The sequence below is a fragment of the Erigeron canadensis genome, chromosome 5 (genome assembly GCF_010389155.1).
Source record: "Erigeron canadensis isolate Cc75 chromosome 5, C_canadensis_v1, whole genome shotgun sequence".
NCBI classification, from domain to species: Eukaryota; Viridiplantae; Streptophyta; class Magnoliopsida; order Asterales; family Asteraceae; genus Erigeron; species Erigeron canadensis.
This window is the reverse complement of record NC_057765.1, coordinates 16,028,725-16,100,813: the sequence shown is the minus strand read 5'-3', so window position 1 is coordinate 16,100,813 and position 72,089 is coordinate 16,028,725. Positions and strand designations below refer to the sequence as shown.

Here is a 72,089-nt window from a genome sequence, read left to right as displayed (position 1 = left end):
AATCAAATCTCAGGTAACAACAACAAATTTTGAGTTTTTGATCAAGTTAAAAGTGTACTTTTTCAAGTTTATGTTCTTGATGATTTGGTCCAATTTTTGAATGAAAAACGTGTAAATAGCTAATGGGTTTGTGTCTAAATGTGTCTAGTAACCTTTTTGTGAACAAATTTGGGTCATAACATGCTTTAATCTACAAAACCCATTTTTGAAAATAAGAGAAAACTTGTTCTTGATGTGCCACACCTTGTTCATGTTATAAATGGTCTTGAAATCGTAAAAAGTGTTAATGGGTAGTGTTATTATGTATATGTGTACTAGTTTTATGTTCTAACAAGTCCCGGAATCGATCTAGCTCTTCGTTTTTGGTGATTGTATTGTTCAGCCCGTTTTGGGAACTTAGGACGATCCTGATGGGACGATCTTGGTCCCTAAGATCGTCTTGGTCAGCCCATTGGTTCATGGTTTTGTTTGCTCGATTTCGTGTGGTGTTGTTGTGACGTTGTTGGTACGTTTAATGAATAATCGATCCTTTGGATTGGTTTAGCTCAAACACTTGCTCTTAAAACGATCTTGTGCACTTGTCCTCATACTTTGAAACTAGGACGATCTTGGCTAGTGAGAGGCTAAGACGATCTTGACTTCATAAGCCTTCAAACGATCTTGAAACCCTTGATATACATGAGACGATCTTGAGCAAGTAACTAGGACGACTTCGAGCTAGTAACTAGGATGACTTTGAGCTAGCAGCTAGGACGATCTGGAGAGGAAGATGGGACGATCCTGAGCATTGTACCATGGGACGATCTTGCCAAGCCTGAGGGACGGTCTTGAACCCCAAACCCTAGGACGATTTTGTGCAATCAAAAAACAACATGAACATGTTCTATAACACACCGTACTTGATTATTTAACACCAAACCAAGTTCATAACATTATTTTCATTCGATTAAACACATCTAAGGTTACACATTAACATCAAAACTAATTCATGAATCGATCTAGAACAACGATTATAGTGCAAACCCTAATTGAGCACATTAAGGATATGTTCTATCTTGATCATTAAAGTAGGAATTCTATGAGCAACTAAATTGAGTTCTTAAGGTTAAACGATCATTATTAAAGGCACATACAACTCATTATTACGATAAGTACTTATGTGTGAGTTCAAAGACGTTCATTTCGGGCCTAGTTTATGTAAAACACTTTTGAGTCAAAGCGTTCAAAGATCTTTAAGGGACCAAATCATCAGATCATCAAGGACAACTCAGTGAATAATTAATCACAAGAACTAATACATGTATTCATCTATGCTCAATGACTCGTGATTAGGTTGACATCAAGACATACTTGGATTCAAATAGATATATCTTACATATATATGTGCTCATTCTCTGTGCTTGTAAACTACGCTTGTACCGGATCACTGTGAGTCTTCGTAGCCCCTTTTTCTTTACTTATGTTTTGGGGTGAAAAGAATACTACATATGTTTTTTTATATGCCGTAACTGCTTTTACTACTCTATGGCTATCTGACTACTTATTACATATCAGCCGGTCCTATTGAGGATTATGTGTGCTCGCTTATTACATATCAGCCGGTCCTGTTGAGGATTGTGTGTGCTCGCTTATACATATTAGCCGGTCCTGGTGAGGATTGTGTGTGCTCGCTTTATACATACTTGCCGGTCATGTTGATGACTGTGTGTGCACGATTATATACAAACACTTACTTATGTGCAAGTGGGTCTCTAGCCACATTATACTACTTTACTCTCGAATTCTATTAACGGCATAAAACGTTTTTATACATCTTGTTTATGAATCAAACCTACGAACTCACCAACCTTTGTGTTGACACGTTTAAGTATTCCTTTCAGGTATTCAAGCTTATCGTGGCTAGGTCAGGTAGCATGGGACTCTTAGCAGACTGCAGGCTAGGTTTTGGAGTTTGCATGTTTTTGTTTATGATTGTTGGCAATATGCCTATCCTTTTCCCCTGCGTGGGAACTTACCTTATCTTTATTTGAATGCTCGATTGAACATGTATGAGATAACTTCACTTATGCTTGTTTGACTATGTAAACGACTATTTATGCCTATTCTATACACTCATTTAGTATTCCTATGTAACATCCATGTGCGCATGTGCTTTATCTTACATCCTGAGTTTTCCACCTTAGTCGGGGTGTTACAGAATTGACTGGGAGACAGAGTGGATGGTGTGATCAATTTCTTCTTCTCCCAGAAAACTCATATTTACATCAAAGTCATTATCCTCAGACAGTGGAGAATCAACCATATCCCAATCTGGGCCGGTTCCACCTGTCTGGTCCTCTACTTGTACATTCTCCACCCCAACATTCAAATCAATCTGAGCCACCTGCTCCAGATTATCTCCTTCAACCTGCCTAACTTGTTCCCCCTCAACCTCTTCAACTATTAGGGACCCATCAGCAGCCATGATGTCCCTACTTTCAGCAGTTGCTACTGGAATGACAAGAGGTGATCCAGACCCTCTTTCTTCTTCACCACTTCCTTCTACTTGTACTGGGGAAGTGGTTGCTGGGGCAGTTTCCTGACCAATTTCTCCAGAATCTTGATGAGATGATTCTGGAAGGGAGGATACCAAAACTCCGTCTCTTCTAAGACGACGAGTTCTATTCCTTGGCCTAGTGGGATTAGGTGGAATTTCAAAAATATTCACACCAGGCTGCTGAAGATCTGGGGCGATCTGGGAAATAGGTTGCACCCTTTCAGCAGTAACAACATCAGCACTTTCCTCATTGTTATGAGGCTGATGGGTCTGGTATTGTTACCCGGTGACCACAGCGGCGAATGTCGGCGCTGGGTATGTGTCCAGCGGCGCTGGTGGCTGCTGTCTTGCACTGGAGTCTTCGTTTGGCTCCCGAACCACTTCCTTGTGTCTTGTAACTTCATAGGCTTCCTTCTTGAGTCAGTTGATGTCATTTACCCTCTCTCGCATCTTCCGGGAACCTGCACAAAAATATCATTCATTAAATATCGATAGTTTCGGAATATTAACTCATTTAAGCATAGAAATGAAGCCTTTCTTTAGGGGTTTTTATCACAAAATGGACGCTCATCAGAGGCTCACCAACAACCTCCTCATCAGGTGATGATGCAATTGCATCTTCTTGAATTCTAAATTGATAAAGCATCACCGATGGAATGTCAATCTCAGTAGGAGATGAGGTCAACTGGTTGAGGTCCCTCAGATATTCACACATTGAAAAATGAGTTGTATTTACAGAGTACTCATTCTTCAAGGCCCTTCTGAATATGATGGACAAAAATCGAATGAATGGAATGAAGGCCTTCCTGTTCTTGACCCTCAATCTGTCCACCAAATCATTAAAGAAGATCTGGGCAAAGTCCACCCTGTACCCATTCCATAAGCAGTAAGCAATCTGGAGCTGTGTTTGGTTTATCTGATCTAAACCTCCAGAACTGCCACCCAAACACTCAACAAGGTGAGTGAAGAAATATCTCCATGAATCTGTCAGCCTGCTCATATATACAATGCCCTTCTTGAGCAGCTGACCATTCTCATCCACTATTTCTGTGTGCCCCATCAACCTGCACACCTCCCTGGTATTGATTCCAGATAGAATCTCAATAGGCATTTCATTCTCATCGAAGTAATTCATCCTCAGGGCATCTCTGAGGGAATCAACAGTAATGGTAAAGTGTTTGGTGCCTTATTTTAATGTGTAGTGGATGGATTCATCACTTTCCACGTACACAGCAGTATACCAGAATTCACAAAGATAGTCATGATACATTTTGCCCGGATTTAGGGTTAGGGCACCATAGAGTGGACTACTCAAGAAGAAGGTGTTCAACCTTCCAATGATTGAAGTTGCAGTGTGATTTGTTGAGAGTTTGGCCATCCAGTTATTCATGTTTATGCGGATGGCATCGGCAGAAAGAGATATATGATTTGCCTTCTTGACATTATCAGCAACAGTATAATTTGCGGCTAGAAGATTTTTTGGAGATGGTTTAGGAGCCATTTTAGATATATGAAAATGAAAGTGAAGGAATTTAAGATTGAATACAGAAATTTAATAAGAGAGATGATGATGATTGGAGAGTAAATGAAGAAGGAAATAAATGAAGGAATTTCAAGATATGAGAGTAAATGATTTTCGAGATGAAACTGAAAGTGAAGGTAAATGTGGATATTTATAGAAGAAAGAGAAAATGGAATTCAAAACGGTAATTTTGAAAAATTTCAAAACAATTTTGATCGGTTTTGACATCTGCATTTAATGTTTTTCATCACACATAAATGTATGACGGTTGACAGCCCACAAAAATTACCAACTTGCACTTTTGGTCTTCTCAAGGTAACAAAACCATCATTTAAGTTGAAAAAGTCATGCCACGTAAAGTGAACAGTTCTGTCCAGATGAAAAATTTGTTAGGTTGGCATGCACTATCCTTAAGTATTAAAAAGAAATGATTTGACACATAAAGACTCATTTTAATGCATCTGGAGGTTGATTGGACACTCCAGTTTCACTGGTGGATTAGGCCAGTAGAACATGCATTAATGGTACACTGGAGGGACACTCAAGTAAGTACCCAGATTTGACCATTCTGGTAATCCTCAAACACGCACATCAACTAATATAAACAAATGAGAGGGAAAGCAACTGAAGTCACATCAAACATGCATATCAACTTATCCAGTATTAATGAGAGGGATACATTACAAGGTACTAGAAATATTTTTCAGAAAAGTTTGTCCAGTGAGAAAATAAATTAATAAATTCCACTTGAAACTTAGATATATATATATATATATAAATGTGGTCTTAGTATTTCCCCCTGGAATGGTGATCCATAAATCTATTAGTGCAAAGATAGTATCACAAAGGCATTCGATAGCTTTACTGGTATAGATTTATAAATCTGGAATCAAAGAACCCTGCCAGTGTCACAAAGGCGTTCATAACAAGGTTCCAGATTAAGGGTTCAACATTCCCAACTCACTAACAAGATTTTGAAAAGTTTTCTCAACCAAAGGTTTTGTAAATATGTCAGCAAGTTGTTTATCAGTGGGAATAAAGTGGATTTCAACATCATTTTTCATTACATGATCGCGAATAAAATGATACCTGACATCAATGTGTTTCGTCTTGCAATGCATGAGTGGATTGTTTGAGATAGTAATGGCACTGGTATTGTCACAAAAGATAGGAGTCTTTGAATACTTAATACCATAATCAAGCAACTAGTGCTTCATCCAAGGTATCTGAGCAAAACAACTAGCTGCACATACATATTTTGCTTCAGTAGTGGATAAAGAAACTGAAGTTTGCTTCTTACTGGTCCAGCTCACCAGTTTGCCACCAAGGAAATGACATCCACTAGTAGTGGATTTCCTGTCTATCTTACAACCTGCATGATCTGAATCTGAATAACCCATTAGATCTAAGCCTGAGCCTTTGGGATACCAAAGACCCAAACTGGGAGTACCCTTAAGGTACTTCAAAATGCGCTTTACAGCCGCCAGATGAGATTCTTTTGGGTTAGACTGATATCCGGCACAAAGACATGTTGCAAACATTATATCTGGTCTACTGGCAGTTAAATACATTAATGAACCAATCATGCCTCTATAGGCAGTGGTGTTCATTGGCTTCCCATCAGGGTCTGAATCTATTGTTAAAGGTGCAGAAATTGGAGTTGATTTTAAAGGTGAAGAATTCATATCGAATTTTCTTAAAATATCTCTAACATATTTTTCTTGATTAATGAAAATACCATCACTGGTTTGTTTAATCTGGAGTCCAGGAAAAAATGTTAATTCACCCATTAAACTCATTTCAAATTTTGAAGACATGATTTTTGAAAATTTCTTGCTCAAAGATTCATCAGTAGAACCAAAAATAATATCATCAACATAAACTTGTACCAACAGAAGATTACCTCTTTCAAGAAGAATAAATAAGGTATTGTCAATTGCACCTCTTTTGAAACCGTTTTCTGATAAGTGTTTTGTCAGAGTATCATACCAGGCTCGAGGGGCTTGTCTGAGGCCATACAGTGCCTTGTCCAGACGATATACCCAATGTGGATACTTTTCATCAATGAAGCCTGGAGGTTGCTTGACAAAAACTTTTTCTTCTAATTCTCCATTCAAAAATGCACTTTTTACGTCCATCTGGTAGACCTTGAACTTATGATGAGCAGCAAAGGCTAAAAACATTCTGATGGCTTCTAACCTTGCTACTGGTGCAAATGATTATTCAAAGTCAAGGTCTGTCTGAACGTATTCTTGTGCCACCAATCTGGCCTTATTTCTGATCACATGACCATCTTCATCAACCTTATTCCTGAACTGGTTCCAATTGGTTCTTTCTTGCCAACTGGAGGAGGAACCAGATTCCAAACTTTATTTCGTTCGAACTGGTGAAGCTCTTCTTGCATATCTATCACCCAGCTTGGGTCACTCATTGCCTCGTCAATCTTCTTCGGTTCAATCAGTGATAAGAAGCTGACATATAAACATTGTTCACTGGAGGCACTTCTGGTCTGAACCCCTCTACTGGAGTCACCAATAATCTGGTTGATTGGGTGAGCTTTTCTCCACTTAGAGTATTGACCAGGATTATTTCTTACAGAGTAGGATCTTGCCAGACAACTTCAGCATCTTCATCAGAATCTGTAAGATCACGATTTGCATCATGAAATTCTTCATTTAAAGGCATTTCTTGGATTACTGGCTCAAAATCAATTGAATCTGATACTGGAGGAGTAGTACGAACATCTGATCCAATAACAAGTTCAGAGGGTAGTTTGAAACTTATTGAAGGATAGAATGAAGTATTACTGGAAGGTTTTTCAAATTTCACTTGTTCCAAGTCAAGGTGATTGGAAACATCTTCAGATGAATCTTTATTGCAGTTGATAGGATCAGATTCACCAAAGATAATTGGACTTTCTGGGGGAGAATTAAGGGTTGGCCTTTTATTGATTGCTTCATTTGACTCATCAAATGTGACATGTATTGACTCCTGGACCTTTTTCAGTCTTTTGTTGTAGACTCTGAAGGCTTTGCGAATGGCTGAATATCCTAAGAAATATCCTTCATTAGCTTTGGCATCAAATTTTCCTAACTGACTGGAGTCGTTCAGGATGTATACTGGACATCCAAAAACGTGAAAATAACCAATATTTGGTTTTCTATTTCTCAATATTTCATAGGATGTCTTCTTGTGTCTCTTCACATATACTGAGCGATTTTGAGTGAGACAAGCAGTTGCAATTGCTTCAGCCCAGTACATTTTAGGAAGACCAGATTCAGCAAGCATACTCCTGGCAGCTTCTATCAGCGTTCTGTTCTTTCTTTCTACAACTCCATTCTGCTCTGGAGTGTGTGCTGATGAGAAATTCTGGGAGATGCTAGTGTCAGTGCAGAATTTCTCCAGAGTTGCATTCTGGAATTCTATTCCATTATCACTTCTTAACTGACACACTTTTCGCTTGTATTTGAGTTCAATTTGCTTGATAAGAGCGATCATTTTAGCAGCAGTTTCATTCTTTGACCTAAGAAATATTACCCAACAATATCTGGAGTATTCATCAATAACTACCAGGGTATATTTCTTACCAGCACGAGTCTGAACATTCACTAGACCAAAGAGGTCCATATGAAGCATATGAAGTGGTTCAGATATGCTAAAATTTTGTTTTGTCTTGAAACTGGTGCGTTTCTTCTTCCCTATCTCACATCCTGGACATGGCCTTTCCTTTTTGAAGGAGATAGAAGATATCCCATCTGCAAGTTGTTTTCTGGACAACTTGTTGATATTTTTGAAATTTAAATGGGACAACCTTTTATGCTATAGCCAGTTTGTGTCTTCATCAGCCTTGGTATAGAAACACTGCTCTAAAGGAGAGCTTTCCATATCCATCATGTACACATTCCCTTTTCTAGGAGCAATCAATACTACCTTCCAATCCTTATTAAATACGATGCCTTGAGAGATGTTAAATAACACCTGGTAGCCATCATCGCACAATTGGCTCACACTTATGAGATTATATTTCAACCTATTTACATAAGCCACTCGTCTGAATTTCACTTGACCATTATTCAGAACACTGTATCCCTCAGTTTTTCCAGAACCATCATTTCCAAAAGTAATGTAGGGTCCGTCTGAAACTTCGAACTCCTCCAGCAGGGTCTTACATCCGGTCATTGTCCTGCCAGCAGCGTTGTCGAGATACCAAATATATTTCTTTCGATCGCCCTTCACATCCACCAGATTATTAGTTTAAAGGTTTGCGAACCCATCGACTGATGGATTCTCTGGATCCACAAGGATGATCCCAGCTGGTATCTGGTTGATTTCACTTTAAAAAATAGTGGGTTTCTCAGTAAACACCACTGGAACTGACAGTTTTGAAACCTTTTTCTTTTTTTTGACGAGCCAGTAGTTGAAACTGACTCTCCAGCTTTAACAAAATATTTTCTTCAGATGACACCATAGCCTTTCCAGTTGACTGTACTTTTGGCTTAGGTGGAGGAACAACATTCTTCTTTTTCTAAACCTGAGGTTCTTTAGAAGATGATTGAGGCAAAGGTTTATTCTGCTTAACCTTCTTGACTGGAGCATTCATCTGTGGAGCTCCAGTCTTAACCTCAGACAATTGAACAGGAGGAATAATATAAGTTTTGGGTGTTGTTGGTTCATCATAGATAGTGCTAGGTTTTAACACTTTAGCCAGTCGGTCAACAACAGGCATTAATGCAGCAGCATTAACATCACCCCCAGATATGCACGTTTTTGGGAGGGGTACTGTTTACGTGCAGCATCATATGGTTTCTTGGTCTCAAGCCATGACTGGATAACATGTTTTTCTTTTGATAAAAGATTTTCCAGTTCTTCTTTTTCTTGGACCAGTTGTTCAGTAACCAAAACTTGTGCTTTGAAAGCGAGTTCAATATCTTGCAATTCTTTTAACTTAGATTGTAAGTTTGTCATTTCAGAAAAATCTGTTTCAAAATTATTTGACATTTCTTAATGAACAGTTTCCACAAACATTAAATCAGAATTTAAAGCTTCAGCAATGTCCAATTTTAATTTAGGATCAGTTTCTTTGTCATAATCTATTACCTTTTTAATGACAATGTCCACCCATCTTCCAGATGTGACATCTTTTTTCACCAGATGCTCTTCATCAGCTAGAGCCATATAACAACAATCTCTTTCCTCTTCATCATCAACTGATGTGTCATCAGAGGGAACCCATTCTTCTTTTGCCACCATGCATTTATTATTATCTTTCTTTGCAGACATGAGAGCAATTTGAGCCTTAAGCTTTTTGTATTTTAATCTGTAGCTATCATCAGGCTTGTTATACGAAGTTGATGGACCAGATTGTGAGACAAACTGATTGGACTTGCACTCTTTCATGAAATGACCTTTTCTGCCACACTTAAAGCATGTCAGATTGGTCTTGTCAGTGGAAGAACTGGATGCATTGTGTCCAGTGGGTCTATTAGCTCTGGCTTTGAAACGGTTAACTGTTTTAGCCATCATAGCCATCAGATCATCACTATCAGTTTCATCTTAATCTGGAGAGATATTATTCATGACTCCAGAATCCATTAATTCAGACATCATCTTCTTCATTGAAAATACATTCTCGGAAGACATTAATGCTGCACATGGTGGTTCAATATGACTAACCACAGGGGAACTACTGAAAGCATGATTAATAGCATCTTTTTCTGCCTCAATTCTCTGGGCTTGATTCTCTTCAGTGAATCTGAAGGCTCCAAACAAAGATGACAGAGTATGGGAATGCAAGGTTTTACCTTGTCTCAAGACCACGATCATATGAGACAATTTTAAAGGAAGAATATCACAAAAATTTTCAAGAAGTATGTCCTTGTCCTTTTCTACCCCAAGCCCTCTCAACTGGTTTATGACGGACATAAATCTGGTGCCAGCTAATGATTCATTGGGTAGGGCAAAAAATGACTCGTACTTCTTATTTAAAGCCACTTTCCTGGTAACAATAGTATCATCACCACCTTCATACTGATTCACTAGTTCGTCCCACATGGTTTTGGCACTGGGATAAAGCACTAGTGTGGGAATAAGAGCTTCAGGAACGGCCCCGAGGATCATGACTTTTAAGGTAGTGTCAATATTGACCAGTCTCCTTTCCTCTTCAGACCAGTGTTACTCTCTCTTTTCCCTCCCAGATCTTGCTCCAGTTGGATCAAGAAGTGGATTGAGAGGACTTCTAGGAATATAGGGTCCTTCATTTAAATTTTAAGCATATTCCTCTCAATACCAGTAACATGTAATAACATCCTAGTTTTCCACGTGCCAAATTCATCACCATTCCCACTGAATTTGGGAACCGGAGTGTTTGAGTAGTGCACATGCATGTGTGGAGAAGCAGGAATAGGAGGTGGTGGTGGTGGATTATTGTTAGCATGGTCATTGGTTTGTTCAAATTCATTTATGGGTGGAGGTCCAGTGTTAAAAGGTTTCCTAGTGTATTCTCTGGGTTGGCCATCGAGAGAATGCAGATCTAGGCAAGTATGTTAGCCTTCTGCTCTGATACCAATTGTAAAGTCCCTCACTCGATGGTTTAACCCATAAGTGTAGAATAACAAGTCAAGTAATCACTAGATAGGACTAGTATGAAACTTCAAGTAAGCACTAGATTGGACTAGTATTACTATAAATATAAATGCAAGAATATATATATAAAGTAATACGTACTTAAGCAATATAAAGATAAGCATGTAAGTAAAAGGTGAGACACAATGTAATTTTCAAGTGTATTTTATTTATTGATATTAAATAAAATACAAGGTTGTTGCGGAACAAGATATTACAAAGTAAGTATCTAAACAACCTATGAATTACAAGTGATCTAATCTTTCCTAAATAAACTCTTTGATCGAAATACTTAAAGTTGTGAAGTATGACTGTTTAGATCGAGAGTATTTGAGCAAAGGCACCAAATTGCAAAAGTATGTAATTTGGACGAGGAAGTGACTTGGTATTTATAGGCAAAAAGAATAAATATAATATTCTTTTTGCCGTACAAATATGGTTACATGCATTTAAGGAAATTACTTTAATTCCTTAAAAGCATTGATTAAAGTACAAGAATAAAGTCACATGATAGTGACTTGTCTTCTAATTAACCAACCACCTTTACATGCGTGTAAGGCTTTTAACAAAAGACAAATGGATTGTCCGGTTAAAGGCATGTAAAGGCATAAAGTCAATTCCTCGTAATCAGTGTTCAGACTTGTAAGGTCTAGAACACTGACAAAGACTCCATTCAGGAGATCTGGTAAGTCTTCCAGTGAGCTCCGCTATTTGTCAGACTTCTTTCTTCAGACTTCAGTGAGAATGTTCTTCAGTGGAAGGATCTTGACTGGAGTGAAGTCCAGTGAACAAATCTGGTGGAATCCAGATTTCTATACAAGTAAGTTGTTCACTGGTCTTCACATAATTTCTGGACAATTCTTCAGAGGGTTCCAGTAGTCACGTCTGGAGCGAGTCCAGTGAATCTGGACCTAACATATTTAATGCACATTAACAAAAGCCTTTAGTGCCTTGTTTAGCAAAACCGAAAAAAAAATAATCAATTGAATAAAAAAAGTTAAACTCCACATTGCCAAAAATATCATTGATCTTAGGTTTTTTTTTATAGATAGTATATAACGTGTTTAGATAAGATGTTATTTAAGTTCAAATATATATGTAGGGTCTTAAACTGATAAGTGTATGAATTTAAGATTATAGTTTTTATAAAATGAATTTCAAATTTAACCTTCTTTATTTTAGTTAGCAACTCTTCCAAAAAAGAGTTGGTGAAAGTCATGGTTACAAGTTCGTTCTTTTTACCGCATGTGGAAGTTTACAAATTTTAAAACTAGCATTATACTCACGCAATATATTGGGATGGATATCTCATGCCATAAAAAATCATTAATATTGGTTGAGAAATACATAGTGATATGTGATGCTATGATGATTAGTTTAGTTATTCTTTCTTTCTTTTAGTTTTAAGATTGATATTGTGCTAAAAACATTTTTGTTTTATAATTTAGAAAAGACGTTATCCAATTTCAAATATATATTGGGTCTTAACTTAATAATTAAGTATATAAATTTAAGTTTAAAATTTTTATCAATATGAATTTCTATTTTAACCTTTTCTATTACCAACTCCTCCTAAGAATAATTGGTAAACACGTTATCTACAAAAGCAATGGTCACAAGTTCGAATCTTTTTACACCATGAGAAAGTTTACAATTTTTAAAACTACCATAATACTTGCACAATATAATTATTTAACTTTCAATATTTTACTTTTGGTTATCTGGTATTAAAATTTTTATATAGCTTTCATAATTATAATATTTTTTAAGTTTAATCAATGTAATTAAAGTGATTACACATACAATTAAACGTATGTCAAAGGTTTCGATATTCATGATCAATTCGCACGTTTCCTAGAAAAATATAAATTTATTTAACTACACAAATATAAAACGTACATGTACTTTTGTAATTACAAATTAAAAATTAAAACGTTATTACTAAATTTGTGATTTTGTATAGAATGTACACGAGGGATAATGTCAGCGCAATGCGGTGGCGAAAATTCACAACGTTATGATATGTCGTGATGACGACAATTTACAAAGTGTAATAAGTATTTGGTAACATGAAGTTTGAGAAGTTACATATCTGTCACGTCAAAAGCCTTAAAACCGAAATGGTCACATTGATCTGTTACGTCAAAAGCATTAATAATGTATTTCTAAATATCAAAGTAACAAAATTGTTACATACTATCTAGAGGATGATTGTCCACAAAGATCTAATACCGGTATGACACTTATTCAAAAGTAACAAATAAATTATGCAACTGTTAAAATAAAAGCCGTTGGAATTATATGATTATTAAGTCTTTGTTTTGCAATATACCCAATCTTCATTCCCTGAGTTGTTCATATCTTCATTCCCAGACACCACCATTGTTTTGAATCTACTTTCTAAAAAGTACTAAGAATGAGACGATGGTTAGGTTGTTCCACTGATAATAGAAGTGACTCGACATATTCCCTACAAACTGTGGTAAGCAACAATCAGATGATGCAAATACATATACCACAATTATAACTGCAAGCTGGACCTATGAATGGTGAACCTAAAGCAACAAATTTGATCTTTGTACAATACATCAGATTCTTACATAATTAAAAGGGACAAAAGAACTTCCAGTAAACTCATCCTGCCAGTTTTGAGTTGCACTAAATAACTCACATTTTAAACTAAATACCCTAAAGCAGGACCTATGATGGTTAGATCTACACAACAAATCAGTAGGCAAGTGTGCGCCCACCAAATGATAAACATGTCAAGTCATTTAATGACTTGGTAGAAAAGGCCCAAAGCAAGAACATATGACAGAGTCCTAATCAAACAGTTGTAGTAGGGTACTATGTTCAGACAAGTTGGTCAAATGGGCAGCATTCTATTGTTAGTCAAACGGGTCACTCGACAAACACTTAGGTCTAAAGGTAACGGGCAACAACATCAATCAGCTTGTCATGAATGGCAACGGCATACAAATACATTTAAGTTACGTAACATTAATGTATAATAAGCAAAAAGAGTTTTTACCTTAAGAAAATGAGGAGAGATCGTATGTTGGACCAAGTCCAGAACTAATGATAACGCTAACAAACCTGAACAAAAAGAAAATCAAAACAGTGAATGATAAATGAATGCTTTTTTACTATCTATCTATAATTTAATATACACACCAATAATAAAGAATGAATGACTTGTAAGGACAAAGGAGTTGAGTTAGCATCTTGAAACGTTCGGTTGTCACACGGTAGTAGCTTTTTTACTCCAAATCATGTTTAGAAAATTAAACAAATTCAATTGACATAGTCTCAAAATTGAAATCAAACACCTAGAATACAGTAACTTGCATATTATTTGAATCATGTAACACAACTTATGACATGAGAACAGAACCACATATTCAAAGGACGATTCAATTAATGTACACAACAATGAGAATTCAAATGGTGATTTCTAGAATTATCAAAGGACGATTCAATTAATGTACACAAAAAAGACAATGCAAATGGTGATTTCTAGAATTGCCTGGTGAAGGACAGTATGTGTGTTTCCCCTAATAATACACAAAGTAGAAATTTTCTAATTGTAAACATCGATGAAGAAAAGCAGTCGTATAAGAAAAACAGATTTGATATAAGATGGTGCAAATAACAATATTATACAACATACTTTGAGTCAGATATACTGAGATATGTGGCCATATACATTTGAGTATGACACGAAGATGACAACGGGATGCAAGAATATGTTTGAAAAGGGATCCTATTTTTAAGCACAAAACATATCTACATTCTTTTCACATGCTAACCAACAACCAATTCTAGATGATAATTCATTTGGTGCAGGTGATGGTAAATGAACATCTCAACATAATATGTGGGTAGCTATCATAATAACAATACATATTTTAATCACTTTTGCCCTCGTCACCTATCACCTAAATCTTTATGATTTAAAAAACTTCAACTTGTTATTTATACGAAACAGGAAGGTCTAACCTCAACTTAATTTGTAGACGTCGTGAGATGGACCAAGTACAGAATTGCTCATAAAACTAAGAAACCTGCACACAATGAAAAAGAAAACAGTGAAATATAAATTAAGCCAAATACACAAAAATAAAATTAGATGGTACTTAAAACCAGTTAATACCTTCCATAAGCTATGCATCTTGTAAAACTTCCCTATACACCACATTTGCCGTGTATACTCCAGATCGAGAGAAATCTTGGGTAGGCCTAACCAACACCTTCACATTTTCACGTGATGTCCCCCTAGATAGTGCCACATATAGTTGTCCATGCGAGAACACGGGTTCCGGTAGGTATACCCCGACGTTTGGAATGGTCTGGCCCTGCGCCTTGTTTATTGTCATTACAAAGCTAAGATAGACTGGAAATTGCTTTCTCTTCAACTTGAAGGGGTACATATCATTTTCAGATGGACACAGAGGAATTCTTGGTAAAAAAACTCTTTTCCCGGCATGCTGACCAGCCGCTATCTCGGCATCGATGACATTTCGTTGAAAACCTTTGCATATCAACCTTGTGCCGTTACACAGCCCGTTCCATGGATCGATATTACGTAATAGTATGATCAGGCATCCAACTTTCAGCAGTAGGCAATGAGGGGGCAAACCACTAACATTAAGCGAGTTTAAGAATTCAATCGGATAATACTTGTTAACATCATCTTCTGCCTCATCAAAGCTATAATAGATTTGCTCCTCCCCGCAGAATACACCAATTAACTTATCATTTATCTCATCGACATTATCATTTTTAGTTGACAGTATGGCCCTGGAAATTATGTACCCCGGAAAATTTTCTAATTGTAAACATCGATGAAGAAAAGTAGTCGTATAAGAAAAACAGATTTGATATAAGATGGTGCAAATAACAATATTATACAACATACTTTGAGTCAGATATACTGAGATATGTGGCCATATACATTTGAGTATGACACGAAGATGACAACGGGATGCAAGAATATGTTTGAAAAGGGATCCTATTTTTAAGCACAAAACATATCTACATTCTTTTCACATGCTAACCAACAACCAATTCTAGATGATAATTCATTTGGTGCAGGTGATGGTAAATGAACATCTCAACATAATATGTGGGTAGCTATCATAATAACAATACATATTTTAATCACTTTTGCCCTCGTCACCTATCACCTAAATCTTTATGATTTAAAAACTTCAACTTGTTATTTATACGAAACAGGAAGGTCTAACCTCAACTTAATTTGTAGACGTCGTGAGATGGACCAAGTACAGAATTGCTCATAAAACTAAGAAACCTGCACACAATGAAAAAGAAAACAGTGAAATATAAATTAAGCCAAATACACAAAAATAAAATTAGATGGTACTTAAAACCAGTTAATACCTTCCATAAGCTATGCATCTTGTAAAACTTCCCTATACACCACATTTGCCGTGTATACTCCAGATCGAGAGAAATCTTGGGTAGGCCTAACCAACACCTTCACATTCTCACGTGATGTCCCCCTAGATAGTGCCACATATAGTTGTCCATGCGAGAACACGGGTTCCGGTAGGTATACCCCGACGTTTGGAATGGTCTGGCCCTGCGCCTTGTTTATTGTCATTACAAAGCTAAGATAGACTGGAAATTGCTTTCTCTTCAACTTGAAGGGGTACATATCATTTTCAGATGGACACAGAGGAATTCTTGGTAAAAAAACTCTTTTCCCGGCATGCTGACCAGCCGCTATCTCGGCATCGATGACATTTCGTTGAAAACCTTTGCATATCAACCTTGTGCCGTTACACAGCCCGTTCCATGGATCGATATTACGTAATAGTATGATCAGGCATCCAACTTTCAGCAGTAGGCAATGAGGGGGCAAACCACTAACATTAAGCGAGTTTAAGAATTCAATCGGATAATACTTGTTAACATCATCTTCTGCCTCATCAAAGCTATAATAGATTTGCTCCTCCCCGCAGAATACACCAATTAACTTATCATTTATCTCATCGACATTATCATTTTTAGTTGACAGTATGGCCCTGGAAATTATGTACCCCGGAAAATTTTCTAATTGTAAACATCGATGAAGAAAAGTAGTCGTATAAGAAAAACAGATTTGATATAAGATGGTGCAAATAACAATATTATACAACATACTTTGAGTCAGATATACTGAGATATGTGGCCATATACATTTGAGTATGACACGAAGATGACAACGGGATGCAAGAATATGTTTGAAAAGGGATCCTATTTTTAAGCACAAAACATATCTACATTCTTTTCACATGCTAACCAACAACCAATTCTAGATGATAATTCATTTGGTGCAGGTGATGGTAAATGAACATCTCAACATAATATGTGGGTAGCTATCATAATAACAATACATATTTTAATCACTTTTGCCCTCGTCACCTATCACCTAAATCTTTATGATTTAAAAAACTTCAACTTGTTATTTATACGAAACAGGAAGGTCTAACCTCAACTTAATTTGTAGACGTCGTGAGATGGACCAAGTACAGAATTGCTCATAAAACTAAGAAACCTGCACACAATGAAAAAGAAAACAGTGAAATATAAATTAAGCCAAATACACAAAAATAAAATTAGATGGTACTTAAAACCAGTTAATACCTTCCATAAGCTATGCATCTTGTAAAACTTCCCTATACACCACATTTGCCGTGTATACTCCAGATCGAGAGAAATCTTGGGTAGGCCTAACCAACACCTTCACATTTTCACGTGATGTCCCCCTAGATAGTGCCACATATAGTTGTCCATGCGAGAACACGGGTTCCGGTAGGTATACCCCGACGTTTGGAATGGTCTGGCCCTGCGCCTTGTTTATTGTCATTACAAAGCTAAGATAGACTGGAAATTGCTTTCTCTTCAACTTGAAGGGGTACATATCATTTTCAGATGGACACAGAGGAATTCTTGGTAAAAAAACTCTTTTCCCGGCATGCTGACCAGCCGCTATCTCGGCATCGATGACATTTCGTTGAAAACCTTTGCATATCAACCTTGTGCCGTTACACAGCCCGTTCCATGGATCGATATTACGTAATAGTATGATCAGGCATCCAACTTTCAGCAGTAGGCAATGAGGGGGCAAACCACTAACATTAAGCGAGTTTAAGAATTCAATCGGATAATACTTGTTAACATCATCTTCTGCCTCATCAAAGCTATAATAGATTTGCTCCTCCCCGCAGAATACACCAATTAACTTATCATTTATCTCATCGACATTATCATTTTTAGTTGACAGTATGGCCCTGGAAATTATGTACCCCGGAGAATTTCCATCGACATCCATAGAAGGGAATATGGCACTAATTAAATCCTCTTTTGATTTAGCTCCATTATTGTACGGGATGGTCATATCATCAGGTATGCGAATAAAGCTTCCATCAATCACTTCTTCTTCCCCGTCACCGACTCTTAAAAGAAAATCTGAAAACCATAGATCAGTCCGTGCTCTCATATTTACAGTTAGACGCATCTTTTTGATAACAATCCACAAAGGCGACATCCGTAGGCTCGAGTCTACAATCTGTGCGCGGGTTCCTTTTTTGAAAACCGGCAGGACCTGTCTCAAATCAACTCCCAAAACCATTATTTTACCGCCAAATGGTTGTTTTACGCCTGTTATGTCTTGCATTGTTCGATCCAATTGTAACAACCGTACTTTTTAATATTATATATGTGCTAGTTAGGCTGTCTACGTTCCCGCAAGCCATAGTTATACTCAAAGCTGGTAGGTAATGCCCCAAATTAGTAATCTAAAGCTAATGATATGTATAAGAACTTCCTAATGAAAATACCTCGGAACAAAAATTTTTAGAGATAATTAATCGATACGATAATAATAACTTAAGTCTCACCAATTGAGATACCAATAAAAATTCCTATGGAATGCCCAACAAATCAAAAATAAAACCAAATCAAGAAGATATGATCATGATAAATAAAATTTTCAACTAAAAATATAATTGGAAGTATTATGTACGTAAAAGCGTCGAAAACTTAATAAGTAAGCATATAAGCTTAAAAAATTAATACAAATTTACAACCAATGACCTATGTAATCAACTAAAAATACAAAGATATATCCATACACATAAATATACATGACTTATACACATATATACATATTCCTAACTAAAACAACCAATTACTTACATTTTACTAACAAAACACTTACAAATTAAATCCACACTTAACATATACTTACACTTATACTTATACAACAAATTTTATAAAAAAAAAAAAAAAAGTGTGTCTTTCCTTTTCCCCCTCCTCTTGGCCGTCCCCCCCCCCCCTAGACACCCACACACTCATTTCAAATTTCACACTCTTACACTTCCAAGGAAAATAACACTCAAACTCTCTCTTCTCCCAACACACACATAACTCATTTTCTCTCAAAAACTCTTCCTTTTCTCCCTCTCTCCCTCTTGATTTCGGCCAGCCCTAGAACAAAAGAAAAACAAAGCAAAACTCATCTAAAAACTTGTTAATAATAAGGGTTTAGATTAGATTAAGCAAGGGTAGTGTTAAGCTAAGGTTTAAGGGTTAATATAAGGTTGAAACAAGGGTTATTTGGTGCAAGAAAGGCCACGATTTTCTGCCATCTTTACTTCATCTCAAAGTGTTCTTCAAGGGTATATATCTTCATCTCTTTATTAGATTAATCTTATTCTTGTTCATATTAAAAAGGTTTTATCAAAAGTCCATGTTTTCTTCATGTTTCTCTTCAATATACACTTGATGAGGGCAAAGTTGATAGGATCTTTCTTTCCATGCTCATGCATGTTGAATCCATGAAGAAAGATCCAAGGATTTAACTAGTTAAAGACCCAAAAGTGTAGTTATATATTATATAGTCTTTGATATGATTTTTCCTTTGAAAGATGGTTATATTCATACACATTATGAAGGTAATATTTCTGGAAATATTTATAAAAATATAGATTTTATTGATAAAGTGTTGGATCTATGAAAGTTAGCATCAAAAAGGTGGATATGTGTTGATTAGTTGTAAAGTAACTTTTCATATAAAAAAATGAACATATTTCATATAATATTTATGTATATATTTCTGGAAAGTTTCATAAAAAAAATACATTTTTATGTTGATGGATTGTTGTTGGATAAAGATTTGTTGTTAAAAATGATGAGATGATTACATGCATGCTAGATTTAAGAAAGTTGGATTGTTGTTTGGATTATGAGATGAAGCTAGGCTTGTCATAAGTGAAAAATGTGTTAATATTAAGGTTAATATTCTGGAAAAATTATGGTAATGACAAAAATATGATTATGGAACCAAACAAGGCAAAATAGGCTTGAAATCGAAAACCGAAAGCTTGTTAAAATGCATTTTGAGCACACACATGCACCATAACTTTATGACCATGAAAATGTGATGAACATGCTGGAAATATGACATATTAAAAGTATAAAACTCAAGTCATTTGATGCATGGCAAAAATAAGCTCAAAAATCGTCTTTTCGGGTCAAATAATCACTAACCGAAAGCACTAAATTGCACCTATCACACCACCACCACCATCACGACTTGAACCACCAAAATATGATGAACTTGCTGTCAATGTTGAATTTAGGATGAAAATCCATTTTGAAGTACCTTAATAGCCTAAGAAATGAGGCTAAAATCACTATTTCGGTAAACAATTTTCAATTATAAAATCCTCAATTTAAGCAAGACACAAGAAAGGTTGAATTGATATGAATTTTTTTTGATATAAGTTGCCAAAAAGGTCTGGGATTTTTTGACTAAAACTCTTGTGGTGATTTGTAAGAATTTCTATGATTTAATGAGTTAAAATAGTAATTAAAAGATATATATATATTAATTAATAAATTATATAAACCATGAATCTGATCAAAGCCACTTAACCAATGATAAAAGTGACCAAAACCTACTGGGTAAAAATAACTACAAGCAAGGGAACAAGAATTATACAATTTAAAAGTAAATTATTAAGTAAAAGTCACTAATTAATCATTATTATTAAATAAATAGAAATAAGGCACAAATAAATATAAGAATCACAATGTTACAAATAAAAAGGCTTGAAAATCAGTAGATAATCCATCTATAATTATCTATGAATTTTAGAGATAATTTAAGGACTTAAAAATAATTATAAGGAATTATTTAATTAATAAACCAATAAAATAAGTAAATTAATTAATTAAATAATATTAAATTAAATAAATAATTATAAATCAGTAAGATATATCAACATTAATATTAAGAGAACACAAATGTCAAACATGGTTATTAAACAAAGCATGCAATGGAAAATATATATAATACAAAGTTAAACTACCGAAATTCCAATAACCGAACAAAATCGTATGAATAACCTTTACTACCAAATGTCTTCCAACCAAATGAGGTGAACAACATAATGTACTTGAATTCCATAATTTAAACAACAACCAAAGTTGGGCGAGTCTACTAGCATACATCTCATGATCTAGTTTACTAGTCATGCGACACACACTTACGTTATGTATGTTTGAATACCATGGTTTAGGCTTGCTTGAGGGACGGCACCACTAAGCACACTTCTCATATTTGATCAGCCCCCATTACTCTCAAATCAAGTGAGTCATAGCCCCTTTCAAACTATTTTATGTGTTTAACTTTCGGGGTGAAAAGCATGATAAGTAAAGTTATTTTATACATATGTATGAAGCGTTTCTTGAAAGAAAGTTTGATATATGAAATGACTCTTGATAAGTATGATTATGATATGAAGTTATATCGTATGTTCCAAGTGATAATTGTTATATGATGAACTTGAGTTCTGTCAACCCGTTTTCTTTTCAGTACACTACTATTTACTCCTAAGGGAGGCCTGTAGTTAGATAGTTGCGCAACTAGGAGTCGTCCACCCATCCAAAGTGTAACGGTGGAAGGTTGGTTGCCTTCGTGATGACCATCACTTCCAGTCCGACCATTAGGGTGTTCTAGCTACGTAAGTTTAATCGGTCGTCCTCATGACACGACCCCAAGTATAAGTAAGGCACTTGATTGACAGCTGGTGCAAAGATAAGAAGTATTATAAAGCTTGGACTTGAAAATGGTAGTAGTAGTGGCTCAAGTATTTATTCATCAAAAAGCTATTTAAGTTTTGGCCTCGTGGTTAGAAGAAATTGAAGTTAAAATGATTGGATATTAAGATTTGAGTATTAAGATTTGAACATACGTTTTTGGAAAATAATATTCGCAAAGATATTTGGAGGTCCTTCTTGGTGGTTCTTTATTTTTGATCATAATTGGTATATTAATATGTATATGTTGCTAGTTAAAAACCTATGAACTCACTCAACTCTCGTAGTTGACACTTTTTCTTCATGCTTTTCAGGTTTAGAGCAGTAGGTTTGCTAATGGACCGCCTCTGGATGTTTGTATTTGTTTGATGTTTGAAGGCTTGTGATGCAAACAAGTATCTTTTTAATTTGGATTTGGATTTATGTAATGGTTTTAAACAATTGAATTTGAACTATGTAACCGGTTATTTTGGGATGATTTTAAGACTTTAATTATGATGTTTTCCATTAAATCTTTTGTACCATGTCGTTCTGTGGCATCTCGTGTTTCCGCCGTAGTCGGGGTGTTACACCAATGCCTCAACCGCTTGTCGTTTAGCCATCGAGGCTTCATCCCATATAATAAGTTTGGCCTTACAGAGTAGCTGAGCAGTCCCACTTTGTTTACTGATGTTACAAAGAGAATTATTATTGAGGTCGAGGGGAATCTTAAATCTTGAGTGGGCTGTTCGACCACCGGGCATGTTATTAGCCGCTGCCCCTGACGAAGCTGTGGCCAGGGCAATCTGCCCACGAGAACGAACCTCGGCAAGTAGAGCATTATACGAAAAGGTCTTCCCTGTGCCGCCTGGGCTATCTACAAAGAACACACCTGAACAATCATCATCAACGTGCCTCATGATCGTATCATACGCAACCCTCTGATCAGCATTGAGAAAATTTTTCGCGCGAAGATGATTTGTGGAATTTTTCAACAACTATGGAATTTTCTTCTTGCAATTCGCGACAGCCTCCCGAGTCGAGATGATTTGTGGTCATATGAGGAAGGTCAAAATCATGTAGACTCTTGCTCATAGATTGAAGAAACACCGAAATGTCTTTGAGAACCATATTCTGAACTTGTTCACTGTTTTGGCAATGTCTTTTGTAGTCTTCGGAAAGTGAGTCGTAATGTTCATCCCATAACCTTCTAACATCACCAGGGGCACAAAATACAAATAGTGTGGCAAATAATCATCTCAAAGAATGTGGAAACTGAAATACGGTAGCCTCGGTAAGACATTGCGATAAGCCGTCATCGTTCTCGATCAATCCTCTCTCAACTGCCGATTTTCTAAAAAGTGGGTGTTTTACACCGTTGGTTGTGTAAAGATCATTAAAGGAGGTGGGTCCTTTAACATGCATTAAAAGCAAGCGTAAGTAGTATTGTTCGCCTTCTGCTGGGTTAGCTGAGACCACCCAACCAATCGTTTTATGACCATGTCGAGGCATCCAAACATTTCCATGCCATGTGAAGCGTTTCTGAATATCTTTGTACAAATGTTGTCTTGCAGCTTCATTCACTCTATTCAGGTCAAAAAAGGCTGTCAACATTGTCTTTTTGCCCCGTTCCCGATCTAAAATAGTTCTTGGTGAATCAGTTTCCCTAAATCGAACATGATGCTTTTCAGGGAGATGAAGTTGCAACGCCATGACATACGGGTGGATTTTAGAAAGGGGAAACTTGAAAATACGCCACATTGCCTCGGGAGGTGAGATATAACGTGCATCTTGATATCGTTGTATCCCATTAACCACCACTTCTTTCTGATCAGGGTCGATATGGATGGCTTGTTTATCGTGACCTGTGTAGACATATTTGAACAGATATTTCACAGACTTTATGCTTGAGCAAATCTCCAAATTCATGTGACAATTGAACATCATAAGCAACTTGGGGTTGTAGGGAACGACCCATCTGTTATCAATATCATGTTTCCCCTTCCTCATGGTGATCCCATTGGCTCTCCTCCGATACAATGGATATGAGTCGTCTCCTTGTATAGTGTGTTCGTTGAACTACCGAGGATAATAAAAATGACATTTTTTAGGATCCCCTTGCATGAATGGACTTTGATTATTTAGACATCCACAGGGTCCATGAATCATGTGTGCAACAACCAGTTCATGCAATTTCGGATACCTTGTCGGGTTTGGGATTTCAGCACACACCAGGTTGTCGTATTGGTCAGGAGTGGTAATCTTATGTGATGATTCCATAATGAGAATAAAATGTGCATGAGGTAACCCACGCTTCTAAAACTCTATGACGTACACATAAGCCTTTACCTTGCCGAGGACATGCTTTTCAAGCAGTTTCTTTTTCAGATCCTCTAGTTTCACCCAAAAGATTCTTGCAACTAATCCAGGCTGGTCTTGAGCAGTTTGACCGGGTAAGAGTTCGGCAGTGATTTCATCCCAGCTTGGATTGCACGTAAATGTAAGGAAGATATTAGGCTTACCGTCATCTTGTACCAATGCCATGGCATCTAAAAACCGTCGACGCATGTCACGCGGACCTCCAATAAAAGATGTCGGGAGCACAACCCTTTTACCGATATTCTTTAATTGAACTTCACCAGCGTTCACACAATCCACTATACCTTGATACAAATCAACTCTTATTCTTGGCTGGTTATGCTCATAAAACTGCAAACGTGAGGTCTCAATCTTTATATAGTTGTCCACCGCAAACTGTTGCAACAATCTCCCACCTAGGAGAATTACGTTCTCGGTAGGGCGGATCTGGAACTTGTAGCAGTAATACTCCCTCATGGATACTGTCTTCCTACCTCGACCTGTTAGATTGCAATGTGTAAAATAAATTGTTGAAATAAAAAAAACAGTTGAAGTTAGAAATAGTAAAGAACTATGTGTATAAAATAAAAAATATTGAACCTTCTCCATCTTCATCATCTCCAATGTTATCTTCATCATTAACAATGTCATCCATTGAAAATCCATTTCTTGGTATTCTATTGTGCCATCCAGACTCACCATTGGGGAAAAACAAAGGATATGCAGTGGATCATAACAACCAAAGTAATGTTGAATCTGTTGGAAATGTTGAGACCTCCCATATAAAACAATGCTTCTCTTGTACAACGTTATGTTGTCATTTCCTTCAACCCATATCCCAGCAACCTATAGTCAAATTATGTTAAGTTATGTAGTAATTCTGAAATTATATATATTAAGGTAAAAACTCGTAGAATATAGAATTATTACAAAGGTTAAGAATATACCATCAAAAGGGTTAATTCCTAATCTGTTATTCCTATAATTCATATGTTCGGAAAACTTTTAAAAACCAACTATAAATACCGTAAAGACAAAATTAGACCAGCTTTAAATTAAAAATATGAAAACCACGTATGACCCTTATAACAACAAAAATTCAGTAAAAATTTCAAGAATGTTAGATAGTAAAAATTTAGGGTCATGTACCATGATGCAATCAACTAATAATCATCAAAGGTTAACAATAGAGGTGAACTGAAACTTTCTATTTATAGTTAACATATTTATTACCTCTGATGTCGTAGGACGATTATACACCCTTTGGTCAAGTTCAACCGATGCGTTCAAAGTGACTCTGTAGCGGTCTAGAGGTCCCAACTCAGCCATGCTGCGAAAGGTTGCTGCATATAGATTTGCAGCAAGAGCACGTGTCAAGATACGAACGATGTTCCTATCAAGATTTGGCCATCTAAGTCTCAAATCTTCTTCGGTGTCCGCATCATAGAAATACAATTGTAAATACCTTGGTGTTCTGTCCCTCGGTACTAACTGATCAACCTGGTGATATATTCCTCCATGAACATGAAAAGTATAAACTCCATCCGTCATATTTGCCAAATTTTTATCTAAATTGACACCCATTGAAGTGAACGAAAAATTTGTGTTGTAAGAACGTATGTTGTGTCTGAACATCTTCCCTAAATCTGATTGATCGACAAAGAGGTTATATAGTTCGGTTGGAACATTTGTTACAGCAAATTTTGTCTTTCCTCCCATACAACAAAAGGTAGGGAATTCAAACTTAAACTTCGTTGCTCCACAATAACGACAGTTTGGTTGTTTTTTCAACACATGATGCTTTCTAGGGAGGCCTCTGTATACAAAATCATAAGGATCCTCATCGAGTTCGCCGTGTATGCTCGAGGGATTAACATTAACTTCACTACAATGTCCTACATAATAACCATCAGCATTCTTTAAAATTTCAATATAAAAAATTGTAATATACAACTATAGTATAAATGATTTTAGTTAGGTACCTGTTGAAGATTCACCGATAAAATTTTGACCCCCTGCAATCACTTCTGATGGTTGAGTGATGACAGATTCATAAATATGCTGGAGATTTCCACTCGCACTTTGAAGGCCTAATAGAATGAAAATTATATTGGTTTTGATACTGAAATTTGTACTATCGGTATTAGTTGTAAGAAAGTAGTTATGGTAAGTAACATCTTGATGATGCGCCTATGAACGTGGATGACCCTGCGATCACTGATGATGATTGATTGACGACTGATTCAAACAAAGGTAACAGATTTCCAATTTCACAGTGAATGCCTATTCAGGGGAAAGTTTAGCAGCAAGTTAATAATTATAATTGTTATAATAAGATAATAACATTAGTAAATGAAATAATGACTAATAAATGTAAGTTACCTTGGAAGCGATGACGTGTGACAGATGAAGTCAGACGTGAAGATCTAGCTAGAAAGGTATTGGTGGGGATTTCATTGTACACCGGCTCGTCCAATGTATCTAGGCCTATACGATTGTCATCATTCATTGGTTGTTTCTGTTTATTTGTGGATGCTACATGTGTAACACAACTTTCTGTAAGGATTTTGTTCAATGAAGATCTCCTCTGTTGGACGCCTTTTTATAAGGTAAGAGGGAATTTTCATTAGGCGGTTTGAGAGAAAGATGTTGGTTGGATTGTGTTATATTTTCTTTATTCCCCACTGGTGGAGTAGTTTGGGGAGCTGGCATCATGTTCTGCCTTGTAGTCCTGTAATACGATGAACGATTCCATGAACGATTCGTCAACTCTCCAAATGGGACCCTTTGTTGTACTGTATTTTTCTTTGCCCTTTGTTGTGCCTTGTAGTCTTTGTTGTATTCGTCTCTTATATTTACATGATTCAAAATGTCAGGTAAAAAAAATGCAGACAAATTATATAAAAAGCAACAATTAGTAGCATATATAATCATAAATAATAAGTAAATACCTAGGCGTATATCAATATTAGGTTGGGAAACATCACCAGTCATGCATTTCCTCATTTTAGCATTCTCCTTCGCCGGGCGTGTACAATTTGTGTGTATTAGTTCAGGACGTGAAAGATAAATTGCATACAGCCCAAAACTAAAAGTAAACCATCAGGTGAGAGCTCTCACACATTTTGCCAAATCAATACTTATGTCGTTGGCCTTTATAATTGCAGTTCCATCAGTTTGATGAGGCCCCTGAATATAGAATGGAATGGTGTGAATTGTAATTTATGAAAGTTATTAGTTATACATTTGGACAAAATGCAGGATGTACTATGCAATGGTTTTCTGGGTAATTAGGACATACATAAGTTTTAGTTTCAAACGTCAAATGACATGATATTGCCTATATACATATATATATATATATCCATATACTTATGCCTGTAACATATCAAAGTACTTTTTAATATCTTACATCTTACATTATAGCTAACATTTAGTGTAAAGGTCGGGAAACAGAAAACTACATACATTAATCTATGATAGTTTACGTAAATGCCCAAAACTCGAAGTGTAGCATGTTACTATAAGCATAAGTGGTATCTAAATAGTGAAAAAAACAGGTCACGTCCGTAATTTTGATAATGTTATTGTTATCAATTGCAGTAAATTGCAAGAAAATAACTATCTATAAAAAAAACTCACTCAGGAATTTTATCGAATACCTTTTATGCACTGTATAAATAAGTAACTAATATTAGAAGAAACATTACCGGAAGGTGATCAGAGTCACACAACATCGATGGAAAGACGGCGGAGATGATCAGGAGTGACACTGATGAATTATATATAGCCCAAAACAACAGCGGAGGAGATGATGACACTGATGAAATATACAGTCCAAAACCACGGTGACGAACAGTGATACACAGTGGTGGTGCAGCCAAGAGAGACGGAGGCGCTGATTAATCAGTGGTGGTGTTGTTGAAGGAGATGGTTGCACTGATTAAGACGGCAATGGTGAGAGGTGGGAGACAGTGGTGCTGAGAAAGAGGGGAAAATTACTTGTGAGGGTATATTTGGTGGTATTATTAATCCGTTATTAAGAGGGTCATATAAGGGTAAATTATGTACTTTAAGTCATCATTTGAGATTTCAAAAAGAGAGGTACTGCTTTATATAGTATTATAGATTATAGATAATATCACATAATAAATATTTGTTATATGCATTTTGTTTTATACCTTTAATATCTAAGATATCTTAATAAACATACTTAATTATTTGTATACAGTGGATACAATAAATTTTAAAATTAATGATAACATAACCATTTTTAATATCTTTTTATTTAAAGGTGTCAATATTTGATATTATGAAAGAATAACCTGTCATTCACCCGCGTATTATGCGAGTTAATGATCTAGTTATAAAATATAACCTATATGAAATTTATTTATTTATTTATTTATTTTCAAATTGAAATGCTAGTGATGAAGGAAATTGGGATGCTAATGCTAATGGCAATTTTTGAGAAAGTGTCAGTAGTTGGGAAAACAAGGGTTGGCAAAGCCCTCATCAAACCCATAAACAACATATAATCGAGTCTCTAGATTTGTAACTGTAATTGTATTAACACCTACCCAAGCAACTAACTTTGGATAAAATAATAATTACCGAGTAGTAAAACAGATCAAATCGAGCCCTTCTTCCTTGGAATTGAAACTTAAATCCATTCATTACAACAACTCATCCCGATTGATCTGTAAATTAGGACCTACTGATCATCATCATTCTTATCAATCTAGGGTTTTCATTCGAATAGTAAAGTAATCATAATAATGGCAACAAGGAATAGAACGATTTTATTTAGAAAGTATAGAGATTCATTGAAGAGTGTTAGGGGTCCTCCTCCTCCTCCCAAGGGGGTTATTGAAATGGGCGTGTTTAAACAGAATAATAATTATGCTCCTCTTAGTACTTCCGAAGATCCCGGAACCTCCTCCTCTTCTTCTTCGTATGTTTTCACCATTCTTTCACTGCTTCTTCATTATGTTGTATATTGGTTGATTTATTTATTTAGAACACTTCTCTGTATGTATGTTTAATATTAAAATCAGATGTAATTTCATGATTCTGACAAACCAATCTGCACCGACTATATTTATCTAGACATGCAAACAACACTTGTTAATCTTAGGGGTGGTTGGTTAGGTTCTGATCCGACTGGATACTACTAACTTAGTTGTCTGCTTGGTAATTTTCGCTTAGAAATATATCCCTGCTTGTACTTACGGTCAATCTGCGTCTGCTATGGCATTCTGTTTAGGGGTTTTACAGGTCGTTGAAGTTTTTTTAAACCTTACGTAGCTTGCAAAGTGGTTGAAAGTCTTACAGCATATGCTATCTGAAATTAGCAAATGTTCTCTTTTACTATATGCTGAACTTCAAGCTGCCGTCAGTGATTCTTATCTTTTAATTTCTTAGCGTACTGTTTCGTTGATACAGGACATGTTGCATTTCTTTTAGACATCAACAGGCCTAGTGACGTAACAAAGTAGTGACTTCTATGATCTATTGACATTTCAGTTTTTGCATGCTTAGTTACTTATGGAGTACGAAGCAGTATTACCTCGAACCAGTATTTGTATACTTGTGTGTTCTAACCAAAGCATAGACCAGATGACCAATTAACATTTACTATTTTGGAGTTTCTAGCCATAGGTACTACTTTTGGAAATCAGAATGCAGGTCTGTTTAGTTCTGCTAGTTTTACAGGGACACGCTTTTTTAAGTAAGAAGGGTATCATAAACCACACCTTTGACTAGGATCATTTAAGTGAGGGTTAGTAATAATGTCTGTGGAGTGAGACACTGGATCTAAATGCATTGCTTTAACAGTTTATATTATTATTTCCAATAGAAGTTATATTAAGCTAACTTTAGTACTTCTAGACGTTTGTGATCTGATTGGTAGAAGGTTGAGTTTATTATAACCTATTCTGTTTGGTAATCTCCATAGGCAAGATCACTCTTTGGGAAAAAGTAAGAGAAAATCAGTGTGCTTCATCAAGTGGAAAATTTCTTTTTGAAGTTCATTATTGCATCAAGGATTTTGATGTTGTCATATGTATGGCTTGCATGAGTGAATGATATCTTTATGGAGATATGTGATACGTTGCCTAGTTAGATGCTTAAGAAGCAGGATCCAATATGAGATAAGAAACAAAAATCAAGCTACCTTGTTAAAGAACCTAAATTTTCATGAGTCACACACCTAATTGAGTTAGGTGAATGTTTTTTTTTGGCATGTACTTAACAAAACGTTAAATGTCAAATAAAATTGCTGTTGCCGACATGTAGGAAATGTTGAAATATTGCATGCTGTGTGGTCAGTTATGTTTTAAGATAACAAAATTCTAAAGAGATTAGTATTTTAGAATGTAAACAACTTTACACAAATAGTTATAGTATGTATCGAACTTCAATCACGTGTATTGTATGTAATAAACTTTCAAATCTTGTGCATTGTATGTATCCGAGTATATGTGGCAACCATATAAGTTGCCACTTGTCAAGTTTTGATTGGTTGAATACATACAATGCACAAGATTTGAAAGTTCATTACATACAATACACAAGATTGAAGTTCGATACACACTATAACAATTCGTGTAAAGTTGTTTACATTATGGGGTACTAATCCCAATTCTAAATAGTCCTCTCTATCTTCCTGATCATTCTCTAGTGTCTACGTGATATCGACTTTTGGAGCATGTTGATTATCACCAGGTGTTGATAAGAAGTGTTAGGAGAATTTTAACATTTCTTCTATTATATAATCATTCACTACCATGCCAGCCTTTTGTCTGCTGTGCTAAATCTTCCTGTTTTTGACAAGATATTAAGGAGGTGGTTAAACCATAATTGTTAAATTCGTATGAGTCATGAGTGGTTGACTCATGATTTTAATGAGCAACTCATCTACCAACCACAACATTTTCATTTATAGGGATAACATTTTGCCCACAAATTTCTAATATTTGTCTTTTTCGGATAACTGATTACTTGGACTTGCAGTTTTTTTAAACAGAAATAAGTTATCCATATTCTTGTTATCCTGTAACTAGTGAGAATTTATTATTCTTTTGCAGTTCAGTGGCAATAACAGTGGGACTTCCTCCTGCTTGGGTTGATGTATCTGATGAAATAGCAGCAAATGTGCAACGTGCAAGGTCTAAAATGGCAGAACTAGCCAAGGCTCATGCCAAGGCTTTAATGCCATCATTTGGGGATGGTCGGGAAGATCAACGCAGGATTGAGGCTCTAACCCATGAGATAACTGATCTTCTAAGAAAGTCAGAAAAGAGATTAAAGAGATTATCTGCTGGTGGGACTTCTGAGGACTCAAATATTAGGAAGAATGTGCAGGTAAAATCTCTTCTTTAAGTATTTAGATACTCAAATGTGTTTGCTTGCGATTCTTACTTAAGATCCACCATTTGTTCTCTATACCCTCCAAGTTTTTGTTTCCAATGACATCATTGTGAACTTGTTGGCCTACAAAACTTGAGTCTTAAATGATTTTATTGATTATCGCTAGCCTAGTCTTTCTTATTGATTTGTCAGATAAACATAGTATTACAGAAGCTGCTACATATATTCATCATTGATGATCTTGTTTAATGCATCATGAATTATTAAGGAAATTTGGTGTCACTTGATTGTCACCTGCTTATTTTATATTAACTTCTTACATGCTTAGAATAGTTTTTCGTGAATTAAGACCGTTCATGGCTTCCACAGCCAATTCTAAATTCCAGTTAGTTACTTATTTGGAACATTGAATGTCTTGATACATGTCTTTTAAAATGTGGAGGCAAAATGGTTGTGTCGAATGGGTCAAGTAAGATACCGAAACGGGCTACTTTTTTGATGCGGAGAGGTTGGTTTCATGGTTTCACCTAAATTTTTTTTGTTCACAAATTTTAAGCTTTTACTTATAAATAATTAGTGTCTGAAATACGATTACAAAAATTATATTATTTTTATACTAATATATATTGTATTTATATAATTTTTTGAAGGTTATCAATATCTTTTAAAACATATATTGTGGGCTACTTTCGACCATTCATAAGTTCTTTTCATTTTGTTTTTGTTTTACCAGTTAGAGATAAAATAAAAGCTAATTCGACAATTCATCACTCATCAGTGTGTGGGTTGAGTCGAGACTAACACCTCTTCATCTTGCCTAAGGGGATTGAAAGTAGAGACTTTTTCCAATCTCATTCTCTTTTCATCATACCTGTTGTATATTGCCAACTAGAGAGTCATTTCTACTGCTTACTTCAGATATTTGTATTTGGGCGCACTAGTTTTATCATCCTCATGTAGTTGTTGATGTCAATGTTCTATTGTAATATAATGATTGGCCCGGCTCTACCTGATTCTGTTCGTGAACTTGAATATTTTCCTTCAAATTTCTATGGCAGCGCTCTCTTGCCACTGATCTTCAGAGCCTTTCAGTAGAACTCCGGAAAAAGCAATCAACTTATTTGAAGCGCCTCCAGCAGCAGAAAGAGGTAGGCAGACTATCTAAACTACTTAATAAAAATATATGGCAGTTATATGATTCGGTGCTTTATTTATATGACTCTAGGGGTATACATCACTCTATGATCTATATGTGTTACATTGTTTTCCTTTAGGGTCCAGATGGGGTTGATCTCGAAATGAATTTAAATGGAAAGCAATCTAGAAGGGATGACGATGAGTTTGATGACTTGGTATGTTGAAATTTCCCTCTTTTGCCATTATTTATTCATAATTTATTTATAAATTTTACTGCTAGGGTGGATTTCTTATTTATGTTATTATAAATCTTGTTGCTCAACGTAATTTGTGTACATGCTCAATGTACATATATTAGAGAATGATATTTGACCTATTTTTTAAACTTGCCTTGTGTCAGTGATATAAAATATTACCTTGTCTTACATCTCCGTAAGACCGCATGACACCAAGTTCTAAAGTCCCTTTTTTTTCATTGTTCCAGTTTTCTCTTTTCCTGAACTTCTACCACATTCTAAAAGCTTTTTGATTACTATAAATCATGGCTAGACTATTTATTATTTGTGGTTCATCTAACCCAATTCTTAATTACTTCTTTGTCTTCCATGTCCACCTTCAGCTGCAAAACGAAATAAAAACAAGTACTTATGGGATATTCAAATATTGATGGAGTTATCCAAAACAAAGCTGGATTAACTAATCATAGTAGCTCTAAGACCTAAGTATTACTTGTATGATATGACACAATTTTAGGAACAGTAGGGTTGCTCAGCGGAAGCAAAACAGAAATTAAAGTAGAATAACACGAGAATATAATGTGGTATCTCAAACAAAGTGTGTGAAATAATCCACGGCTGCAACTTAGGGTTTTTATTAATGCTCAGTACGACACAAAATTGCAATACAATAGACGTGTATATATAGGAGAACAACTAGGGTTTACAAACTTGGTCCCCAAGAAACCTAATTAGAACCAACCTTTTAATTAAGGCTAACATAAAAGTCGGCCCTGATTAAAACAGGCCCAAGCAAGGTCTTCACGCCCAACAATCTCTCACGACCTTTTATTAAGGCTTAATTAAAAGTCAACCCTGATTAAAACAACCTTTTATTAGGACACGAACTCCTAAGATGCCCTATCTTGTTGCAGTCCAAACAACGCACACTCGGCCGAGTTCTAGAAGGATTCCTACCACGACCCTTGCCACTATTCCTGTTATTTCCCTTCTTGCCAACATGTAACATCTGAGCAGATCCTGACTGAGTACCTCTCCGGCGAATGTCTTCACCTAATACCAAAACTCGAATCTTTTCAAATGTCATATCATCGGTTCCCACCAAGCTTGTTGTTAGGAACAACCCTTAGCCTTAGCATAGCGGAAGCAATTAAACAAGAAGATAATGCAGAAAATAAAGATAAACGACACAAGAATTTAACGTGGTTTGGCCCCAAAGAGGGGCCTAGTCCACCGGCTGCAACTATGTTATTTTTATTAAGCTCTGAACCATAAGATTACAACTACAATGGGAGGTATATATAGAAGAACAGCTAGGGTTAGAAACTTGGTCCCCAAGGAAAACTAAACAGGTCTCCTTAATAGATCGGGCCTTAGTGGCCAACAAGCTTTCAAACCCAACAATCTCCCACTTGAAGGCCTTGCGAAAAAATTTCAGCTCGCCATTCAAACAAACAACATTCCCGTCATCCAGTAACTCCAGTAATCTTCCGATAAGCGAGATCCTCCAAGCCTTACGTTCCAAGAACAAACTTAAACTTCAAAACGGAAGTTTTCCAAGCCTTCAAACCCAACAATTGTAACTGTTGTTACTGTCCCGGACCAACTGTCAGGCAATGAAGATACCAATAACTCTATCTTAACAGAAGATAATCTGGACAAGATCGACTTCAATTTGTTAATGTGCTTGGTCACCGAGACCCCCCTCTTTCATTTACTTATTAGCAGCAGACGGTTTCTCATACATTTTTGACAACGCCGACATCATACCACTGGCAGTAGTTTGAGACTTGATGTTGTAAACCATGTTTCCGTCAAACTTAGTGTAATAACCCCTCTTGCTTTCTTATTCTTCCTATCCCAAAGATCTTTATGTTCTTCATTCATCTTCTCCGGTTTTTTACCAAGAACCATGTTCAGATCCTTTTGACTAAGTAATGCTTCTGCATCTTCCACCAACTATAATCCGAGCCGTCAAACTTTTCAATCACAAATTTCCCGCTTCAGCCATAATGACAAACGAAAATAAATAACCAAAGTTACCCGGCTTCAAGTTGATTAACACCTGTCAACAAGAATCAAACAAAAAAACCAATCAGCAATCTTAAATCTTCCAAACGATCACCAACACCAAACAGACCCCAAAACAGGAACCCTAAACCCGGGATCCACCAGCAGCAATCGGTAGCAAACAGCGGCGGTTTTTGGTGATGTACAGCAGCGGAACAGCAGCAACAGCTGCAAACCAGCTTCAGAACAGATGTGACCGGAAGAAAACAACAGTTCCGGCAGCAGCAGAAGAGTTGCGACAGCAGCAACAGAAGACTGCGAACAGCAGCAGAACAGCTAGACAGCAACTTAATAAGCAGCTAACAGCAGTAGTACAAAACAGAACAGAACAGATCAAAACCGAACAGTAGCAGCAGCAAACGAATTATGATAATTCGAACAGCAACAGCCACAATCGAATTTTAATCAAACTAATCTTAAGAACCAACCGTGGCTCTGATACCACTTGTTAGAAAGAGTAGGGTTGCACAGCGGAAGCAAAACAGAATTTAAAGAAGACAAACACGAGAATATAACGTGGTATCTCACACAAAGTGTGTGAACTAATCCACGGCTGCAACTTAGGGTTTTTATTAATGCTCAGTACGACTCAGAATTACAATACAATAGACGTGTATATATAGGAGAACAGCTAGGGTTTACAAACTTGGTCCCCAGAAACCTAATTAGAACCTTTTAATTAAGGATTAATTAAAAGTCGGCCCTGATTAAAACAGGCCCAAGCAAGGTCTTCACACCCAACAATAATGACACCCAATACCTCCATGGCGGGGTATGGGGGAGGTAGGATGTAGAATACTCATACCCCTACCCAAAGGTAGAGAGACTTCTTCCGGAGGGACCTCTGCCCAGGGTCCGTTTTGTTGAAAAATAGTGCGTGTAGCCGTGTATGTATAATTTAGATTCTAGGAGTGCTTGTTAAAGAATATTAATATGTGTATTAAGAGCATCCTTAATCAATCTTTATCTGAAAACATAAACAAATAAGAAACTTTTATAATTAATATGTGTATATATTCAAGGCATACTTGTTTAATCTCTACCTGAAAAAATTATTATCTTATGACATTGAAATTATGCGTCTAGGGTTTCAATGAACATCAGATGGCCAAACTGAAAAAAAGTGAGGCTTTCACAGTTGAAAGGGAAAAAGAGATTCAACAGGTTGGTGCGCAGCAGTTGTTTTGTGTTTTTGCTCCCTTCAATTTGCTAATTTGACCATCTCTTACGGTCTCTTGAAGGTTGTGGAATCAGTAAACGAGCTGGCACAAATAATGAAGGATCTTTCTGTCCTTGTGATTGATCAGGTCGAAACTTCGTTCACTGTGTAAAAACATTTTCCTAATTTCATGGTATGTTTTATGTAATGTAATTAGATTTATTTTGGGAAAGCAGGGAACAATTGTTGACAGAATAGACCACAATATTCAAAATGTTGCTGCCTCAGTAGATGAAGGCCTTAAACAGCTTCAAAAGGTTGTCCTTAACTCTATTATTTGCAATTATGGTATTTGAAGCTATTAGTTGCAGTTCTACCTATTTTTTATGTATAGACCGATGAATGTGGATTTTAACATATAAATGTATAATGAGTCAACCTGCAAAAATATTATACGTTAGCTAATATGGAAATGTGTATAACACGTCAATAGCTATTAATAAAAAGTGTACAACTTTTAGACAACAGTGTTTCGGGTTCAGGTTATCCCAATCGATATTATAGTATCCTTTTGTACCCATTACCAAAAACGCCCACTTTCTTATTGATATTTGAACGTTTATATCTACACGTATCTGACGACATTTGGATATTGAAATGATATATGCAGGCGGAGAGAAGTCAGAAAAGAGGGGGGATGATAATGTGTGCTACAATACTCGTTATCATGTGCTTCGTAATGTTGGTTCTCTTGATCCTTAAGGAAATTCTTTTCTGATCTCATTTGATCTCATTATTCTTAAGTCTTATGTTACAAAATTATTATCACGACCCTCTGCTGAAAAATGCAAAAACACTTGCGTATAAATTGTGTTAGAAGAATGGGAAGTTTTGAACATTACTGAAGGGTTGCGGTGTTTTCTTTTATGTACTTCTGACAACTGGAACGGTGTGTGTATAATTCAGTGGAATGACTTGTCCAATGGTCATGTATAGAGGATCTTATACCGTAATTTGCAGAAGAGATTTTGGTTTGTAATTTTAGATATTAACCGTCTGGATTTATTTGTTTATGTACTGATTTATTCATCAAATATATAAATGGAGAAGGGTTTATCATTAAACTCATATGATATCATATTTATCTCCTATAACCATTGATCGTATGTTTTGGGTGCCATTTTTTACCCTGAAACAGGTCTAAATGAGTTGGAAAACAATGTTCGTAGTCGTGAGGTTTTCCATATTATATTTAACTCCTTAATTAAAAAATACACCTTAATTATAAAATTGAGAGGTTTGGATTGAGGAACTTTAAGTTTTAACTTTTAATTAAAGTTATTAGGTGATGTCATTTACCCTTTTTAAAATTTTTTTTTAGATCTAATTTGATCTATACTATTGTAATATAAAATATAGTATGGATATTCACTTCCATATTTATGTAATGGTATTATAGATGGTAAGGCTATATTGTAACCATATAGATCCTCAGACGTTGCCTCTAAACCCTAAATAAAAGTTTCAATAAAATTTCGGCCAACAAATTTTTTCTACGTACTTACCTCTTCTCATGATTTACATTTAGAACTATTATTTTATTTTTATTTTTTTCCCCTTTGTTGTTCGCTGTTTTTTACTTTTGAGGTATACTGTAATATTTATGAAGCCTTCTGTCAATTCTTGATATTTGAGTCGATCAAATCTTAGAAATAATAAACAATAAAAAATTGTTACGGTTTCACTTGAGTTGCTGAAGTATTTTTTTTATACGAGTTATATGCTAATAATGTTGGTTTTCCAAAACCCAAATCGTAGACACATGTTATTTTGAGATTAAATTTTACAACTTTGTGAAACTAATCTATTTAATTGAAGTTTTCGATTATATTGAGGCTTTTTAATCTATTATTTTAAGTTTGAGTGTTATTTATTATGGGGTTGAGTATTGTAAAACAAGTATTAAAGTAAAACAAAAAAGACAAGATCTTGACCCTTAGATCATGGTTAAATTGATGCACGAAGATTCACGAAACAATTGATGTATGATGATTTTCATGATGTACGGTGATTATCACTTAAGAAAAAACCTATTGTTTTAATTTATTTTACCTTAATAGTTGTTTTATTTTACCTAAAATCTATTTATTATTTATTTTTTCTTTGAAAAGTGATATTTATTATTAATTATTCACTGTTTACTGGTTAAAATATTTAAGAAAACAATTCTTTTATTATTTTTTTGAGTATTGTCACAATTTAGAAACTGACAATGTTACTCATTCTAAGAATGAAAAAGAGATCGGTGGCTCCTTTGAGGTATGTTTTGAGATAATATTAATTTTATTAATTTAACTCCGATAATAATAATTATGATATTACTTTGATCATTCGATAACTCCTTTTTATCATTACAAGGATAGAGGAAAATTAGTTTGAAAACCCTTAAAAGAAAAGAACGCGAGAACCAATCCTGCCCATTGCTTTTGATCTTGATGATATTTAATTTTCTCTCTCCTCACTTTCACCCAATTCATTCAAATGGTTTTATCTCACAAACCGTACATCGTTAAACGAAAAAAAAAGCATGGGTAGTCTTAAAATTTCGTGCTCTTTCATTAGAGATGCGACTTGATATACTTTTGACAAACTTTTAAATTTCGATTTTTTTTAAAAAAATTTTTTTTAGCGATAATCCTACACATGTGTAGGATGTATATCCTACACATGTGTAGGACGTTCTACACATGTGCAGGACATGTGTAGGGTATACATCATACACATTCTACACATGTGCAGGTAAAAAAAAAAATTCGAAAAAAAAAAAATTTCGAAATTTAAAAGTTTGTCAAAAGTATATCAAGTCACATCTCTAATAAAAGAGGACGAAATTTTAAGACTACCCATGGGTTTTTTTTCGTCTAACGATGCACGGTTTGTGAGATAAAACGTTTTGAAAAATTTGGATGAAAGTGATGAGAGAGAAAAAAGGAGATGAGATGTGTGGCCCAGATTGGTTCTCGCGTTCTTTTTTTTTTTATGGTTCTCAAAATAACCCACCCCTACAAGGATAAGTGTTTCTCTATTCCTTTTATTTATAAATTTTGATATTTTTGATTATTATCTCTATTTACATTCAAAGAACTTATAATTCTTTTCAAGATTGCTTAAAGCGATTCATAACACCAGCTCTACATAAAAGAACTAATTGTTCTTCGTCATTCACTAAAGTGAATCATAATGTATTATCGTTATGCATAAGAAATTTAAGATTTTCATTATTAATATTTAATTTTGCTTAAAGCAATTGATTTCATAGCATTGGTTATGCAATAAAAGAACTAATTGTTCTTAATTTTGTCATTCACTAAGGTGAATCATAACTACGATTATGCATTAGAAACTTGAAGGTTTCCTCACTAATTATTCTTTCGTTATTCACTTAGGTGAATCATAACTACGGTTATGCATTAGAAACTACAATGTTTCCTCATGAATTATTTTTCGTTATTCACTAAAGTGAATCATAACTATGGTTATGCATAAAGGTTTATTATGCAATAGCTACAAGTAACTAAATATTTTCGTATTTTGTAGTTACAATGAAAAATATTGCAAAGGTGGAAATAATTATTATTGATATATCGAATTCATTAATCTCCAAATAATCTTGGAGACACAATTAAAATTGGATAAGACCACTTTGCAAGAGCATGAAAAATCAATAATTTTTTCTCCAACATCACCTCCATGAGGATTTTAAAAGCAAATACATAACGATGAAAGACTCGTTGGAATCATGTCAACGCTTGAATATTTAACATTGAAATACCCGTTGCAATTATGAGAAATTTCAATGGTTAGTTGACAATTATTACAAATCAAAAGCTTTTAATGATTCTTTATAGAGAATCATAACTACAAGTTATGTCCAATGTGGACTACAACTATTTTTGATTTTGTTGGATCAAAAATCGTAATCAGAAGTTACTGATTTGTATGATGGAATTATGATTTGCTAACAACATCAGTTTCTTACGCAACATGGTTATCGAATACCATGCAATTATGTCAAATACTTGAAAAAATATCATAACTACATTTATGTTTATTTGACATAAAGTTGTTTCAAAATTCTTTGTAGAGAATAATATGGATATGTCATTGATAACTACTACATGTAGTTCATATATAATAAAGGACAAAAGGTTCTTGTGTGATTCTTTGAACACATTCAAAGCAAAAATTACTATCAGTTATTTGGTTTTTCACATTATTTGTCATTTTAATAAACTACGTCATGTAGTTCAAAATTTCTTAATGATTCTTTGTTGGGAATCATAACTAAAATTTATTGTGCAATGGGCTACAACTTTTAATTTTGTTGAATCAAAGTTTGGTTTGATTATCAATATCCATGAGATTATGTCGAAAAATTGACATAAAATACTATGATAAATTGGCATATCAAAACTTTAAGTTTTTGAAATACTTCCATTTTCTTAAACAAAAGGATCACCAAATTGGTGTGATAATCACGAAGATCCATTATAAGAGCTCAATATGAGAGCACATAAAAATTCGTGACAATGGTCATAAGAATTCTATGATAATCATAAGCATGTGATTCTTTTAAAGACTCGCTACAGTTAGTTGCACATGAAGTTGAAATTTGTCCAATATAACCGAGTACAACTTCACATGGATGCTCATGAAGTAGCAATATGATAAAATATTTCTAAAACCGTTTAACGGTGTGGTATCCATTCACTAAAGTGAATGCAATTACATGCGATCGGAATGATCAATATGTGTCATGGTCATAGAAATTTAAAAATCAATGTGTTTCTATTATGAACAGGAGTTGTCACAATGAGTGATCAAATTATTAGTGTCTAAAGAAAAACGACTATATACATTATGTCGTTATTTCACTTCAAAGACATTTATATATGTATTCAAGATTGTCATACTATTGACATATTGTTGGTTCCTAAAGAGCTATCTCGATAGCTAATAGAATTTGATAAAAAAGGAACAACATTTAAGAGTAAATGATACACTTTGGTATCATCGTTGTATATAAATTATACAATGCAAAATGCATTTGAATCACATATGGTCATAACTAGAAGTTTATGAACCATGATTTTGTTATTATTGTTTGGCATGACCGGTTGACCATCCCGAGTCATTATGATGCAAAAAAGAATTCGTAGATTCTTCAAAGTAATGGGTTTATAAGCACTCAGAAAATATCAATTTCACCAATTGTTAGCCAAGTGGGGACGAATTCCCTTATATATCTAAAGATGATACAAGAGGATGTATGTGGCCTATACATCTAATATACCATTTGGTCATTCAAAAGCGATGCATCGTCTAAATGGTCATATATCATGAAAAACGCAACATGAAGTTTGCGTCAAAAGTGGCTTAGCTGATAAGATTGCGAGTATTCGTAAAAGGTGGTGAATCTTAAAGCTCTTATTAAGCGTCTATTGCAAATTAAATGATTATGAGAGCAAATGTGACAACTATCATCTGAGCGTATTTCCCGAAGTACTTTTTCGGTCGTTTTAGTTCGTTTCGCTTATGTACGTCATTAAATTTTATGACTTTAGCGATGAAATAGGTGGATTTATGACTTATTTGGACTCTTTGAGCATTTATACTTTAGAAAGATTGTGCATGGACTCGAGAACAGAAGAAATACTAGTTGTCTTATGGAAATGCCAAATAAAATGAAATACTTAAAAATTTAATCTATTAAAGATTTAATAAATTAATATAGTCATGTTTATATCCGTTAGAAAGATATTAAAAAGTTACATTTGAATGTGTCGACGATGTGAATTAACGGGTTTTGAGTATTCTTAATTAGTCGAGTCAAACGAGTTTTTTGGTAGAGTCAAAGCTGGGTCAAATCTAGGTCAAAGTTAGGGAGGAACTAACGAAACCCTAACTTCCTAACCCTAATACTCATTTCTCACACACTTCCTCCCTCTCTTTTCTTTCTCTCAATCGCCCCTTCTCCTTCTCCCCCTCTTTTCTCGGCCGCCACCCTCAAACCACCCTCCGACTGTCGCCGGCCACCACGAACCACCATTACTTCCATCATTTCTCTACTTTTCTTTTAGATCTTGGTAGGTTATGGTTGTTCTTCATCAAAAATCCGTTTTTATTGTATTTATATATATTTCGGATTATATGAATATATACATTTAAGAACCCGAAATTTTTACAAGAATATATATATATAAATCGGCTTTTGTTTGTATAAATATAGATTGAGTCCGAAAATTTTTATTTTATATATATATTTTCGGGTATATAAGTAAATATGTATATATATATATATCCGAAAACCTTTGAATCCGATTACTTGACCGAAAATACATATATTTCAGGTATATAAGTCTAGATCCGAAAAGATGGGTCTGAAATCTTTTGAATCTATGATGAATGAGCCGAAATCCTTCAAGATCCGAAAATATAAACCCGAAATCTTGTCATATCCGAAAAGCAAAGATCCGAAACGGTATATATAACCCGAAATTAGTCCGAAAACCTTTAAGATTCGGATATTTTAGATCCGAAAATCATGTTCTTGTTTAGATTTGGTTTGTTTTCTTGTATTTGCGGCTCATATATAATTGTACAAATCGAGATCTTGTTTAATCCGAGTTTATATGTGTTGTTTTGAATGATTTCTATTAGAACTTGAATAAATATGAAGGTTAATTTGCGAGTTTGTCGTGGAAATCGATTTGTTGTTCATAGATTCACCCAGAATCTTGATTTTGGTTCGGTCAACCTTGGGTCGACGCCGGTCAAACTTGGTCAAAGTGGGCAGATTTGTATTTGGTCTATTTGGGTCCTTTTGGTAATTTAAAGTTGAACTATTTTGGGTTTTATTGGGTCTTTTGGTTAAAAATGAGATTAAGTTGTGATTTGTCAAAATTAAAGTTCTTAAACAAAATTAAATTACATTGTAATTAATTTGGGTTGTATTTATAAAAGAATTTCAATTATCATAATATTGAAGTTATGTTAGAATTGTTATGAGTTTTAGTTATTTATGTGATGCTTAAATATTGTTTAGATGTTAATTGATGATGAGGGGATTTAGAAGAGTTTGAATATGTGATGGACTAGATAGAAATAAACTTAGATTTTATTGATTGAAGTTGTTGATGTTGTTATTGTTACATCCATATGTTACAAGATGGCCATATTTATAGGCCTTCAAAGTCGGTTAGACTAATCTAGAAATTTCTAGTAATTAAACACTAACCAAATATCTAAATGATTCTAGATAATCCTAGTTAATTCTAACTTTTACTACAACTAATTTATTCTAGTAGTTTCTAGAAATACATTAATATTTCAACACTCCTCCTTAATGTATTTCGATGTTACTCCAAGCATGTTACGCAAGAACTCGAACTTTGGTCTTGGCAATGCTTTAGTGAAAATATCTGCAACTTGTTCTTCAGTCTTGCAGTAGTGTAGCTCAATCTCTTTCTTTGCCGACACTTCTCGAAGAAAGTGATACTTGATGGAGATATGCTTTGTTCTTCCGTGAAACACGGGGTTCCTTGCCATTGCAATTGAGGACTTGTTGTCGCAGAATATTTTTGTAGCTTCATCTTGTGTTTCGCCCATATCTTCTAGAATTCTCCTTAGCCATATAGCTTGATTTGCTGAATTTGCGGCTGCAACATATTCGGCTTCTGCTGATGATTGTGCCACTGTATCTTGCTTTTTAGACGCCCATGAGATTACTCCAGATCCAAGTGTGAATACGTATCCAGAAGTACTTTTCATGTCATCCACCGATCCGGCCCAATCACTATCTGTTTATCCTTGCAGCTTTGAGTCTGTAGTGGGCTTGTACCATATTCCATAGTTCATGGTACCTTGCAAGTATCTTAATATTCGTTTTCCAGCTCCATAATGTATCTGAGTAGGGTTTTGCATGAACCTGGATAGCAGACTTGTTGCGTACATAATATCTGGTCTTGTAGCTGTTAGGTAGAGTAGACTTCCAATGAGACTTCTGAATCTTGAAGTATCCGCCTTCTCAGATCCATCTTCTTTTCTCATCTTCTCATTGGCAACTGATGGTGTGGCTACGGTTTTACAACCGTATAGTTTGAATTTTTTCAGGAGGTTTTCGGTATATTTCTTTTGGCATATAAAGATGCCTTCATTTTCTTGACTAATTTCGATGCCAAGAAAATAGTGCATCAATCCAAGGTCGCTCATCTCGAATGTTTTCATCATGTCATGTTTAAACTCTTGTATCATTCTCTCATTATTTCCCGTATATATTAGGTCATCGACATATAAGGAAAGAATGAGAGTGTCAGAGTTACCTTGGGTTTTGATGTAGAGCGTAGGCTCACTTTCACTCCTCCTGAATCCAGAACTTGTGAAGTAGCTGTCAATACGACTATACCAAGCTCGTGGAGCTTGTTTTAGTCCATATAAAGCTTTCTTTAGCTTGAGAACCTGATCTTCTTTTCTTTTCGTGACGAATCCTTGTGGTTGCTCTACGTATATTTCTTCTTCCAGAAACCCATTTAGAAAGGCTGATTTCACATCTAGTTGATGAATCTTCCATCTTCTTTGAGCTGCTAATGCCACAAGTGATCTTATAGTATCAAGTCGAGCTACAGGTGCGAAAGTTTCATTGTAGTCGACTCCAGGTTGTTGTGAGTAGCCTTTAGCCACTAGTCTTGCTTTATGTTTTTGAATAGAACCATCGGGGTTAAGTTTTGTTTTGTAGACCCACTTAACTCCAATGATTTCTTTATTTTTGGGGAGATCAACTAACTCCCATGTATTGTTTTTCTCGATCATCTTGATTTCTTCATTCATAGCTGTCACCCATTTTTCGTCTTTGGCAGCAGCTTCATAGCTTTCAGGTTCTAGAGATGTGTAGTTGCAAGTCTCGTAGACTTCAGTTAATGTTTTGACTCTTCCAGGTGTTGACTCCGAACTTGATTCCTCTTGTGCTAAAGGTAATGTTGACGGTGAAGAAGTTGGTGTAGTGGGGCTCGTTTCTCCTGTACTTTCATCTCTTCCAGAATCTTCTATTTGTAGTGGTTGTTGAGTAGGAGTCTCCATAGATATTTTTGGAAGATATATCTGTTTATCAACTTTCTCTTTCTCCCAATTCCAAGAAGCTTCTTCATCAAACTCCACATCTCGGCTGATCACGAGCTTATTTGACTTTAGGTTATAAACTCGATAGCCTTTTGATTGTGTGCTATAGCCCAAGAATATTCCTTTATCTGATTTTTCTTGGAGCTTGTGACGTTTCTCCTTTGGAATGTGGATGTAGCAGATACATCCAAATACTCGTAGATGTTTTGCTGATGGCTTCTTTCCACTCCATGCTTCTATCGGAGTTTTATTTTCCACAGCCTTCGTCGGACATCTATTTAGCAAGTATACAGCCGTGTATACAGCTTCTGCCCAGAATCTGTTTGGAAGGCCTTTTTCATGTATCATAGTTTTGGCCATTTCCATTACAGTTTTGTTTTTACGTTCAGAGACACCGTTTTGTTCGGGAGCGTAACCAACTGTTAGTTGGCGGTGAACTCCTTCATCTTCACAAAATTTATTAAATTCTCTAGAAGTGTATTCTTTTCCTCTATCGCTCCTTAGTGTTATTATATAATGGCCACTTTTCTTTTCAACGAAAGTTTTGAATTTCTTGAATATCGTGAAAACTTCTGATTTTTCACGCATGAAGTATACCCAGGTCATTCTAGAATAATCATCTATGAAGAGGATGAAGTACCTGGATTGGCTATGAGATGGAGTTCTCATTGGTCCACATACGTCAGTGTGTACCAATTCTAGAATACTCCTTGCTCTCCAAGCGTTATCACGAGGGAAAGGTTTTCGATGTTGCTTGCCCATAATACAGCTTTCACATGTATCAGTGATCTCCTCTATGCCAGGCAAGTCCCTCATCATATTTTTCTGTTGGAGAATTTTTAGTGCGTGAAAATTGAAGTGGCCAAATCTTCGATGCCATAGCCATGATTCTTCGACTTGAGCTTTCATGGCCGTGTCTCTGATGTAATGCCAACTAAGTGGAAAATTTCTATTTTCCATTTTGACTTCGGCAATTAATTTGTTATTATTTTTCTTGTCACGAATAACGCATGTCTCATCTTCAAAGTGTAAAGAGTAGCCATGCTCCATCATTTGGCCAACACTTAGCAAGTTACTTGCTAAGCTTGGAACTAGAAGAACATCCTTGACGGATCTCGTGCAGTTACTAGTTTGGACATCTATCGTACCTTTTCCTTTAGTGTCAACGAGTGCTCCATTCCCTAATTTGACACGGGACTTTACTGACGTGTTGATGCTGCTGAATAATTTCTCATCTCCGGTCATGTGGTTGCTACAGCCACTGTCGATGAACCAAATATCTTCCTTTTGTTCATTCGCAGCATGACACGCGTAGAATAGTTGATTATTGTTCTCCGGTGTATCTCCGTCTTCTTTCGTGTAGTTAGCTCGATGATTTTGTTTTAGACGACAATCTTTTTCTAAATGTCCAAATCTTTTGCAGTTATTACATTGTGGCTTTCCTTTGTGGAAACAATCTTTTTCCAGGTGGTTTGTCTTTTTACAAATACCACATGGAGGGTAGCTTTTTCTTCTCTGATCAAACCCGGTTTTGGGTTTTTCTCCTCCTCTTGATTTTTCTTCAAAATTTCTTTTCCCCTCACTGTTAGATTTTTGAGACCTCATTCTGAGTTTAGACTGAAAGGCACTTTCAAGTGAGTCATCACTTCGCCGGCTCAGTCTAGCCTCATATGCTTCTAGAGAGCCCATTAGTTCTATTACTGAAAGAGTCTCAATGTCTTTTGACTCTTCAATAGCAGTAACGACATGATCATATTTTTCAGGCATGCTAATAAGTATTTTTTCAACAATCCTTTTGTCGGTTATATAGTCTCCATAGGCTCTCATTTGATTTACTACTTCTTTGATTTTAGAGTAGTAATCTTTGACGGTCTCAAAATCTTTCATTTTTAAATTTTCAAAATCTCGCCTTAGGGTTAGTAGCTTGACGGATCTCACCTTGACACTTCCTTGAAATTCTTCTTGAAGAGTTTTCCACGCCTCCTTGGCTGTTGTAGCTCCCATGATACGTGGAAAAATAGATGGCGTTACGGCTTGTTGAATGTAGCCTAGAGTGGCAGCATTTCTCACAACATTTTTGTTGTGTTTTTCTTTTTGATCCGCAGGCAGAGTCTCGACATCTTTTGGAGTTGTGAACCCGACTTCGACAATATCCCACAAGCTTTGTGCTTGGAAATATGTCTTCATTCGGATACTCCAAAAGTCATAGTTGTCACCATCAAAGATAGGAACGAGAATATTGTATGCACCAACGGTAGTCATGGTGTATTTTTAGTAAACGCCCAACACGGCTCTTGATACCACTTGTTAGAATTGTTATGAGTTTTAGTTATTTATGTGATGCTTAAATATTGTTTAGATGTTAATTGATGATGAGGGGATTTAGAAGAGTTTGAATATGTGATGGACTAGATAGAAATAAACTTAGATTTTATTGATTGAAGTTGTTGATGTTGTTATTGTTACATCCATATGTTACAAGATGGCCATATTTATAGGCCTTCAAAGTCGGTTAGACTAATCTAGAAATTTCTAGTAATTAAACACTAACCAAATATCTAAATGATTCTAGATAATCCTAGTTAATTCTAACTTTTACTACAACTAATTTATTCTAGTAGTTTCTAGAAATACATTAATATTTCAACAAGTTAATATGGATAAATATGTATGTACAAAGAATGATTTTTAAAGGAAAAGGGTTACTAACTTAAAAAGGGCTTGCAAGACTATATAAATCGTACATTTATATAATGATAATTAAAAACTTATCGGGCTAATATTTTATAATGATGTTTCATACGAAGACTTGAAGGGATATAAACAATAAAACGTGACATCGGAGTTAATATGAACATTAGACCTATATATATAATATACCAATTTATTTAAAATGGACAATTTATATATATATATACAAGGACTAATTTAGTAAGAACATATATATATACAAGCACTAATTTAATAAGAACATATGTGTATATATATATAATACAAAAAACAATGGACTCGAAATGACCAAATAAGTTATACATTGGTATAATAGTAATTGATGACATTGATATTAAAATATGATTTTATTAAAAGAAGTAAATCTTTTGGACAACTTACAAGGACAATGAGACTATTATATTTGATGACATATGACGAGACATAATGGCATTTTCTACGACACTAGCATAGGACATGGACTTGTGTAATTAAGTAAGTACTTACAGGGTGACTTGTGGACAGTGTAGGACTTTTGGACAGATAGTGAGCTTATTGCAAGTGTATCTGACTGTGCGTGTTCTTGTTCAGTGAACTAGGGTACTTATACTTGTGCGGCTTTCAGGTGAGTTTCGTAGCCCCTCTTTTTACAAGTTTTGGGGTGGAAAGTATACTCGTTCTTTTTAAACAGTTTTGTCGATTTCTGTTTATGTTCAATATTGAGCCGGTATGTATAGAGTTACTTGTGCCATTTGACGTGCTTCTGTCTGGTTATATATGTGTGTTTATGTGTTTGTTGTTGTGCTTTATGGCGCGCTTATTTGACGTGTTTTTGTGTGTATTGGAGACTTGAGACTTTGAGACTTTGGACTAAGGCAGGTACCGTAAGGCCGGACTTTGAGACATTGAGATCTTTGAGACTTCTGACTTTGAGACTTTGAGACTTGGACTTGGGACTTGAGTACTTTGACTTATATGGCGTAACTCTGCTTATTACATATTGAACAAATACTTATTTTCGATTAAAAGAATGGACAAAAGACTTATTTATTCGACTAGACTTTTTGACTAAAACCTACGAACTCACCAACCTTTGTGTTGACACGTTTTAGTATACTTTACAGGTACTCAGGCTAATCAGGGATAAAGACTGTTATGCTAGGCTTGGACTTCGGAGATTAGTGCTCCTTCATTTATTGTCAGACTTTAAGGCTAAATGCCTTGAAATATTCCTTTATGGACCTGGTTGTAATAAACTATTCTAGCATTATTATCACTTGAACTCATGTTTCGGGAATATACTAATTATATTCTATTTCATTTAGTAGTATCTATGTAATTCCATGTCGTGCTGTACTTTTCATGACACCCCATGTTTCCGCCAACGGTGGGGTGTTACAGCAAAAGTCTGAATTATATGTTTGGGTAAAGTTATTATACAATATGATATTGTATCATGTCAACAAAATAAAATAGGTCCTCCCCGTTATCTTGGATATGGTATATATCCTATAACAAAGCAAAAGATGTATTTCAAAAGAGAAATTCATTATGGGGAAAGAAGAAACATATTTGAATGATTATTGTGTGAGCTCACTAAAGAACATGAACATAATGTTCATATGATGATCCAAAGACATGAGTTTGGAAATTGACTTACACGCTCACTAAATCAAATAAAGCCATATACATTGATTTTCAATGCTCCAATGGTGATCGTATCTCATAATGATGGTGATCATATCTCATGATGATGACTTATATAAGTCTATGTCACGCATGCAAATCGGTATATCGATTCCAAATATAAAGCCTCGAAACTGAAAATAGAAAGGAACAATAAATGTGATGGCCGTATCGAGGTGAAAAAGACCCAGACATGTGTCTTAAAGAGACATTAGACATGATGGTTCATGAGGAACCGATGGTATTTGAATAATGAAGAGATCTCTTACAAACATATATCATGTCAAGTATTGAATTGAATTGAAATAAGATTGATGTCGATAATGATTATGCATACTATATGGTGCTAAATACTATGCGTGCAAATTTTAAGAGCATATATGCTATGAGGTGCATAAATTGAGATATGTTGGCTAAAATAGCAAAACGAGTAATACTGCCGAATATTTAAAACCTCTTACGTGCACGAAATTATGGACATGAAATCCATACATAAGAATGTGTAGCATACTCTATATAAGCCGGTTTTTGCTAAAGCGAAATAATAAATTGATATATTAATGTATATGGCGCAAATGATGCTACAATAGATTTTCGCAAAGACCTACTGTATTTCTCCCATGGTTGATCATATTATTGGTAGATTTGAATACCGTGATATAGAGATAGTTATTTGTATCTTATTGCTATCATTAGAGCCCGCAAATGACTTAAAGTTTCACATAGATATAAAATGCTTGGAGCATGAATCATATTTCTAATGATCAACATATATATGAATGGTTCTTATGAACAATATTGGTTTTGAGATTATTATGTCATTATATGGCCTAACAAAATATGTGTATGACACAATTGTCTACATGCAATATCATCAATTGCAAATTGGACATCTAAGTGGGAGATTCATAAATTATTAAAGAATGGATGATCCAAGTGAATGTCATGAATATTCTATATACTTGCCTATAAATATAAGGCTTAAGAATGGATAAATTCATATAAGTGAATCTCATGAAAAGATGATATAATACAACTTGGTGTTATATTATCTCGAAAAATCGAGCATAAATTAAATGAGAATATTGTCCATTTATGAAAATATATTGACGAAAGGTCAAAAAGCTTCAATATTGGCAAGGCTTATTCATTAAGCTATTATCAGTTTTCGAACCGCAAATGGGATGTTGATGTATTTTATCAATACTAATGATAGTACTACATATCCCTGATATTACATCATTCTATAAATGTGTTAGCAATAAATGGCTCTGAATCAACAAGCTATCGCTGGATGAAACTGAAGACATACTTCGATACATGAGATATGAGATTATTTGATCAAAAAAGTTCACTTGCAAAGATGATTGAATATGTTGATGCTAGATATTTGTCTCATTCGCTCAAAAGACAGTAAACAAACAATTTAGTTTTTCACAAATGGTGACACTACAAATTGTATGGAGATTAAGCAATCAACAACAACTACATCATCAAGCTATGAAGATCGATGATCATGATTGAAGATCAATGATGAAGATGCCCTAGAAGAATGTGTTTGTGATATTGGCAAGAAATATTCAATAGTATCATTTGAAGATAGTGCGGTTTATATAGATTAAGCTCAGACAATGATAGATTCAATCTCAACATATGATCAACAAAACGGTGACACAATCAATCTTCATCAAAACTCATCGAGCAACTTTGGCAGATTATTGAGACATTTGTATACAAGATCGACATTTGATATTTTGAAGACGGATATTCAAATCAGGGGAGTATTATACGCGCTGCACTCTTTTTCCCTTTACCGAGTTTTTATCCCACTGGGTTTTCTTGGTAAGGTTTTTAATGAGGCATCATACATCATATTGTGTATAATATAATGTGAATATCCAAGGGGGAGTATTGTAATATTAAATATAGTATGGATATTCACTTCCATTATATGTAATTGTATTCTAGAATGTTCTCTTGAAGCCTATATATACAAGGCTATATTGTAACCCTATGGATCCTCATTAATAGAATCTCATTCTCTCCCTACTATTCTCCCTCAATCTTATAATATATACTATATTATAATTATAATATATTATAAGGCATTTGTTCCCGTCAAATTTTTTTAATTTTCAACCACACTTATTTTCATTTCTCATCAAATCTCAACCACTCATTTTTCTCTACTTCATTCAAAATCTTTTATCTCAAAAACCGTATATCGATAAATAATAAAAATTATATTTGTGTTCTTAAAATTTCATGCTCTGTCACTAGAAGGGTCATCCGATATACTTTCGACGAATTTTTAAATCAGAGGGCGGGAACCCGTACGGCTAAGGCAATTGGTTATCACACTCTATGACCTATCACCCTCAGCATCTCACCGCCGCAACGCGCGGGTACTTTCTCTCGTATTATAAAAAGAGTACCTTCTTATCTTTGAAAATGTTGAAACTAGTGTAATATTTACACATAACACCCCTTGAAATATTTTTATTTACATTACCCTTTAACATTGTAAGTCCCAACTATTACTAGATGGGTGTTGAAGACACCTCTATGTCAATGGTGAGAGTAATTTGCAACACTATCACTTAATCTGGACGTGACCAATTTAGAGTGAATAATGTACCAGATTAACTGGAATGTTACTTATTAAGGTGACAAGCAGAATAAGTAAATACAATGCAATAATGTAACTGACAAGTAAGAAAATATGGTGAGAAAATATGTATTTTTCAAGTGTATTTTATTTATTGATTGTCAGATAAAATACAAGGTTGTTGCGGAACCAAGATAATACAAAGATGTAAATATCCTAACAACCTATAAAATACAATTGATATATACTTGGAAATTCTCCTAACAATCAAAACACTTAAAGTTGTGAAATGTTCCTTTTTATGATTGAGAGAATATTGCACAAGTTCACCAATATTGCAGAATGTATGTGTTTGCAAAGTTGTTGAATTGCTTGGGCAAGGACCTCTATTTATAGTCGAAGTATAAGCATTGGGATCTCAACTTCGACGTACAAATATGGTTGACAGCACACAAAAGTATTAGTAAATAATCCTTTGTGTGTGCTAAATAAAGTAAGACAAAAGGTTACTTTATTCAACCACTCTACATCTTTGTACTTTTATCCACAGACAAGATTATTTTTCCGGTTAAAAGGATGTAGTGTAAAAGGTCCTCCTCGTAATTAGTGTAAAGCTTTGTAAAGGCATTTACACTGGAGGATTCTCCAGTTGATTGATCTGGCAGAATGTCAACTGGGCTTCGCTGCCATTGCCATTCTCTTTCTTCCATTTGTTGTCTTAGACTTCAACTGGAATGTCTTCAGGTATATGTCTTTAGATCTCAACTGGAGGAAGTCATCAGTTGCATAAACTGTACATTGCAACTGGACTTCAAATATTTCGGACAATTTTTCATGCTCTCCAGATGTAACTGGAGAGATCCAGTTTTCAGCAAAACTGGACCTAACAAATTCCCCCTAATTGTCTTGAAATATTGCCAAGTATTTTCAAACGTGTTTCTATACAAGTGTAAGTTTGAAATACTTGAGTTTGATAAATATTAATTCTCCATGGCATTTTTATAGATCGTCAAATGCCTTGGGTTTAATTTTAATTGTTTGTAGATCTTATCAGTTATCTAACTTGTGAATTACAATCTGGCAACTTGTATATACACAATTTTACAATGAAGTTACAAGAAAGTAGATAAAATTACAAGCAGATAGATAGAAGGAAAACTTAAACAGATGGCCCTTCGCCAGTTTTCCTTCTCTTGGCAACAGATGAAATTGGCTATTTGTCTTCAAGATCAAGGCCTAATCTTTCTTCAATGTTTTCCTTGAACTTGATCAGATCTTGCAATACATATTCCCAGCCTTTTTCAACCTTGTTCTTGCGCTGCCTACTCTCTAGCAAGTTCAACATCTCTACATGCTCTGAATGACCATACTGATGGACATCAGGGTTCTCAGTTGTTCTTTTGGGTCCACCAAAGTATTGAACCTCAACCACAAAATGTTTGGCACCAGGTTTGATCGATACTTTCACATCAGTGATTTTACCTTTATTGTGCCTTCGACGCTATACATCAGATAAGTATGTGTGAGCCTCTGATTCATTTGTCAGTTTGATCTTGCTCGTGCTTAGTTTGTGAGTAGCAGCTCGAATATCATCAGTTGTGGGTTCAGATGGTTCTACCCAAGTCCTCAGATTTGCATCTCTTGATAAGGCTTTCTGTTTTCTTCCTTTGGACTTGGGTGGAGTTAATACTTTGCTGACCACCTTCTTAACTTGTTCAATCCGTTTGAAAATCCCTTCTGACCTTATCTCTTTAGCCTTTTCCACTGATACATTCAAACACTTGGCATCAAGACCAGCTTCATCGTCTTGGTAGTGTTTCTCCAGTTCTATTTTGATGTGCAAAATTGAGCTTTAAATTTATAAACTAAAACTACCCAAAAACTCACTATTACGCACTCACGGGCAGTGGACCCGATTGTTTGTAATATAGTTAGGAGGTAAGTCTAAGTTCGTTCTTAGGGATTGGGAAATGATTAGCTGCTTGTAAAATGGTTTGGAAAACGGGTGTTGCTTCGAAAATCCTTTTGACAAATAAAGTAAATGGGTTTGCAAAATAATTGCATAAATTAAAAAGAACAGTTCAAACAATATAATTAAAAGTCATCCACCTTGACTTCCCTCGACTTCAAATGTGATTGCATTTAACGAAGATCAAATTCTCTGAAGTTTAAAGATAATCGTGACAAGATTAAGCTACTCACGTGGTACCACCAACCGTGAACAAATTATCGAATCACCTAACTACTAGTTGTTAGAAATTCAAAAGTAGTGATACATTGTAATTTAAGTTATGGACTTACTTGTTGTTAAGTCATGAGTTGATGATTTCTAAGGTTGAGGGGCTAATTGTGATAATTAGCATAGTTGGTTAGTTTAGACTATAAATAGCCCTCAATCCCTTAGAAATCAAAAACACTTGGCATAACAACAACACAAAATTACACCTGAATAACACACTCCTTGATCCCAATTCTCTCTCAACACACACACAAACACCAAGAACACACACACTAACCAAACGCCATTGTTGATGTGAATTCGAATGATAAAATCGTGTTGTTACATGTGGTATCAGAGCTAAACATCATTTTGATCTCGATCCATAACTGAATTCAATCACAATTCATCAAACATTCACTTTATAATTCATTTTTTATCCTGTTTTTGTTCGTTTTTTTTTCCACTGAAAAATTCAAAAATAACCTCTTAAATCACATAAAATCACAAATGTTTGTTCACCATTCGATTTCTCATAGTTAATAACATAATCCTCTCAAGTTTCGTGTTCTAATTCGATCTGGATCAAAAGTTCAGATTTTGAGTTTTTGGCGCTAAAATTTGGTATTTGATTCTGTTGTGTTAGAAGCTGAAGTGTGTTAATCGGATCGTTGATGAGGTGAAAACAAACTATTTGCAAGTGGTTTCATGTTCCCATTCTAAGAAAATTAAAAAGATATTGAAGTTTTAAAAATCGTCAATGGAGTTGTTCATGTTCAGAGGTTGAAGACGACTTTGTGAAACTAAAACGATCTCATTTAGATCGTTTCAGTTTTTCTTTCCTTGGTACTTACATTTCAGTGTTGTGGTTTGTAAAACGATTCAAATTTGATCGTTTTGACAAGTGTGGTTGTAGTGTGAAGAGTTGATTGTGGCTAACTGATCCTTTGGATTGGTTTGGTCAATCTAATTTCTTGAAAATAATCAAGTTGTTGAGAAATCCTGATAAAGAAACCAAAACGATCTCTTTTAGATCGTTTCAGTTTTTGTGAAACCAGAACGATCTCTTTTAGATCGTTTCAAGTTTTACTTGAACATTCTCTGGTTTGAGTAATTCGTGAAGAGTTGTGTTTTGGAATCATAATATTCTTGGGTAACTGATCTTCGTGATTGGTTTTGCTCAATTCATTTCATTCCAATTCATACCAAAACTCTGCCCAAAACATTTCAGAATACTTAGAATTTTTTCTTCAAACTCTCAAGATCGTTTCAATTTTGAATCGCTTCATTCCTAGTTCAATTTAGATCGTTTCAATTTAAATCGTTTCATTCCTGCACATTTAGATCGTTTCATTCTCATTTCTTCTAAATCGTTTCACTTCACTTTCTTAAAACGATTTCAATTTAGATCGTTTCATTTTATTCCAAATTAGATCATTTCATTTCTTCTTCAAAAATCAATTCAATTCTATATTCAAATCAATTTCAAATGACTACTCGTGAAGCGTTGTCTCTGGGTACTGATACAAGACCTCCAGTTCTCTATCGTGGTAATTATGGACTTTGGAAGAAAAGGTTCATGGATTATGTGGAACGTCAGACTAATGGTCACATGCTTAAGGATTCAATCATGAATGGACTTGCTATGCATCGTCATCCTACTACCGGTGCTATTTTAACTCCTGATCTTTTGAATGCCGAACAAAGAGATCGTACTGCTGCTGACAATAGAGCTAGGTCATGCTTGTACCAAGCACTTCCTGATGAGATCTATGGCTCAATTGATTCTTATGACACAGCAAAGGAGATTTGGGATGAAGTTGCTAGACAAATGGATGGTTCTGATGTAACCTCAACAATTCGACTGACAAATGTCTTAACTGAGTTTGACAATTTTCAGAAATCACCAAATGAATCTCTTGAGTCCGTGTACTACAGATTTTGCAATGTGATCAATGAACTGAGAAAGAACAAGGTCAAGAAAGATGAGATTGAGCTGAACATCAAATTTATCAAAGCACTTGGTTCCGAATGGGAAGATTATGGAACTCAAATCAAACAACATCAAGATCTGACCAAATTCACCATTCATACTCTTTATGAATCTTTCAAGTTGAATGAGCAACAAGTTCTAAGCAAATATTCATTCAACAAAGTGCCAGAAGTTGTATCTACTGATCCGTTGGCATTGGTTGTTGAAAGACAAATGACTGTTGTTTCTTCGTCTGATGAGGAGGGAGAAGATTACTTGGCTCCAAGAGATGGTGTTCCTGATGAATTCTACCAAGCTCTTGCCGCTGTGACTAAGCATTTCAAGAAAAAGTATTTCAAAGCAAGGCCAACTAACAACAATCTTCGAACTTCTTCAACAAGTGCATTTCCAAAGAAGGAACAATATCATCACAAGAGTTTTGAACAAGGTGAAACAACTGGTTCCAAGAAAGGAGATAAGAAAGCAGAAACTGAGAAACAAATCGTGGAGAAAGGAAAAACATCTGACAAAAAGTGTTACAACTGTGGAATTCCTGGTCATTTTGCTGTGGATTGCAAGCTGCCTCGCAAGAAGAATTATGAATACTACAAGCAGAAGATGCTTTTGGCAAAGAAGGTTGAAGCCGATCAAGCCCTGATTGCTGAAGATGACAAGTGGCTTTTACTGACTGTTGATGAAGATGAAGATCTGTCTGCAAATGCATGTTTCATGGCAACGTTGAGCAAAGACAAAGCATTGGAGGCTGACAACATTGACGAGGAATATCCCGATGATGAGGTAAATCTCGACTTTACTTTTTCATCAATTAAGGATAAAGAGTCTTGTAGAATTGCCTTATCTAACTTGACGAATCATTACACTTATTTAGCCAACAAAAACAAGAAATTGAAAAATAGCATTTTATTTTCAAAAGGGGAGTACACAAAACTTCTTGAAGAAAATTCTAAACTACTTTTTGAGTATGATGCTATGAAACAAGAATTTCAAAACTATAAAGAACAAATGTTGGTTAAAGAATGTGAAATGAATGCGTCTCCTGACTCTAAGTTATTGGAAAAGTGTCATAATTTAGAAAAGACCATTCTTGATCTTGAAAAAGCCAATCAAGATCTTGAAGTTCAAAAGACCAATGAATGGCTTCGTGCGAATGCGAGACAAATGGATGTTGATATTCTGAATAAAAAACTTCAAGAAGCTGCACCAAAAACAATTGAACTCGAAAGAAAAGTTTCTGATTTAAATCATAACTGTTTTTAAAAGGCAATGAGAATGAAAACCTTGAAAGACAAATTGAGGAACATAAAAAGAATATACTTTTCTATCAAGAAAAGTTGTACAAAGTTGAACAAAATCCTCTTTTGGATTTCACTGCCTATTTCAATAAATCAAAGATTATTAAATCAGAACTTCTTCTTGGGTTGGGATTTGAGAATATCACTCCATTGCAAAAAGCCAAAGACAAGATCGAACCCTTGTATGATGAAAAGTTTTTGAGACTTGGTATGGTTCAACAATTCATTCGTCCATTGGATGACGAATTTGAGACTGATGAAGTTGAGAAAATTCAAAACAATAAATTTTTGGTTAATTATGATGCCATCAATACTTCTTACGAAACGAAAAAGTCATCAATTTTTGAATTAGAAGAGATTGCGTCTAATTTTCAAAACCAAGAATCTGTCGTTTCCCAACCTAAACCAACTAAATTGTATGTTCCATCCACATTTTTGGAAAAACAAATAGAAGGTTTACAACAAAAGGTGGAATCTCAACAAAATCTTATTAATAATCTACAGTTTCAAAGTCCGAATTCAAAGAATGAATCAGTTGTTGTTGATATCAAGAAAGTTTGTGTGAATGTTTCTACCCAAACTGATTTGAGTCTCTTAGTAGACCATTTCACTCAGACTACTTGTGATTCATCTACCAATTCATCCACCCAGATTATGACTGACTGTTCTGCATGTACTTGTCAAACTACTGCTACTTCTTTAGCTGCAAATTATGTGCAATCTGATTTATCTGATGAAGATCTTGCGCATAACTTAGTTTTGATATGGTACTTTTATAGATTTTTCACATGCGAAAATCTTGATGAGCTAGTTGTTCACCCTAAGCTTTGTGCTAGTATAGGTGTTGATACTTCTACTCAATTTTCTTGTGAAACCAAAGATGTTTCAGTCCAAGTCGACCTTATTCCTGAGACTACCCGTGGTATGATGTTGGACAACAAGATTCCTGATATTTCTACATTTTCGAATGAATTCACCAAAGACGATTTTGATAAATTCATGGAGGGAGAATATGTTTTTGACTTAGAAACTGAGAAAAAGATTGAATCTATCAAAATCATAAATTTTCAAAAAGAAATAAAAAGAGAATCTCAAAAACAAAAATCAGTGTCCAAAGCTCCAACATCATATTACTTCCAAGAACGAGTTAAACCCAAACTCGTTAAGGCTGAACAAAAGAGTCCTAACCCTCCAAAATCTGACAAACATGTTAAAAAGAAACAAGCTGTGACCTCACCAAAACCAAGGTATCACAAAGTGAAACTTTCATATGACAATCCAAATGCTTCTTTGTCTAACTATCAATCTAGTTCAATTTCTAAAGTGCCTAAGTCTAGCTCCGTTTTGCTAACTAAGGATACTTTAAATGGTGTAACTAGATATAGGGATAGATATGGATGGTTTTCAATTGCCAAACCTAAGAAGCAAGAAGTTTCCACAACCCCAAAAGAGACAAAAAGGATGAATAAGTTTAAAACCCCTCGTTCTAATCTTTTTAGTGTCAATTCAACAGGTGGAAAGACCAAATGGGTTCCTAAGTCATTAGAACCTAAGATCAATTTTAAGCAAATGTCTGTTGAGAAAAAGAAGAAGAGGAGGAGGAGAAAGAGTGCTGGTAACAGAAAGGATAGAATTTCTGTTGATTTAAACAATTCATCTTTAGTGAACAATGTTAATAAATCCAAGGCTATACCTTGTGGGGCTGTAAACAATGATAATGGTCGTGCTTGTTTGAATGCTGTTAAACATGTTACCTTTAATTCAAATGTGAATGTGCGTACTTTTTATACGAATGTGCTAATTGATGGTGTGCTTGTTAATGCTCATATTGATTCTAAAGCATGTTTGTATGCATATCCTAAGTTATACCCCCTGCCTGTGTTAACTAACCACAAAGGACCCGTCTTTACATGGGTACCTAAAGTCAGTTAAAATTTTTGATTACAGGAAATAACCATCTGTGTATGGATACTCGATTCCGGGTGTTCAAAACACATGACTGGCAATAAATCACTGCTCAAGAATTTTGTTGAAAGATTCATGGGAACTATTCGTTTCGGAAACAACAATTTCGCTCCAATTCTAGGTTATGGAGATATTGAAAGAAACGGAATTGTCATTAAGAAAGTCCACTATGTTGAAGGTCTGAGTCATAACTTGTTCAGTGTTGGACAGTTCTGTGACAACAACCTTCAAGTTCTTTTTCGACAATCTCTGTGCAAAGTCCAAACTCTAGATGGAATTGATATCCTATGCGGAGACCGTGAAGACAATCTTTTCACAGTTAATCTTGATGATAACCAACCAACTGATAATATCTGTCTTGTTTCAAAAGCTACTTCGAAAAATTCTTGGTTGTGGCATAGAAGGCTTTCTCACTTGAATTATCAAACCATCAATGCTTTAGTCAACAAGCAACTTGTTGTAGGCTTGCCTGACTACAAGTATGAGAGTGAGCATGTCTGTCCTTCTTGTGCAGTCGGGAAGATCAAGAGAACTTCTCATAAACCAAAGAAAGTTCCACATACTTTGGCACCTCTTCATTTGCTTCACATGGATCTTTGTGGGCCTATGAAAGTACAAAGCAGAAACGGGAAGAGATATATTCTGGTTATCGTTGATGATTATTCAAGATACACTTGGGTCAAGTTTCTTGCTTCAAAAGATGAAACAACTCAAATTTTGATCGATTTCATCACTTCCACTCAAGTAAATCTTCAACTTCCAGTCCGTTATATCCGTTCGGATAACGGTACTGAGTTCAAAAATGCCATCTTCGATGAATTTTGCAAATCAAAAGGCATTACTCACCAATTCTCTGCTGTTCGTACCCCGCAACAAAATGGTGTTGTTGAAAGGAGAAACCGTACGCTGGTGGAAGCAGCAAGAACAATGCTTGCTTATTCCAAGTTACCATCAAACATGTGGGCTGAAGCTGTTGACACTGCCTGTCACACTGAAAATCGGTCCATCATCAATCAGCGTCATGAGAAGACTCCTTATGAGGTTATTAACAAACGCAAACCCAACATCAATTACTTCCATATTTTTGGGTGTGTCTGTTATACCTTGAATGATCGGGAAAATGTTGGAAAGTTTGAAAGAAAAGGCGACGAAGGTTACTTTGTTGGTTACTCAAAAACATCGATTGCATATCGCATCTTTAATCGTCGAACAAACACGATTCAAGAAACCATGAATGTTTTGTTTGACGAGATGTCTGGCATGATATTTGAACAAGAAAGTTTGCTACCAACAATTAGTGATCCAAGTACTTCAAGTGCTTCCTCAAAGACGTTTACCTTAGCTTCAAAGTTCAAGAAATGTCCAACTCCAACAAGTGAAGAGCTAGATATTCTTTTCGAAGAATTCTACAACTCAAAACCGATTCAAGAAAAGGAACCTCAAGTCATCACTGAACCAATTCCAAACAATGATCCTATTCAAACAAATGAATCAGTTCCTGACAACAATCATGAATCATCTTCAAATTCTGCAGAGCAAGAAGAATCATCTTCAAGTGATATTTATTCTCAAAAGAATGTTCAAGAACAACCTTCTCAAATCACCCAAACAACATATCCATCAAATAATCCAAATGTGTATGTACCACTGGATTTTGATCATCCAAATTTTGAGGAAAGAGTTCTTCCGAGCTATGATTCCATTACTCAACAAAACTCTAGATTTAATGATGATAATGTTGACATTCATCAACAAGATCCTTTTCCTCATGACAACAAGTGGTCACGTATGCGCAAAGATCATCCTACAGAACAGATCATCGGAGATCCACAAGCTGGTGTTTCTACCCGTACTACAGTCAATGAGTGTCTTGTTGCACTTTTACTGAGTAACATCGAACCCAAAACTGTCTCTGAAGCTCTTTGTGATCCAGAGTGGGTTAAAGCAATGCAAGATGAATTAGCTCAGTTTGAGAGACTGAAGGTATGGAGATTGGTTCCAAATCCAAGGAAAGAAGAACCAATTCGCACTAAGTGGATTTTTAAGAACAAGAAGGATGAAAATGGAGTTGTAGTAAGGAACAAAGCTAGAATGGTTGCAAAGGGTTACTACCAACAACCTGGTGTGGATTTCGACGAAACTTTCGCTCCTGTTGCAAGAATGGAGGCCATTCGTATATTCTTAGCTTATGCCGCATTCAGAAACTTCACTGTGTTTCAAATGGATGTGAAGACAGCGTTCTTGAATGGAGAACTCAAAGAAGAAGTTTACGTGGAGCAACCTGAAGGTTTTGTTGATCCTAAGAAGCCAAACCATGTCTACAGGTTAGACAAGGCTCTCTATGGTTTAAAGCAGGCACCCCGAGCATGGTATGATTCCTTAACTACTTTCTTACTCAAAGGAGGCTTTACCAAAGGCACTATTGATCCTACCCTGTTTATTCGTAAGCAAGGTAAGCATGTTTTACTTGTCCAAATATATGTTGATGACATTATTTTTGGGTCAACCAGTCAAACTTTTTGCCGAAACTTTTCATCTCTAATGGTTAATCATTTTGAAATGAGCATGATTGGGGAAATGAACTACTTTTTGGGTTTACAAATCAAACAATTACCAACTGGTATTTTAATATCACAAGGTAAGTACATAAAGGATATGTTGAAAAAGTTTGATATGACTACATGTTCTTCAATTTCAACCCCAATGGCTGCTCGTACAAACATTAATGCTGATAAAAATGGGAAACCATTTGACCAAAAGAGTTATAGAAGCATGATTGGTTCGTTGTTGTATCTTACAGCATCTCGCCTAGATATAATGTTTGCAACATGTATGTGTGCTAGGTATCAAGCAGCTCCGACTGATTTACATTACCAAGCTGTGAAACGAATTTTTCGTTATCTGAAGGATACACCCAATCTTAGTCTCTGGTATCTAAGGGATACTGGATTCAATTTAACTGCCTATTCAGATGCAGATCATGCAGGTTGTAAGCTTGATCGCAATAGCACATCTGGTACTTTACAATTCTTACGGGATAAGATTGTAAGTTGGTCATCTAAGAAGCAAAATTGTGTATCACTATCAACAGCAGAGGCTGAATATGTGGCTGCTGCTAGTTGCTGTGCTCAAGTGTTATGGATGAAAACACAACTTACCGATTATGGTCTGAAATATGATCGTGTCCCTATCTATTGTGATTCACAAAGTGCCATTGCAATTGCTGTCAACTCAGTCAACCACTCACGCTCAAAGCACATTGATGTGAGATATCATTTTCTCAAAGATCATGTTGAGAAAGGTGACATTGAACTCTACTTCGTGGGAAATGACTACCAACTCGCTGATTTGTTCACAATTCCACTGGAAGAAAAGAGGTTTAATTTCTTAATCTCTAAACTTGGTATGCTAAATCTTGATCCTTGATTCACTTTACCATGGAAGGAATTCTTGATTCATTTTTCAAAAATCATAAAAAGTTGAAAAATAAAAATCAAATACAAAAATTAAAATTTTGAAAAATAACAAAAAGATTTTCTTAATTTTTTCTTTTATTTCATAGTGGCTTGCATATATTCTGTATGCAACCCGTTCTTCATTGAACTATTTATTCTAAAAATGGCTTACATATGCTATGTATGTAACTTGTGCTTAAAAGATGTATTTATTACTTCGTGGCTTATGCACACTTAGTGTATAACCCGTGCTTATTTGTGTTATTTATTTCATAATGGCTTGCATATACTCTATATGCAACCCGGTTTTAAAAAGAAAAATTATTTATGTGTCAAAGTTGGAATTAATTCATGTTGTTATACATATAAATTGATATAAGATAACGCGGAATTGAACGCCTTTGTGTACTTCCAAGTGGTCTTATATGAATGTATATGTGTAATACAAGATGTTGATTGCAATTTTGTTGCACTTATTTCAAAAACTCTCAATTGTTGATATGAGGAGCAAAGGATTGAACGCCTTTGTGTACTCCTGAGTTGTCTCATCTTGAACAATTGATTGAGTTCACTTTTCATAAAACCTGTTTTGATTTCACACAAGTCATTTTTTTTGCTTCACCTTTTCTATGAAAATCTTTTTGATCTATCTTTGCATAGATTAAGGGGGAGTTTGTGATTTCAAATCTCTTTCAAACTTCAAATGTGATTGTTTAAACATTTTTTTTCACATTTGATGATTTTTTCCAAAACATTTACTTCAAAGGAAGTTCGGTGTTTAGTTTGCACATGAGCGACTAGGTTTTTCTCAAAATTCTACTCCATGAATTTCATCATCGCTGATGAGTTCTAACCCCGGAGTATTCACTTCTTTCATTAGAAAGTGAGGGTATTGATGTGTCATATTTTATACCATTTCCCACGTGACTTTAGAACCAATTATTCGTCATTTTGATAGTTTTATATCCAACTTTCGATGCTTTGAAGGTGTGTTGAGTGTTTTCAGGTTGGAAATTGATTAGACGAATGAATTGGTCGATTTTGATGAGTTAAGGAAGAAACGGGAGAAAGATTCGGGTGAAATCACGCGAAAGATGAAGAAAACGAAATCTGGAAGTTGTAACTGCCGTTAGCCCAGTAACGGCCGTTACATAGGTGGTTTGTGGTTTCTCCTGTAACTGGCAGTTAGGGAACTAACGGCCGTTAGTTATCAACTGAAGAGTAACGGCCGTTACCCCAGTAACCCCCGTTAGACCTCAAGTATAATGCTAACGACCGTTATCCCACTAACGGCCGTTAGACGCGTGTTTTGTACAAAGGATTAGTTAGGGTTCTGCACTTTTGGACGGGATAATAACACAATTTTTAGAGTTTTTCTCATACTTAGGGATATTTTGGGAGCAAGCAAGTGATTAGGGTTTCGCTTATTTTCAGCTTTGGATTGTAATCATCATTCCTACCGGATTATCATCATTCATTTGGTATAATATGATTTCCTCTCTATTTGTTTGTTCTTACATTTCTAATATGAATAGCTAAATCTTTAGCACCTGCTTGGAGTAGTAAGCATGTCATAGGGTCGAATTGATGTTGTTTGCAAATGTTGAACAAGGTTTATATGTTTAATCGAAGATCCACATTTATTTGGATTTAAATATTGTTTTCAACTTTTATATTAATTGATTGATAATTGTAATTAGAAGTTCGGGAGAAATCTATGTAATTGTCAATTGATTTATGAAATGGTTAATCGGTCTGTAATTAACCTGAAATCGTTGGAGTTCGGGAGAAATCAACGATGAAGATTAAAAACAATTAAATTCATTTCGAATGTGTAAACGTCTATGATAGAGGGATCTGATTAGGCGAATAAGCAGTTCGGGAGAAAGCTTTCAAAAGATTAAATCATAAAATCAACTCAGGCATTTAATGCTTAACTGTTTAGAGGAGAAATTAAGTGCGGGAGTAATAATTATCTATTTAGCAGTTAAAGTTTCAAGTATAACGGGAGTTCATCTTGTCTACTTTTTGAGTCGTTCAACAAATGCAAGTAGTATTTAGACCCGATGATTGGCATGTGAGCTGATCCAAGTAGGTGTTCATTTTTAAATCTGTGTTAAGATTCAACCAATCAAATACTCTTTGCGATTAATCCTACGGGATTACTGACTTTTCTCACTAACTTTGCAACGTGACAATTCGGTCACAAAACCCCCCTTTTAATCTGGATCATTTTATTGTAACAATTGCTTATTAAGTCCTTGTGTTCGACCTCGGTTTACCAAGTCAACTATATTGCATACGAACGGGTTCACTGCCCGCAAGTGTGTAGTAGTTAGTAGCTAGGTATTTCGTGTTCATAAATTTAAGACTAGAAAATACACATCAGGTATTTTTGAGTGATGATGAATTCGTGCAACTAAGATGGAGGGAGTACAGTCGAAAAGTGAGAGGTTATGGTGATAATGTTGTGAGAAAAGGGTTAAAAGAATTGATACCCTTCCCTAAAATTCTCAAATCGCCGGGTAAAACACATTTCTATCGGATGTCATTTGTTGATATCTCGGTATTGAAGAAGCCTTCATGGACCCAATGAAGCGATGCACATCATTACCTAACCACTCAAGTGTTTCTTAACAAATGCTTGTTTTACTTCTCACGGAGATTTTCTCGTTTCTATTGACTCTTCATTTGGAAGACGTTAATATTGAAAAAGGGTGACACTCTGCTCCAGTCCCCGACTTCATTTGATCACTTTGTGTCTAGAGCTCTTGTGATTGATCATTAATTTGATCGTTATTCATTCTTTAGGACATATTTGCGTCTTTGTGATATACATGCTTATCTTTGTGATATAGCAAGAACATTTGTAGTGATATCTTAATTGATATTTCACGATGATCAAATGGAAATCCTACCATTTCTAACATCATTTCCAGCTTTGAATGTAGGTCTCTTAATTCCATTTTTGTAATTATTGAGTTAACAATAAGTCTATTGTGACCTTGGATTTTTCATAAAAGTCTTTAAGGATAGTAGAACATGGTTATCGAACGCTTAGGTGACACTGACCATGGTTTACATTCTTTGAAGCAATCTTGAGGTTGAAAAGCCAAAAGACCAAACTATGTTAGAGGTTTGCTTTGTGCATTTCTCAATGATACATAGGAAATCCGATAAATGATATACATTTCTTTCGGTCATTTCATTAATCCTTTCGATTTTTGAATGCAAACGGATCATTCTTATCCGGTTTCTTTTCTCATCACCCCAACACAGAAAACACCAACACCATAATAAAATGCTTATACCAACAACTTCAACCTTACATTTTAGTCACCCATAGGGTTATTTGGGTTAGATTAATGGTTTGGGTTAATGAGTTGTTCGTACATATATCTCTGTGTAAACAACATTGAGCTATGGTTCTTTTGATTTCCTTTGATGTTTTTTTCAATCAATGTTTGCATAATGACATTGGTTCTTGTCATTATGAGGGGGAGAAAATAGTATGATTAATTTTTGATTAAGGAAGAAATTAGAATGATTTTAAGGATAAGAAGATCAAGATCAATAATGAAAGGATGCTCACTCAAGATGTTACAAAAAGCTCAAAAATGCTCCAATCAAAGACTGTCTCCAATCAAAGACTGTGATTACTCATGAATTGAGGAGGAGCATGATTACTTTCATAAAAGAATTTCCAAAACCTTATTGAAATGTTTACTCTCAAAAGTGTTCAAGACGATGTGACAAAGATCAAAGCTTCAAAGGACAAAAGACTGACGATTCAAGACAAAAGAAGAAATGCTTCAAAAAGAGTCTTCATCAAATTAAAGATCTTCAAGTCATACAACAACACTTTACCAAAAGTTACATTGCACACATCAGGGGGGAGAGTACACATCTCTGAAAATTCATTCCAAGACTTCAAGATTCGAAGATTGAAGAATTCAAGACAAATTCATATCTTTCGCATTTCAAAAGACAACTCTGATCTGTGATTCAACAATCCTCGAAGATTTAATACACACACACACTCATCATTCTCTGTTCAAAAAGAACATTGAGAATCAACAAATGATTTAACTTCAAGAAGTCCAAGACCAATGTTGAATCAAGTTCTCCAAAGACAATGAGAAAGCTTTGAAGACTTGTTTCAACTCACCAATTGTCTTCATCACCGGGCTCATCAAATTCATTCCTACAAGACAAAACAACACGTACTTCAGACCTTACAATATATCACTAAGGGGGAGAATGTTAGAAATTCAAAAGTAGTGATACATTGTAATTTAAGTTATGGACTTACATGTTGTTAAGTCATGAGTTGATGATTTCTAAGGTTGAGGGGCTAATTGTGATAATTAGCATAGTTGGTTAGTTTAGACTATAAATAGCCCTCAATCCCTTAGAAATCAAAAACACTTGGCATAATAATAACACAAAATTATACCTGAATAACACACTCTTGATCCCAATTCTCTCTCAACGCACACACAAACACCAAGAACACACACACTAACCATACGCCATTGTTGATGTGAATTCGAATGATAAAATCGTGTTGTTACACTAGTCGAATTACCCAAGCCGGTACCACCAAAACCAAGACAATTCTTCTAACAATCAGTTTTATTGACTATCAAATTATCAATTGAACCTATGTGACAATAACGTGGTACCACCAACCGATATCAATCACGTTGACAAAATTAATCTTTTCTTAAAATGATATTCACTATCATACCATGAACTAGTTATAATTACTTATAGACAAGTAACCATTTTAAAATCACATACACATTCAACTGGTACCACCAATGAAGAATCATATGCAACTAATATCGAAATTAATTAATGGAAAGAATTAATATCATCAAGATCACAGAACAACGATAATTAAATAAACCCTTTTGAATTAAAAATATTGCAATCACATTATCCGTCTAGTTTCATCAAGGTGGATGATTAAACAGTTAGCCACTCATGATCAATTCATAATAATGAATAAAATAGAAGAGAAACATGATGTACCAATTGTTTGACGAAAATAAAATGCAAGACAATAAGTAGATACGATCTAGATGGGTACCCGTGAATCTTCAACGAATCCGCCTAAGAAATAATCTTGATTGGAGGAAGAAGAACCCTTGTAGAACAACTCCTAGAAAGATTTTTGATCCATGTTTTCGACCTAGGGTTTTTCTATTTATACTCCTCCAAAATCTGATGCAGAAACAAGGCAGGTTTGATTCCCCCGTGCACCCACTGCGGCGCAGTGGGGTTAATACTTCCCTCACTGCGGCGCAGTGAGGTATTGGTCGACCTTGACTTCGGTTGACTGCGGCGCAGTGGTTCGTGTGATCACCACTGCGGCACTGTATGAATCCACGACTTCTTTTCTTCTTAAACAAACTGCGGCGCAGTCCTTCTATTTCCATCCCCACTGCGGCGCAGTGGGGCAAATCCCAATAAACTCCGTGGATCTGGGCTGCGGCGCAGTGGTCTAGTGCATCCCCACTGCGGCGTAGTCAAGAGCTTGTACAGACCCAACTTATTTCGGTCTCGATTACTTGCTAAGCTCTGCCGTCTTGTCCACTCAAATCAACTCTCATCAATATAACGTACTTCCTGGCCAATAATCACCCGAAAATGTACCAAATGGACGCGTAACCTGTTTAGAGCCTGTAAACACTAACAAAACCATAAACGCGCCAAATGCATACAAAAACGACTAAAAAGATATATTAAAATGGCCAATAACGATGTGGGTAATGGGTATAAATTAGTCACATCATACTTCAAGCATTTCCTTCAGGGCATTGACAATCCTTAGATCTTCTTTTATTTTCTTATATTCCAACAGTTGCAAGCCAAGGAGTTGCGCGTCAGTTACATCAACAAGAGGGGTTGGAAGATTTTTTCTTCATTCAAACTGATTGGCCTTCATTTGTTTCTTCCTTTCCTTGACCAGATACCCAACCTTAGCTAATTTCTGACTTTCGCTTTTAGTAACTGGAGGCAATTGGTCAACATTGCCTGTTTCCAAAATAGGTGCATCAGCGGCAAGTTTCTCAGAGTCATCAATTGCAATGGCCTTTCCCTTATTAACATTCCCCCTATCAACCACATCATCAAAAGATTCAATAACCTGCTCACCAGCCTCAGTACTGGCAGCAACAACCATCTCCTTTCCTGAACCTTAAGCTTCAACCAGAGTGCAAGGGATACGAACAGACCTTTCCCCCTTGGCAGCATCTAGTCCTTGCCTAATAGCTTCAAAATCGGCATGACTGGAGGGCAAGCGATCTAGAGGTTGCCATGATTGCATGTTTTTGCACTCTTTGAAGACTCTACATAAGATTCGAACTGTCCTCCATAGATGATTAATCTCTTGAGATTGAGTCATGACATTTCCACAAGTGGTGTCTTGACTCTTTTGGATTGCTTGAAGTATATTTAAATCATCTGGAGAGAGGCCAGTTGCCGGTACTTCCTTTTCAACTTCTTTTTCCTTTTCTTTGCCAGCTTTAGTGGTCAGTTTTTCAATAGCAATTGTGTGATCAGATACCTTGCTGGCCAATGTATCCAGACTGTACCTCAATTGATTAATCTCAGATGTTATGGGGGTGAGATCTACCTGGGCGCTGCAGTCTTGGTGATCTCAGATATCACCCTTTCTATCAAATTATTTTCCCTTTCTGCCAAGGTATTTTCAATTTTCTGACCAACTGAAGTGGCCAACTGGTTGCCAAGCTCAACAACATTCAGACCAGGTTTGTCAACAAGCAATTTGACCTGTCTTTCTAATTCTTTATACTCAACCTCTGATGATCTGACAGTATTATTCAGCAGGTTGGTGATGGATGTGTGTACCTTTGATTGAGTTAAGTCAAAAGCTTCCTTTAAAGAAGTAGCCAGTGAATTGCAGCTGATGACCAACTCGTTGAGCTTCCTGAATACCAAGTCCTCATTGCCAGAGAACTTGTTAATCCCCAAATCAACCACCCTTACATTGGTTATATGATCCTTGTGGTATTTGGAGAGGGACTTGGTATTCTTGTCCAGTGTCTTCTGAATATCCTCCACCCTTGTCAAAAGGTTTGAGATATCGGTCTGGAAAGACACGAACTGGCTGTCCAGAGGTGGAGGGGAAGGTGCCACTGGACCTACTCGGAATGCAACAGATACAACTTGAAGAGGTACATTAAGTGAAAGTTCTCTAGTTGGTGTTGAACCAGCTGAAGGAATAGAAGTTGTTGAAGAAGGAAGGGGAAGAGATTCAATGTGACGTTCATGCTGAGAATGCTCAGGTGTGAACGTCGGCAACGGTGGTGTAAGAATGTGTCTATTTCTAGGCACATTCATGGATGAAAGTAATTGTCGAGAGGCGAATGTTGGAATTTCTTGTAAGGAGGAGAAGTCAAGTGGTGAAACTGAAACTTGTGGTTCTTGGGGCTGACCAAGTAGAGAAAGGAGCTAATAAATACTGTTGCATCAACCATCTCCTGGTCTGATTCAGTCTCAGATGAATCCGAAGATTCAAGCTGAAACTCACCCTCATTTATGCCAAGATCCATAAATGTTGGGGGTGGCTGAACAAGTTGTTCAGACTCCTGATGACCAGTTTCAGTTTCCTCAATGGTTTCATCAGTTATAGGATTCGTTTCCGAAGCATCTTCTCCATGAAAAGATGTAGCTGGAGCCTAACCTACAACTACTCTTTCCTCAGTTGTAATATCATGGGCTTGTGATTCAAAGACCACGATCACTGGCTGTGACTGGTCAGATATAGCAAGTTTTGATCTAGATCTTCTTCTACTTTTGGTAGATCTTCTTGCCTTTGGAACCGCCTGGATGCCTGAGGGGAGATCTCCAGTTTCTACAACAGTCACAACATCTGCAGACGAACTGGTGGGTCCCTTACTATTTTGAGGCCCGCCCAGTTGTCTTTCTGACTCACCTGGTGGTGGTGCATCAGTTTTAGAGAATGCCAACAGCATTCTCGGAGAAATCTGGACTTCATCAGACGTGGACACAAGGCTGTCCAGATTTCTTAACAATTCTGGCACAGAGTATAAGGATTGCGTGTTGTTGTATTCTTTTCTGCCCAGAATTAGTATGAAGCAAAGGGATAGAAATCGCGAAATTGGGATACAAGGACCCCTGTTTCCTTTTAATTTAAACACCAAGGTTCTGAACAAGATGTTTGTGAAGTCCACCCTTAGTCCATTCCACGGGCAGTATGCCATTTCTGCTTGGAAAGAGTTTATCTGGTCCAAACCACCAGATTTCCCACCTAAACTATCTACCAAATGGACCATGAAGTATTTCTAAGATGGTGAAAGCCCTCTCATAGTAATTGATCTCTTGATCTTCAGTACACCACCCTCCAGGACTTCTTTATTGCCCATGTCAAGGAAGACCTGACGGAAGTTGATATTCGGAGAAATCACCACTGGACGCTCATCTTGTCTCCAATAATTGAGGTTAAGGGCATCCCTCAATGTCTCAGTGGTGATGGTGCACGGGATTGACTTATCCTTTAAAGTGAAGGAGATGGATGAGAAGTCATCAGAATTCGATGTCGTGTACCAGAACTCGCATAAGTAGTCGTGAAACAATTTGTTTGGGTTCAAAGAAAAGGCATCGCTGAGGGGAGAATCCCGAAAGAAGGATTAGATTTTCCCAATGAGAGAATCAGCGGCCTGATGCCCTTGAAGAGATGCCATTGGATTGTTTGGATTTAATTTTATTAATTTTGAATTTATGGTGGCACCAACAACATAAGAAACATTCTCGGATGGAACATACTTGACAGTGAGTAGATTCACATCACGAGAGCGAGATGAAGAGGATGAAGATTTAGGAGCCATTTGAGATTT

The 72,089-nt window shown here is 35.6% G+C and overlaps 4 protein-coding genes and 1 long non-coding RNA gene across 5 annotated transcripts; 2 read left to right on the top strand and 3 right to left on the bottom strand.

Annotated features, from left to right (window-relative positions):
• Positions 1 to 14,842: 14,842 nt before the first annotated feature.
• Positions 14,843 to 15,629, bottom strand: LOC122601243 (ATP-dependent DNA helicase PIF1-like). The gene is made up of 2 exons (XM_043774003.1): positions 15,598 to 15,629; positions 14,843 to 15,479 (listed from the first exon to the last, which is right to left on the bottom strand). Exons 1-2 carry the CDS (start codon positions 15,627 to 15,629, stop codon positions 14,843 to 14,845), a joined length of 669 nt encoding a protein of 222 aa, XP_043629938.1.
• Positions 15,630 to 16,089: 460 nt separating this feature from the next.
• LOC122601242 (ATP-dependent DNA helicase PIF1-like) lies at positions 16,090 to 16,876 on the bottom strand. Its single transcript, XM_043774002.1, has 2 exons — positions 16,845 to 16,876; positions 16,090 to 16,726 (listed from the first exon to the last, which is right to left on the bottom strand). Exons 1-2 carry the CDS (start codon positions 16,874 to 16,876, stop codon positions 16,090 to 16,092), a joined length of 669 nt encoding a protein of 222 aa, XP_043629937.1.
• A 461-nt stretch (positions 16,877 to 17,337) lies between these two features.
• Positions 17,338 to 18,360, bottom strand: LOC122601241 (ATP-dependent DNA helicase PIF1-like). Its single transcript, XM_043774001.1, has one exon. It carries the CDS (start codon positions 18,358 to 18,360, stop codon positions 17,338 to 17,340), a length of 1,023 nt encoding a protein of 340 aa, XP_043629936.1.
• A 10,195-nt stretch (positions 18,361 to 28,555) lies between these two features.
• LOC122600109 (syntaxin-43-like) lies at positions 28,556 to 37,225 on the top strand. The gene is made up of 8 exons (XM_043772770.1): positions 28,556 to 29,079; positions 31,217 to 31,493; positions 32,558 to 32,647; positions 32,774 to 32,851; positions 36,029 to 36,106; positions 36,184 to 36,249; positions 36,338 to 36,418; positions 36,772 to 37,225. The coding sequence occupies exons 1-8, from the start codon at positions 28,904 to 28,906 to the stop codon at positions 36,877 to 36,879; spliced, it is 954 nt and encodes a 317-aa protein (XP_043628705.1). The 5' UTR covers positions 28,556 to 28,903; the 3' UTR covers positions 36,880 to 37,225.
• Positions 37,226 to 42,124: 4,899 nt separating this feature from the next.
• On the top strand, positions 42,125 to 42,805 carry LOC122598827. The gene is made up of 2 exons (XR_006323750.1): positions 42,125 to 42,247; positions 42,512 to 42,805. It is a non-coding gene; the product is annotated as an uncharacterized LOC122598827 (long non-coding RNA).
• Positions 42,806 to 72,089: the final 29,284 nt, after the last annotated feature.

Excerpts from the sequence above, each read along its gene's own strand:
- LOC122600109 (XM_043772770.1), top strand. The coding sequence starts at position 28,904 with ATGGCAACAAGGAATAGAACGATTTTATTTAGAAAGTATAGAGATTCA. Across the intron at positions 31,494-32,557 it reads ATATTAGGAAGAATGTGCAG|CGCTCTCTTGCCACTGATCT; the intron begins GTAAAATCTCTT and ends TTTCTATGGCAG. Across the intron at positions 36,419-36,771 it reads GCCTTAAACAGCTTCAAAAG|GCGGAGAGAAGTCAGAAAAG; the intron begins GTTGTCCTTAAC and ends TGATATATGCAG.
- LOC122601243 (XM_043774003.1), bottom strand. The coding sequence starts at position 15,629 with ATGGCCACATATCTCAGTATATCTGACTCAAA. Across the intron at positions 15,480-15,597 it reads CTCAGTATATCTGACTCAAA|GGCCATACTGTCAACTAAAA; the intron begins GTATGTTGTATA and ends CATAATTTCCAG.
- LOC122601241 (XM_043774001.1), bottom strand. The coding sequence starts at position 18,360 with ATGCAAGACATAACAGGCGTAAAACAACCATTTGGCGGTAAAATAATG.
- LOC122601242 (XM_043774002.1), bottom strand. The coding sequence starts at position 16,876 with ATGGCCACATATCTCAGTATATCTGACTCAAA. Across the intron at positions 16,727-16,844 it reads CTCAGTATATCTGACTCAAA|GGCCATACTGTCAACTAAAA; the intron begins GTATGTTGTATA and ends CATAATTTCCAG.